Source organism: Monodelphis domestica, chromosome 8, assembly GCF_027887165.1.
Source record: "Monodelphis domestica isolate mMonDom1 chromosome 8, mMonDom1.pri, whole genome shotgun sequence".
In the NCBI taxonomy this organism is placed as follows: domain Eukaryota; kingdom Metazoa; phylum Chordata; class Mammalia; order Didelphimorphia; family Didelphidae; genus Monodelphis; species Monodelphis domestica.
The window spans coordinates 199,235,246-199,307,334 of NC_077234.1; the positions used below are offsets into that span (position 1 = coordinate 199,235,246).

The following is a 72,089-nucleotide window of genomic DNA, read 5'->3' on the forward strand; positions in this document are numbered from 1 at the left end:
AGGTCTAATTACTCAAATTTATAAAGTGTTAAACCAGTTGTACAAAAAATCAAGCCATTCTCCAATTGATAAATGGACAAGGGACATGAACAGGCAGTTCTCAGCCAAAGAAATAAAAACTATTAATAAGCACATGAAAAAGTTCTCTAAATATCTTATAATCAGAGAAATGCAAATCAAAACAACTCTGAGGTATCACCTCACACCTAGCAGATTGGCCAACATGACAGCAAAGGAAATTAATGAATGCTGGAGGGGATGTGGCAAAGTGGGGACACTAATTCATTGCTGGTGGAGTTGTGAATTGATCCAACCATTCTGGAGGGCAATTTGGAACTATGCCCAAAGGGTGATAAAAGACTGTCTGCCCTTTGATCCAGCCATAGCACTGCTGGGTTTGTACCCCAAAGAGATAATAAGGAAAAAGACTTGTACAAGAATATTCATAGCTGCCTTTTTTGTGGTGGCAAAAAATTGGAAAATGAGGGGATGCCCATCAATTGGGGAATGGCTGAACAAATTATGGTATCTATTGGTGATGGAATACTATTGTACTAAAAGGAATAATAAAGTGGAGGAATTCCATGGAGACTGGAACAACCTCCAGGAAGTGATACAAAGCGAAAGGAGCAGAACCATGAAAACATTGTAGTCAGAGACTGAGACACTGTGGTACAATAGAACGTAATGTACTTCTCCATTAGTGTCAATGCAGTGTCCCTGAATAATCTGCAGGAATCTATGAGAAAAAAACACTATCCTCAAGCAGAGGAAAGGCAACTGCTTGGCTACAGGGGTGGAGGGGATATGATTGAGGAGCAACTCCAAATGAACACCCTAATGCAAATACCAACAACAAGGAAATGAGTTTGGAGGAAGGACAGATGTGATACCCAGTGAAATCGCGCATCAGCTATGGGAGGGGTAAAGGGGGAGGGGAGGAGGGAGGAAAAGAAAATGATCTCTGTTTCCAATGAATAATGTATGAAAATGACCAAATAAAATAATGTTTAAAAACTAAAAAAAAAAAAGATATTTATTCTCTATTCTAGCTAAACCTTTCTGAATGAATTTATCATGTGATGGCTAGATATAGCAGACAAAGTTCTTGTTCTCTAATCAAGAAGAATTGAAATCAGATTTGATCTCAAGACACTTAATCTCTATTTGCCTCAGTTTTCCCATCCATTAAATAAGGAAAATAATAACACCTGCCTCATAGTGTCATCCAATGAGATAATAATTATTAAGTGCTTAGTATATAAGTGGTATTTGAGTGTTGTTGTTATTGTTGCTACTACTCCTATTAATATGACTGCTTTTACTACTACTACCACCACTACCACTCTACTGCCACTACTACTACTACTACTACTACTACTACTACTACTACTACTACTACTACTACTACTACTACTACTACTACTACTACCACTACTCCTCCCACTCTTACTCCTACTACTATATCTCTTTCCCTCTGAAGTAGACATATGGCCCTGAGAAAATGGTCTCTGGTTTTTGTTTCAATTTCTCTGTATTTGGTTGGGTTTTTTTTCTCATTTTAGGTAGGAAGATTAGAGACTTTCTGATCTGTGAGTTTTAAAACATCAAAGTTTGAGTTCTGAGTACCCTACTATCTGGGTTACTCTTCCTCCTCCTCCTTCACTGGGTACTCTACTGAGTTTCTCTTCCTCCTCCTCTTCTGGGTAACTTACTATCTGGGTTTCTCCTCCTCCCTACTCCTTTTCCCCTTCCTCCACCTTCTCCTCCTCCTCCTTTTCCTCCTCCTCCCTCTCCTCCCTTTTCTCTGGGAATCCTACTATCTGGGCTTCTCTTCCTCCTCCTCCTTCACTGGGTACTCTACTATCTGGGTCTCTCTTCCTCCTCCTCTTCTGGGTAATCTACTATCTGGGTTTCTCATCATCCTCTTCCTCTTCTTTTGGACACCCTACTATCTAGGTTTCTCCTCCTTCTCCCCTTTTTTCTTTCCATCCTTCTCATGTAATCTCTATTTGTCTGAGATTCTTCATATATAAGAAGGGGATAATAATAATAATATCCATCTCCCAGGGTTAGTATGAGGATTGAATGAGATAACCATTGTAAAGTGTACCTGGCTCATTATAATCTCCATCTAAAGGAGATTGCCATCTAATTTTTATTATTCAGTCAAAGAGGGTAGATGAAGGAGAAGCTTGGTAAGAGCAGTGTGTATGGGGGGGGGGAGGGAATGGGTGGTAAAGAGTAGCTAAGTAAAATAGTGGACTGGGAATCTAGAATACCTGACTTCAAATCCTGCCTCAACTACTTGGTACTTTGGGATTTTAGGCAACTCAGTTAACCTTTCTGAAACTTTGTTTTTAATCAATAAAATGGTAATGAAAATAGAAAAAAAAGAAATCTAGATATCATTCTGGTGGAAGTAAAGTAGTGAGCTGAAGAGTTATGAATGAGAGATGCTCCTTTTTTGGAGGATTTTTAGGGGTACAAATGCCCTGAGATTAACTGCCCAACTTCCATTCACATGTTTAGAAATTCGGGAATGTTCGGGGATATAATTGTATTTCACTTCAGCTACTAGAATGGGCCTTACCTCGTGGTAGGGGCAGGCAAAAAATGACCAGAGATTGTTAAAAATTTTCTAAAAATCATGTCTAAAAAACCCTTAAAATCAATTGAGATATTTAGCACACTAAATTTTCCAGAGGTTGTTATAGCAATTTTTCTGATGGAGTCCATCTATCCTCTATGTGACAATTTACAAAGTCAAAATAGAAAAGCTTTTTTTTTTTTTTTAATATGGGCTTATTCAATAATATTTGTTCAATATGGTTATAGGGGGAAAGCAAAGGAATATAACAGTAGTTAAAACTAAGTGCATTAAAATGATTCAGTGTAACAGAATAGCATTGAATGCAATAATATATGAACTTAAAATCACAAAGTTAAGCCATAAACAAAGCAAACAGTAAAATGCAATAGAATACAGAGATTTTCATTGGAGTCTGAAATGCCTTAAAATATAACCTCCAGTCTCTTTAAAGTTCCTTGGGTTTTTATTTTTTATCCATTTAGATGCCTATTGTCAGAAGGCAGATTGGTATGGGCTAGGCAATGGGGTTTAAGTGACCCCCTCAGGGCCATACCACCAGCAAGTGTCTGAGGCCAGATTCCAACCCAGGACCTCCAGTCTCTAGGCCTGGCTCTCAATTCATTGAGCCACTGAGTTTCCTCCCCATAGTAAGAGTGGATTTTAGGAATTTCAAAGTCAGCTAAAGAGTTGCAGAGAGCTGAATTTTGCCCCTGGATCATATGTGAGGTAAATGAAAGAACCAATATAGTTAAAAGATATCCTTTTAAATACCCCATTGCTTGTAAGTTCCTATTTGGAAAATTCTCTTCCTTCTTTCCCTTTCTTTCTCCCCTCCTGTGATCCCCTGCCCCCAGTCCATGTGGAGGCTAATTGTAGCCTAAGGGAAAATTACCTTCCTGTTTTTACCAGCTGGTAGAAATGAGTCCTGGGCCTGGGACAATGAGTGATCTGCTCCGAGGCTAGAGTTTTCAGGGGTTAGGGGGACGGTGGGTCACCAGGTGATCAAGATCTGGGTCAAACAGGGACTAGGTGAGCGAGAGACCAGGAGCGGCAGCTGGAGCAGGAATGATTTGAATCAAATCGGTCCGGATTGCAGGCAGGCAGAAGCAGGCCAGAGCTGATCAAGGTGGTTTTCTAAAAAAGCATCTTGGAGAAATGTGGTTAAAAAACAAACGAGGCACTAGCTATTAAAGGCTGAACTTAAAAGATCAGAAGATTGAGGGTATTTCATTTTCCCGAAGTGGTTACGCCAAACTGTGGCAGTTAAAAATTTAGTTTCTCTCCTAGAAGTATTATATTTTATGAGGTTTATTAAAGATTAAGAATTTAAGAAAATACAAGTAAGAAAGCACGTGCCTAGGAGGGCCAAAAGGCCCATTCATTTTCACTTACATCATGAGAGACGCATCTGCTTGGAAGTGGAAGTAGGAAGAGAAGAGATCAGTAGGCTTTACAGCCAGTTAGAAATTTTGATCTCACCCAGGTGGAAATCTCAGTGAGATTAGAAGGCATTTCGGGAACTAGAGCAAGGACTTCTGGAGGATTGAAGTCCAGGGTTCAAATCTCCATTTTTACACATGGAATTCCTCTAGTTCATTATTCCTTTGAGCACAATAGCTTTCCATCACCAATAGATACCATAATTTGTTCAGCCATTCCCCAATTGAAGGGCATCCCCTCATTTTCTAATTTTTTTTGCTACCACAAAGAAGGCAGCTATGAATATTTTGGTACAAATCTTTTTCCTTATGATCTCTTTAGGGTACAAACCCAGCAGTGCTACGGCTGGATCAAAGGGCAGGCTGTCTTTTAGTGCCCTTTGGGCATAGTTCCAAATTGCCCTCCAGAATGGTTGGATCAATTCACAACTCCAACAGCAATGCATTAATGTCCCAATTTTGCCACATCCCCTCCAACATTTATTACTTTCCTTTGCTGTCATGTTAACCAATCTGCTAGATGTGAGGTTGTACCTCAGACTTGTTTTGATTTGCATTTCTCTGATTATAAAATATTTAGAACACTTTTTCATGTATTTATTGATAGTTTTGATTTCTTTATCTGAAAATTGTCTATTCGTGTCTCTTGCCCATTTATCATCTGGGGAAATAGCTTGATTTTTTGTACAATTGATTTAGCTCTTTATAAATTTGAGTAATTAGATCTTTGTCAGAGTTTTTTGTTATGAAGATTTTTTCCCAATTTGTTTCTTCCCTTCTAGTTTTGGTTGCATTGTTTGTTTGTTTTTTGTTGTTTTTTTGTTTGTTTTTGTCCTGTAAGGGGGGAAAGGGGTTTATTCATAAAAAGGTTGGACTGGATTATTTAAGAATGTGGTTTCCAGGAACTTAATTTATTCCAAAGAGATTTATTTACAAAATATAGAAGAGTGAAGTAAGAAAATAAGAGAGAGGATAGGGTAATATATCTAAGCCTAAGTAAATTACTAAAGTAATTTAGTAATTACTTACTAAAGGCAGGGAGAGTTTAGTCCTTAGAGGCCTGGGCAAAACCAAGGACCTGGGGGAAACTCTCTCAAAAGGATAGGCTAGTTTCCTCAAAAAATATCCAGGAAAGAGTCAGATCTTTTCACTCACCATGTGTCAGTAGAACAGACTCACTGGGAACAGGGTTTGAGGTCCAGTCAGCACATTCTCCACCAGCTTCCACTCCAAGGATTTAAGAACTCCCAGTAGAACTGCTCTCAGGAAGTTGTCGCTCTCTTTTAAAGACACTTTCTCTTGCATCACTTCCTGTGTCTTCCTCCACTTTTTACATGGACAAATCATAGTCTGAAGCCTTCCTTAGGACTGCCCAGAAGGCAGTCAGTCAATTCTGATTCATCACCCACTATTGCATATGTGGGTCACAGACCTCCCATTTAATGATTAAGTGGCATGTTTACATTTTTGGTGATTAGATCTAAAAATAGAGAGATCTTCCTCCTCAACTTTAAAGTAGGGTGTTTATACTTTTGGTGATTAAAATCTAAGAACAGGCAGGGGTTACAATTTAACCTTCACAATCAGGGGAGAGTTAATTAATTTCATTTTCACAGTCAGGGGAAGAATTAAATTTAATCTTCAGAATACAAAACCTTTTTAATTTAATGTAATCAAAATTATTTATTTTGCATTTTGTAATTTTTTCTAACCCTTGCTTGGTCTTAAAATATTTTCTTTCCCAAAGATCTGACAGGCATACTATTCAGCATTCACCTAATTTACTTATAGTTTCATTCTTTATATTCAAGTCATTCATCCATTCTGAGTTTATCTTGCTGTAGGGTGTGAGATGTTGATCTAAACCTAAACTTTCCCATACTGTTTTCCAATTTTACCAGCAGTTTTTGTCAAATGGTGGATTTTGGTCCCAAAAGCTGGAATCTTTGGGTTTATCATAGACTGTCTTGCGGAGGTCACTTACCCCCAAGTCTATTCCACTGATCCTCCCTTCTGTTTCTTAGCCAGTACCATAATGTTTTGATGACCACTGCTTTTTAGTATAGTTTGAGATCTGGTACTGCTATGCTCCCTTCCTTCACATTTTTTTTCCATTATTTCCCTTGATATTCTTGATCTTTTGTTCTTCCAAATGAACTTTGTTATAGTTTTTTTTTTCTAATTCAGTAAATAAGTTTATTGGTAGACCAGTGATTCTCAAGTTGTCTCTTCTCAATCTATTCTCCAAATCGTTTGTTTTCTCAATGAGATATTTCATGTTTCCTTCTATTTTTTCAGGATTACACTGAGAGAAAAAGTAGAAAAAGTATAGGCAGAGGTGGAATAGAGTAAATTCTCTCACTTAAAGAGCTATAAACAACTATTACAGGGGAGGGGAAAATGAGACATACTTCACCAAAAATAGAAAAAAAAATGCTTAGCACAGTGCCTGGCTCATATTTGGACCTATAGAAAAAAATTATTATTATTATTACCCTTGCATCCTCCTTTGCTACACTCATTTTGGGGCATTCCTTTATTGTTTATTTTAGTTTTAAGAATAGAGTTATGAAAGGACATTGAAAACCTGAAGATAGTTAGAAGGAAATGGTAAGTCGACCAGGTTTATGAGAACATAGCAGGGAAGGATAGAATACCTAGAACCAGTACAAACAAACTCTTACCATGACACTGAGGAGTTATGCTTTGGGCACAGAATTTGTTGTATACTATTAAAAAAAAATTTATGCAAGCTGAGGGGTTGACAATTAAAATAATTTTATAGATCAGTTGAATTATATGGTGTATGAGGATACAGATTCTGACTGGGAAGGATAATATCAAGAAACATGTTGAGAAATGGAGGAGGGGACATAGATACACAGTTTTACTTCTATTCTCTAACTTCAAACACATGACAAGTACCATTCAATCTGTAACAGTGAAACCAAGATTAGTTGGAGTTCCATAGGGTAACATTCTACACTAAACCTTATGTGAATGAAGACTAGTCTTGGGGTAGCATGGTAAATAAGTTATTCCAGCAAAAGAAGAACAAGTAATTCAACAAGAACACTCCTAAACTTGTAGCAATATTCCAACTCATAACTAGGAAAGACACAAACATCTAGAGTGCTAGAGAAGCATAGATTCACATTTGTTGAATCAGTAATGACAAGACTGTAACAGCAAGATATAGTTAAGAACTGGAAAAAAAAAAAAGAAAAATTAGCAGCCACAAAAAAAAGCCTCAATATGATATATAAAAATCATCTCTGCCTGACAAAATGACAAAACAGAAAGAAACAAAATACAGAACTAAAGTAATCATAAGATAGATTTTAGTGAAAGGTGAAACAACATGATTTAGCAAACTTAAAAATGCAAATCTTATGCATAATGCTCACATCCATCCATATAAAACACCTGTACACCTTACCTGCAAGGATGAAGAAGCACAAATGCAAAATCTTACCTCCATATATGAAGAAACCACATGTTCAGCATACTTGCATGCATGAATAATTATTGATAATTTCTGACATACGTGCAAGAAGATTTCATCGTACCTCCATGCAAAAGTAATTTTTCACTCTTACACACACATGTTAAAACCTAACTTGCACACATATTTGTGGTTTGTTCATGTTCCAGGTTCCTTATTGTGGCAGTGGATCTTGATTTGAAGAACACAAGTCTACAATCAACTAACAGAAGACTGAAGAGTGATGTGCTGACCAGAAAACAAGGAAGAGGTTCTACAAGCAACATGTATGGACATGGAAGGACTTTTGGAACTTTGAAATCTTGGAACTTTGATCGTGGAGATATGTAAGAATGTGTCGTACATGTGAACATCACATATATTTGCATGCACATCCTACATAGAGTGCATAGGCATAACAAAGAGACACACTGATGAGATTTCTGTGGAAAATTCAAACAGCTAAAGATTTTTCTTTTCTGCTTGAGGTTGCACTCAGTATACAAATTGAAAGAAATATACAAGAATGTAAATATGTAAAATTGTATAAATACTATGTACACATGTAAGTACAAATATCTAATATGCTAACTTTATTAAAGTAAGTCATTAATATTCTAACTACTAACATTAGTGTATTTGTTTAAGGCATAAGAAAGTAGAGACATAGTAGTTCTGAAATATAGAAATTAGATTACATTATGATTGTTGGTTAGCATTTGTTAGTGATAGGAAATTTTCTTAGTGATTATATAGACAGTAGGACATAAGATAATAGCATGTTTTGAATATTATTGAAATTATTGCATTGATTTGACAATTGTTATTTAATTTGTTATGATGTAAAAATTTTTTTTCATGTAAATCCCTCACCTAAACCATTTTCCTATCCCATTCTTAGCTTAGCATTTAGATAGATAGAATAGCTAAGATGAGTTAGGATTATGTTGATTTGGGGAGGGTAAGGGCATATCTTTAATAGAGCAAATTTAAGATAGATGACAGTATTGCTAAGGTAAGCATCATTGAAAAATGCAAGTTGTATTTTTTCCTAATAAAAGGGGGGATTGTGGAAGAGGCATGAAGAGAGAAAGGGTTTGAAGGACAAGACAAGATGCAAGAGACTAAGCTGGGGACATGTTTTGTCAATCAAGACGAAGATTCTAAAACGGAATGTTCCTAGGAGGAGTGGAAGTTGAGCTGACAAGGGGGAGGGGTTGGAAGTGTCACTCTCTCTGGCAGTTGAGGCTGGCCGTTGAGACTGGCTAAAGACCCTGATTGTGCTGGCTTGTTTTGGGGGGCTTTCTGATCAAGGGGAGACCCCTGTGCTCTCTGAGATTTTGACTGACCAAGAGTTGGGGTTTTCTGGCCACAGAGAGAGGAAAAGAAGGAGAAATTTGGCTTTTGAGTTGGTTGTCTCTCTCTGAGAGTTGAAGCTGGCCAGGAGAACCTGAGAGACCTTGACAGTGTTGTAAAAGAAGATCTTAGCTGTTGTCTTCCATTTATCTAACTGTTCCTCTTCTCACTTTTGTTACTGAACTATTTCCATAACCCTCTCAAATTCTCCTTATAGATTAGGGAAACCCTCATCCCACTTTCCTCAGTTTCCCATCCTGTTTTCCCAATAAACCCCTAAAGAAGATCTTTATAGTTCACTTAGCGGGGAGGGAAGAAGCCAAAGGCTTCAAGAAGAATTGGGAGGTGAAGGGGGCAGGGAGCAGAGGGTTAGAAAAGGGAGGGAGTGAGGTAGGAAGGAGGTTAGGAAGTAGATTGATCTATCAGCCATAAGTAGGGATCAATAGGCAAACCCCAGAGTAAACCCCAGAGCAGTCCTCTGTGTAGCAGCATCCCTGTGCGCCAGTATCCCTGTGTGGCAGTATTCTCCTGTACTAGCAGTGTCTCTCATCTATTCCCATTGTAACTAGGAGATCCTTTGTGTGTGTTCCCCTCTAGCTGTTCTCTAGTCTCAGTTTACTTCTATTTCAAGTAGTAATAGTTTCTCTCAGTTTACATATTCTATTTCATTGGGGAATTTGGAATTCCAGAGGTATCCTGCAAATTTGTGCAAGTTACTTATTCCCTACAACATCAAACCCCAAAACTCACCTCCATCTGAATTTGGCCATGGCTGCCTTCCAGGATTTGCAGGAAAGGTCAAATTTTCTCTGGATTGAGAGATGAGGACAAGCTCCCTGATTCTAATAAATATGCCAACCCTAATCCACAGAGCTGGGAAGCTGCTATTCTACAGCTGGGGCTGCTACTATATACATAAAGCTGGCACTCTACAGCAGAGAACTACTCCACATTATCAGATCCTAAAAGACTACTCTACTATCCCCTAGGCTAGTCCTTCAGCACTAAGGCTACCTGATCAGCCCCTAGACTATACCAACAGCTACATACCACCATAAATTACTTCTTTTTTAAATAAAATTATTTTCTTCTTGATTGAACCCGAGTTTTAGTCTCCCATTCTTGAGCTGAGATCCTGCTACAAACTTGGGTGTGTTTCTTCCACAACAACTCCACTCTACTCTGTCTCTGAACCCATGACACTGGACCCCTGGCTGAGTATTGGTTTTGATCCTCCATAATTTAACTCTGCCTTTCCCTTAGTTGTCTCCACTGCTTGGAATATGTTCTCCATGTTCACCTTGACCTTTTGGATTTGATCTTTTCAGGTAACATCTTTTTCTGAGAAGTTTCTCCTGGTCCCTAAAACTCTTAAGAGCATTTCTTTGAGTCCCAGACCTGCTTCTTCCTCAGGCCTCAAAATTCTTCCCCAGGGCTTGAATTCTCCCTGGGTCACTATCCACCAACATGGTCCTCTATGGGACTGCACTTTCCCCATCTCTTCAACACCTGCCTCTTTCCCCACTTCATCCTCAGGATTCAGACCCTCCATCAGAGCAGGAAGACTGCCATAAAACCTGGGCAGCCAGACTAATTAAAAGTAGAGTTCCCTGTCATTTGAGGAGGTGGCAGCAAATGTTTCTTAAAAAAAGATTCTTTAGGGTACCATTTATAACTGAATCTAGATTGGATGGACTGTCTTAATAGTGTAATGTATTATCACTTAAATTCATATGTGTTTTCCTATTAAGATAATTATATTTGACCTTGTATGTGTAGCACAGACCTTAATGCAAAATGTTTAAAATTTGATATGTCAGTGATTAAGTTACACTGTCTCTTGAGTGTAATCAGTCCAGAGTGTAAAGCAGATAAATGCACAATTTTTTATGTAAGATAATTGAAGTCATTTGACTGTCAAGCATTTTATTTTATATTTTAAATACATCATATCATTTGGTATCTTTTAATTTTTCCCTTATGGGGATTTGGGGGGAAACACTGTATATGAAGTGATGCTAAATAAAAATGATTTCTATACCACAACTTCTTTACTAAATTAACTCTTTAGATTTAGATGCCATGAAATGATGAATTAAAGTATTTTGCAGTGTGGTTAGAATGTTTAAAAACTGAAGTATTTAATTGGACATATTTTTAAAACAAATTATAACTTGTTACTCTTTTTAATCTTGTTTGCATTGATTTTATTTATGAGCTTTGAATTTAATACAATAAAAACAATCTGCTATAATGCATGTTTTCTATTTATTTGCTCATAAATTCTTCACTTATCAATATATTAATCTGAAAAGTAAAACTATTCTATGCTCCCACTTTAATTTGATTATGGCATCACACTTTAGGTCCAAGTCATTAGACCTAATTTAGACCTAATCTTAGTATGGCTTATGGTATACTAGAGTGAATTGTCTGATTTTGAGGAAGGTGACAGCTCTATGTGAAAGCCTATGGTTTCTCTGATGGAGAGGAAGACTGGAGCTCCATGCAAATGCCTTTCCACATCACTTACATTCATAAGGATTTTCCCCAGTGTTGATTCTCCGATGTATAAGACTGGAGCACACTATGAATGTCTTTTAACATTGATTATATTCATAAAGTTCCTCACCAGCATAGATTCTCTGATGCAAAGCACGATAGGAGCTCTGTCTGAATGTTTTTTGATGTTGCTTGCATTCATAAGGTTTCTCATTCATGTGGATTCTCTGATGCATAGTGTTAGATTTAAATTAATAGTCAATAACTCCAAGTATTATATTTTATAAAGTTTATTAATAATCACTTAAAGTAAAAGCCTGAGTAAAAGCCACGTGAATGAAATTCTCCTTCCTAGCACTCGCCCCACCTCCATAAATCTCATTCCTGGGAAGAGCAAGAGGGTATAGCTACACAAAAATATATTTCGCTCCCTTAGAACATGAAATGAGAAGGAATATGGGAAACTGGGAGAGTTTGGAGCAGCAAAATTCTAATTATACAATAGCAAGACAAGAGCTCCAACTGAATATCTCTCCACATTGCCTGTTTCTTACCAGAAAGTTTCTTACCAGTGTGTGTGTGAAATCCCCCAACTGCCTTTTATGATTACAATAGTATTAGCTTTTATGATTATAACACAGATAATATAGTTTGTTTCAAAGTAATTATAAACATTAGCTAAAATACAATTTAAGGATGGTATCAAATATTTCTGACAAGCTTTTTGACCTTAAGCCTGAAAACCAAAAGTTCCAAACAAGCCCACCAAACCCTGTTGTAAGATCATAAGACAGGAGGTAGAGGACTGCCCTTGGGTCCAAACTTATCTCTGGTGCAAATGTCAGTCACACATTCATCCATCTAAATGCTGACTCCTAGTTGTCAGTGGAAACAACATTAAATCTTAACCCTTTACTGAAAAGGTCAGTAATAATAATAGATATACATTTGCCACCCATAATATTTTTTTAATACTTTCTGGCTTATTCAGATCTGATGTGATCTGTCCATATGAAAATTCTGTATTCAGTCTGTCTTTTGAGAGAGGATGTCATCAGACTTCTATAAAAAAGGCTATCTCCTAAGGCTTGTGGTCTCTGGTCCTGATCTGAACAAGGGTTCAGCTTTAATGGGAGGTTGGCCTGCTCTCAATAAACATAATTAACTTGGAGTTTTTGCATTGGTGTGATAAATTTTGGCCACACCAGTGTGGATTCTCTGATGATGAGAAAGACTGGAACTCATTGTGACTGTTTTTCCACATTGACTTAAGTTTTCTTCATATCATGGATTCTTTGATGTACAGCAAGATTGGACCTCTGACTGAATGTCTTTCCACACTGGTTGCATTCATAAGGTTTCTCTCCAGTGTGGATTCTCTGATGTACAGCAAGACTGGACTTCTGATTGAATGTCTTTCCACACTCATTGCATTCATAAGGTTTCTCTCCAGTGTGAATTCTCTGATGTACAGCAAGACTGGACTTCTGATTGAATGTCTTTCCACACTGATTGCATTCATAATGTTTCTCCCCACTATGGATTCTCTGATGTACATTAAAATTAGAACTACAACTGAATGTCTTTCCACACAGATTGCATTCATAAGGTTTCTCCCCAGTATGGATTCTCTGATGTACAGCAAGACTAGAGCTCTCCCTGAATGTCTTTCCACACAGATTACATTCATAAGGTTTCTCCCCAGTGTGAATTCTCTGATGTACAGCAAGACTGGAACTACAACTGAATGTCTTTCCACATTGTTTGCATTCATAAGGTTTCTCCCCAGTATGGATTCTCTGATGTTCAGCAAGACTGGAGCTACAATTGAATGTCTTTCCACACTGATTGCATTCATAAGGTTTCTCCCCAGTGTGGTTTCTCTGATGTACAGCAAGACTGGACCTCTGATTGAATGTCTTTCCACACTGATTGCATTGATAATGTTTCTCCCCAGTGTGGATTCTCTGATGTTCAGCAAGACTGGAGCTACAACTGAATGTCTTTCCACATTGTTTGCATTTATAAGGTTTCTCCCCAGTGTGGATTCTCTGATGTACAGCAAGACTGGACCTCTGATTGAATGTCTTTCCACACTCACTGCATTCATAAGGTCTCTCCCCGGTGTGGATTCTCTGATGTACAGCAAGACTGGACCTCTGATTGAATGTCTTTCCACACTCATTGCATTCATAAGGTTTCTCTCCAGTGTGGATTCTCTGATGTACAGCAAGACTGGACCTCTGATTGAATGTCTTTTCACACTGATTGCATTCATAAGGTTTCTCCCCAGTGTGGATTCTCTGATGTACAGCAAGACTGGAGCTCTCCCTGAATGTCTTTCCACAATGATTGCATTCATAAGGTTTCTCCCCAGTGTGGATTCTCTGATGTTTAGCAAGATTGAATCTGAGTCTGAATGTCTTTCCACATTGTTTGCATTCATAAGGTTTCTCTCCAGTGTGGATTCTCTGATGTACAGCAAGACTGGATCTCTGACTGAATGTCTTTCCACATTGCTTGCATTCATAATGTTTCTCCCTATTGTGGATTTTCTGATGTACAGCAAGATTGGCCCCATACATAAAAGTCTTTCTGCACTGATTACATTCACTAGATTTTTCCTCAGGGTGCATTCTTTGATGTTTAATAAGGGATGAATTTTGAGATTCAACACCAAATTCTCTCCAAGCTAGGTTATCGGGACCATCACTCATGAATCTTTGTTGGCCCGTTTCTTCCACAGAGAGGCTCACTTCTGTTGGAGTACCCTTCATTTTAGGTCTCATCTCTCTTTCTAAAAGAAACAAACAGTAAAACATATGTATGTAGACAAACACACACACATGCACACATACACACACACTCCACATCTTTTATTCCACTGTCAGAACATAAACTGCTTTATATCCTATTTCCTCAAGTAAGAAGAAAAGTTTTCAACTTAAATGGATACAATCTATCATTTGAACATGCCATTACCTCAAATTTAAAGAACAAGTTAATTAACAAAGAACCTCACATAGTATCACATTGGCTCTTTGTGATTTTGGCAAGGCTGGCATGATTACATTCCTATCTCAGACCATGACCTCAGAATGGCTGGCTGAGTGACTTGATCCAAATCCTAGTAGCTCAGATCAAAACTTGTGATTGGGCATGGTCTATCCATAGTACTAGACAATTCACTTTCAATTTTTCTTTTTTTGCTTCTGTTTTTATTGCTTATACATTCAATCCTATCCTCATAGGTATGATACCACAGTGTACATATATACTAAATATTCATATTATTTCATGATCTCGTTTATCCTTAAGCATTATATAATTTCCTTCATGATTGCTTTTAAACTTATTTTTTGTTGTTGCAGGATCTGAGATCAAATGAAGAAAATCAATACTGTTTTTTGTATTCACCCAAGACATGAAAGATTTTGTTCTGTTCCCTACTTCTTGAGCCTTTGCTTTTCTTTGAATGCCTCTTTTCCCTACAATAAAATCCTTCTCTTGAATACAATTTAAATAAAGACATGGCCCTTTTCATGTTTAAAAATATATCTCATATAGTAACTTGAGTCCATCATCCTTTTGTAAGGAAATGGGCTGCATGTTTCATCATTAGTCCTTTTGTGTCATTCCCATTTAGTGGTTCATAAGCCCTTTGGAGATTTGAGATAATGCTACAAGGACTTGGGCTAAAAATTAGTTACTGGCACTTTAAGAATCAATGGCCCAACTTTGTTATAACAATATTTTCCCTTTTGGGTAATGTTATACACATTACACATTATAGTTTGGCTGAGCCAGAAAGGTTTTGGGGTAAGGCCTGAAGGAATCTTTGAAGCGTGGTTGTCAGTATTTTTCTCACAGACAGTTGAGAGCGAACTGACAGGTTATAGAATTTCCTGCTGCACCTGTCACTCAAGTAAGCAGGCAGTGAAATTCTTTGAGGAGCTGTCTAGCACTCAAGCCAAATAAGATCTTGAGTACTGGAGGCTTGTCAATCAAACTTAGCACTTGAGAGGAGCTGTTCCTTCAGCACCTCAGCTCTGCAGCAGAGGTTTTTCAAAGTGGCTGGAAATTACACAGATTTTTGTTCCCTGATTATTCCTGTTTAACAGTTGTAAATGACAATGTGGATAATGGAAGTGCTATATGTTTATTTGATGTTAATACCACTTTTTTTTTACTGTTCTTCCTGAATGCTGTTATCTGATTTGGGGTTTGGATATGTTTAAGCCAGTAATGAAGTTAACAATGCAGAGTGTGTTCCTATATACCAGTGGCTCTGTTACTGTTTGCTTGTGTTGTGGCAATTAAAAGAGTGGGAGACATAAACTGTGAGAGTTAAAATAGTTGAGGTTCTTAAACTGTAATGATTAAAATAGTGGAAGATATAAATTGTGATAGATATAAGAGTGGGTGAGTAAATTGTGACCGCAGAAAATATGTTTTCACTACAGTGTCTTGTTTTAAATCAAAATATAAGGTGGTCACCAGGGAATTATTCCCAATTATGAATATACCCAAGGCAACTGGATTTTATAGAGATTTTAATTAATAATACAATGAGGAATTAAAGAAAGAGAGAAAGATTAAGAAAGGAATAAGTATGAGGGGCCTTAAGCCAACATGGCCTAGACCTGAGTCTTAAGAGAGAGAGATCAGTCAGTCTTTTATCACTCACCACAAGATCTGTTCAAGCGAGGATTCAGGGAGACAGCATCTCCCTAGAGGGAGATCCAGCCAGAGTCAGCCTCCTTTGGGAGACCTCCTTAGAGATTGTCCTTCTCTCAACAACCTCCTTAGAGCCTGTCTCTCAAGAGACTCCTTCTCAAGAGATCTCCTCAACAGTCTGTCCTTTTTCTTATATAGGGGGTTTTCTCCTATGTCACCTCCCCTAAGTTCTTCCATCTACCAATCACAGTAGACGTTTTCCAAAGGACAGCCCATCCTGAATTCACAGCTGAGTAGACTAATCCTTTTAGTAATCCACACCTGAGTAGGTTAGAATCTCTGAGTAAGTTTTCACTTTTTTGTCCTGCAAGTTTACAAGTTGCCTGACCTTTAATAGGTACTTAGCACCCCCTTTGTATTACTTCTAAAAATAGGCATGGCTTAAGTATGGGTGTAAATATTTTTCATTGTTCAGCAAGGAGTTTTCTCCCCTAAAGCAGTCTTAAGTATGGGTGGAGTAGAGGTCTTCCCATTTTTGATCTAAGTAGAGTTCTCACATTTTAGATCTAAGTAGCTTCACTGTTTAAAATGGGGAATGGTCTTAACAAAATGTTCTAAGGTAGAGTCTGAGAATCTTTTAATATTCACAAGTCTGAGAAATTTCAAGATTCACAGTGTGTAGAAATTTAAATGGATTTTTCATTTTTACTGTATATAAAATCAAGGGTGTTTTTACTATGGTATTTAGGGATTCTGACATGAAGCAGATGATATTAATACAAGCAAAGATTGATAGGATGGAAAAATATTATTATGCAACTATTCTTAATACCACTGTAAATGGGAAAAGAACTGGTTCTGAATTTAATTATGCTGATATGAATGGTATTGGGCAATTAGCAGAGGGAAGTTATACAACACCAAAGACTCCCAGTTGGCTAGAAAGGGAAACAGAGGTACTAGATGCAAAATCTGCTTCCATGTTTCCTTTAAGAGACCTGCCTCTTGTTTCACCAGATAATGAAAGTATTCATTTAAAATCACACAAGCAATGCTCAGGTACAGAATTAGATGCAATCAAAAGGAGAACCTCCAGATTTTTTGATGATCCAAACAAAGTAATCCAAGAATTTAAGAGGGCAATAAAAAACTATGACCTGGATTTTGTGGATTTCTCTCTTCTGATGTTACTAACTAGAAGTTATTAACTAGAAGAGAGAGGGAACAGTTTATTGTAGAAACCTATAATACTCCTGCTCTAACACTATGTATGGCTGGTTGATTTTGAAGAACTTGATTTGAATTCAGTTCACATTTATAGAACTTTAAAATAAGAGAGTCTATTATAGAAGTAATGAAAAAATGCAACAAGACCTGATTCCTGGTCGAAATTTGAGCATATTAAGCAGTAAATTGGGGAGTCACCTGCAGCATTCCTTGATAAATTGATGGAAACTGCTGAACAGCAATTGGGATTAGATGTATTAGCTGAGGAGACAATTGCACACATAAAAGGATTATTGCAAAGAATGCATGTACTGAGTAAGAAATTTTTTTAGAAACAACTGTGCTGATTAAGAGACAATGAGTCTAGAAGAGTTAAAGAGAAAAGCATGTTATGTGTTTTCAGCTGATAAAGATAAGTGTACAGATGATAAAGATTCTATTATTGAAGATTTGAAAAGGCAACTACAAGATGCAAATAAAAAAGCAAAGGATAGTGAAATCATGGAAATTAAAGCAGTAGTAGCATTGAGATAGTACAGCCTAGAGATTAAAATGTTCCTAGGGAAAGAAGATCTGGACTGCGAGGTGCTATTTGTGCAATCATTTGGGTCATTTTGTAAAGGACAATGACTATAGAGGACAATTCTCTAGACAATTAGATAGAGGAAATGGCTTTAATAATGGATATTATAATGGATGGAGACAGAATTTTAATGGGTGGAATATGAATAATTTTAATAATGGGAATAAATATCAAGGACAGGTTAATGCTAATGGGTATCCCAATGCAGGAAATGTAAGCACTTGATCTGAATACTATGCATGATTGGAAGTTTGGAGCTAGACCAAAGTATAGCCAGGTGGTTCAGAAGGGGGATCAAAACAAAGATGCATGTTCATGATGAAGGGGTACCCAGAGTTCTTAAGTGTTGGGTGAATCAGTGCAAAATGAATTTGAGGTTGATGGTATTGGTTGTAATGAGGATAATATTAATGAATCTGTAAATAATGTAATTAAAACAAATGAAATGTAATTAAAGTTAATGAATGTGGGGAAAAAGAAAATTTTGGTGTAATAGCTGAAAATTCTAATGATTGTGTAATAATGGAAAATAATGGAGAATGTAAAATGGATAAAGAAAATATGATCTTAATGTAAACAATGGAACTAATATAGAAGTTAAGGGGATCAATGAGAGTAGTGTTAAATCTGAAGAATGTGATAAAGATGTAAAATCCTGGCAAAGTCATGCAATTCAAGCAGATGTGTGTTTGGATGGACAGGAGACGAATGAGTTGGTATTGATGTTACTGTGTTAGCTCTGGTGTTGGAAACATTCCAACCACCAAATTACACAGAACCACATGTGTCTGTGACTATTGGAGACCATATCTATGATCTTCTGGTTGATACAGGGTTGTTATGAAACCCTCATTGACCATAAGCTTTTTTATGAAAAAAAAAAAAAGCCCTTCACTGGCCACTCACTGCAATGCTATACTTGTTTTCTGAGTTGAACTTATACTCCACTTAAGTTCTTGTTCTTCTGGTTGGAAGCTCCTTAAAGGCCCTGGTCTACAATACAGGTTAGTCATTCAGTACTTTCAGTGAGAGTGTAGCCAATTTGCTAGTGGGAGAAAAAATGAAATTATATTCTTATAAAAGTGATTTTGTAGAGAAACTTTGCTTAAAAAAAAAAAAGCAATTTACGCCACTGATCTTCAAGCACATTTATCATTTAATACAATGTTTGTCATGAGTCAATGGAAAAATAAATCTTTCCCATGGTAGGTAGTAAGTCATATTGTTGACTGGTTATAAAGCTAAAACCAAAAAACAAATTTTCATCCCTCAGCAAGAGAGCTCGAATAATTCTCTACCTAATTCTTACCTTACATAGATACTGGCATTTTCATGATATTCTTTTTAAAAATCTCAATACAGGTAGTGATGCATTCTAATTCTACCTCAGACATTTGCTAGGACTTTTAGCCCTGGGCAATTCACAGGAGCTCTGTTTGTCTCAGTCTCCTCAACTATAACATTGACATAATAATATGAAGTAACTCCTAGAGTTCCTGAGGATCAAATGAGATATTTAGAAGGTGTGTGACACATAGTAGATGACCTATTCTAACTTTGGGTTTTATTTTATCATTTTAATTTTCATATTTCCTCCTTTTGATTGCATTTCTTTCAAAATGTCTTCATTCCTTTATTTTCTTATTTCCCTGTTGAATTAAATGCATTTCCATTCCTCAACACTCTTTTCGCCCTAGATCATCAGAGTGAGATTCGAGATCTGTTGCTTCTTTTTAAACCACCTCCATGATTGATCCTAGATTGTGAGCTGGTTTTGTCTTTCCTTTGTGTTCTCAGGGGTTTTTCCTAGGATATATTTTATATTTAATCCATGTTTACTGACTAGACCAGGGCTTATGAGAGGTCCAAGCTCTATCAGCATCCTTGCATTCTGGTCTCTCTCCTGTGTGAATTTTAAAAGTCTCCATCTTGGTCTAGCACCCAAAAATTGTGCACACCCACACTACACGGGCATGTGCTAGTCAATGACAAATCAGAAATAACTAACTGCCCACCTGGGCTGTCCTAAGCCAAGCTAGAGCCACCATTGGCACTTGTGAGGCACAGGAAGTGAGGTAGGGAACAGCGTCTGGAATTCGCTCACTTCCTGTGGAGAGAGCGAGATGCCAGTTCGTGTGAGAAGCTTGGACAGGGAGGATGCCTGCAGACAGTTTCCATTCAGATCAGTCAATGTGAGTCAAGGACTGATTCCTTCTACCTTGGCCCTTTGGGCCTAAACTCCCTCTGCCTTGGTCAGAGGTTGAGTAGCCCTTTTCCCTTTTCTCCTCTCTCCTTCTCTCCCTCTCCTTTTCCCTACTCCCATTGTGATTAAACCTCCATAAACTCCATTCTGACTTGAGTGTTTCATTTTAGGAATTTCATAAGTAAATTCCTTGGCGGCCATTGTTCAATATTATAACAATCTTAAAAGGTGAAATTTCCACCACAACACCTGGAATGCATGTTCTGGTCTCAGCCATGTTTCTTTCTCTTTCTTGACCTTATTTTCAGTAGTCAGCAGTAACTGGAACTAAAGCAGAGCCAGTCCTGAAGATGATAGAGATTTCTTTCTAGGCTGCCATCTCTCTAAATTGAGGTGATGTGGTCACCTGATTCTCCCAGAACAGGACAAAGATTGAGCCCCAGAGATCAGTTAAATATTGAAGCTAATATCTGATCTTCCTCCAAACACACATCTCCTACTTCTCTCAACCTGAAGGACATCTCAGACCCTTGAGGGGCAGGCTGAGGACCTGCAAAGGAGGGCATAGGTTCCTTGCCCTTCCCTGCCTTCCTGAACTTATTCCTTCATAATTCTCTTAGGTTAAAGAGATAAATAAGTTAATAGAAGGGATTATTTTAGCTGGGAAGGGATAGAGAAATCTGTTAGGGAATATCTATTGTCCTTTCAGACCACAGACCATGTAGCATTGTAACAGGGCCACCTATTTCCTCTATCCTTATCCAGTTTACCCGAAACCCAATAATAAACCCTTTGAAGCAGTCAGATATTTGTTCAAGCCTCTAAACACAACTTCAAAGGATTGCTTCAAGAAACTAGGGACAGATCTCACAAAGAATACCTGAGGTCATTCCCTCAGAGGCAGACCTCTGGCAGGGGCCTGCTTCCAGATCCCCTCTGAAGGAGAGGCACTGAAGTCATCCATAAGTGTAGCTGACTGGGGAACTAAACATCAAATCCCCTTCAGCCACTTCTGGAGAAACAGTGTGGTAACTGACAACCTGTTATCATAGGGGAAAAAGAGATAGCTGCTGCTCCACTCTAGCTTAGTCTCTTTCCCTCCCACACTGATCCTGTTCCTATAATACTTTTCAATACTTTACTGATATACCACCATCATCAGTGAAGTGAACCCTTTATTATAACTTCAAGGAATATCCATTTTTACACTTCCTGTCCCTTCCCCACTTTACAGGAACAAATCACAGTCTTTCAATTTGCCTAGTACTGCCCAGGGATGGGGCAGTGGCCTCTTGAGTTGTCACCCACTCTAGCAAGTCACTCTGAACTCTCATACTTAGAGACTGGTAAGGTACTAAGTAGGGGTTCTTAAGTTTTTGATTAACTTAAAAGTTGCTGATGATAGACAAAGAGAGTTTGATTCACTCTTCACATTGCCTTACTCACCTGGAGAGCAGTTTCTCAGGTCTTCTTGCTCTAGCATCCATGGTGCTTCCCTTTGCTCAAAATAAGAGATCACATCTTCTCTGGAAACTGCAAGCCCTGGTCATGGGGAGTCAATTAGGGAGGAAGATGGAGAGAAATTTATCTTTAGGGAAAGGCACATGAATCCAGTTACTCCATGTAGAGAATCTCTCCCTGGGATTAGCACATGAGTCTGCCCTCATGCCATACTATTTGTAATGCAAGAAATCCAGGATAGGATGTGCCATGTTTTCCTGCTGTGGGTCCTGTAATGAGCAACAGCCAAATCCTCTGTCCCACTCCTCCCTCCCCACCCTGCTGGGTTCCATTCTGGCAGAAACTTTTAAGCACAAGCTGGGTAAAAGGGTCATTTTCTGGATCAATCTGAAGCCTCAGACAAAGAGACCTTGATGGATCAGTTCTTGTCCGATCACCCAACTGCTCCTCACTCCCTGAAACTTAGATAAACCCTGTGTATAGGGAGTTTCTGCCTCTTCTACTAGGTGACTCAACAAATCCTCATTGGTCCCCATTCTGTTTCTAAGCTAGTTCATTATTCCTGACAATGACAGAGGAAGGTAAGCAGGATGCTTACAAGGACTCCTGAACAACAGTTTCCACAGCATTTATTTTTAGGGACAGAAAGGGGGAGAAGATCATGAAACCAATTTGGAATTAGAAAATTTGGTTCTGGTGCATTTCCTTTATAGAAGGATGTACTCATTCCATAGTTTTCCATTATTATAAAATATCTCATGCAGTTAGAACTGCAGTGGTTACAGTCAAGAAGGTGTCAGTTTAAATCTGGCCACAAACAATGATGTGTATGCCTCAGAACAAGCTTCTTAATCTAATCTCTATTTCCCCAACTGTGAAATGGGGATAATTGTGTGGGAAGAAGTGACATAATATAAAGAAAACTCCTGGCAGAGCACCTGGCCAAGACTAGGTGGGATAATAAATGCTTATTTCCTTCCTTCTATTTCTCATCAGTTGGGCTGGAAGTTTAGGGCAATAGGAAGGAAGATTAAGGACAAATCTGCTCTACTAGGGACACCTAAGACCTATAAGCTAAAAGTTTATGCTTATCAAAGAGAAAAATATTCCAAGTACTAGATCCATCCTAAAGATGAAGAAGTTCTAAGAAAAACCTGCCTGAACAGTTTGCAGAGACTTGGTTGGGAGGCAAAATTCAGGTCCAGGTAAAGGTGAGATCAAAGAATATTTGAGATTAGTTCCATGTCTGAGATTCTTGAACATGGATTTAATTTTTGATTGAAGCTCCCTAGACTTGATAAGAAACAGTTTCAAGAGCACCAAAGGAAACTTCCAAGTTCATATTATACAATGCAAGTTATTTTATTGGAAAACTAGGCAGCAAGAAGTCCTTGTTTCTTGGGACTCAGGAAACCAGCATTTTTCCCTTTCTCATAACTGATTAATTCTCCAAATGTTGTCTACTACTAATGAAGATATTTGATTAGATTGCAGACTCATTTACCAGGGGAAATTGTCCTTACCCACAGAGAGCAGGTTCCATGCATTCTCCAGCATCACCTCCTTGTACAGTTCCTTCTGGGGAGGGGCCAAGAAGCACCACTCCTCCTGAGTGAAGTCCACAGCCACATCCTTGAATGTCACCATCTCCTAAATCATCAAAAGTCATAGCACATAGGCCTGAAATACATGCCAGGATAATCTGACTCATCAAATTCAGGAGGAAACCAAAGCACAGACGTCTGGCCCCTAACCCTTTATGAGTGTCAGAATATATGTGTGTGTGTGTGTGTGTGTGTGTGTGTGTGTGTGTGTGTGTGTGTGTGTGTGTGTGTGTGTATATATATATATATATATCAAGCAAGGTCTATATAGGAGGAACAGTGAATATTGAAAAGAATGAAGTCACTCTAATTCACTGGGGTTACAGTTAGGGTTCTTGTGGAAGGTTTTCAGTTAGGACTTAAGGAAAGTGGGGTTAGTGTTCTGAACTGGGAAGGAAGAAATATTCTAGGCATGAGGTACAACCATTAAAAATGCTTGGAGCCAGAGGCAGCTAGGCCACACAGTGGACAGATAGCCTGATCTGGAGTCAGGAGGACCCAGGTTGAAATCTGGCTGCAGACACTTCCTAGCTGTGTGACCCTGGGCAAGTCACAACCCCCATTGCTTAGTCCTTCTTGTTCTATATAAGAATTGATACCAAAATGGAAAGTAAAGGTTCAAAAACACTTCCATTTGGGGGCAGTTTGACTGTTCAATGGATAGAGAAATAGGTCTAGAGATAAGATGTTCTGGTTTCAAATGTGGCCTCAGACACTTCCTCACTGTGTGAACCTGGGCAAATCACTTAATCCCCACATTGCCTAGTCCTTCCTGTTCTTCTGCCTTTGAACTGACACTTAGTATCAATTCAAAGAAAGGAGGGAAGGGTTTTTTTAAAAAAACCAACAAACCTGTAGCTTGTGGAAAGAAAACTAGAACAAGTTCTGGACTGTCTGCCACTGTGTTGGATCAGGCAACAATGGGAATATTAGAGAGAAGAAATTGTCAAGACTGACAGTTGGTGAGGGGAGGGGCAACTGGGAGTGGCAGTGGGTCTTGTGATGAGCACTTCCTTCCTGGTGTAGGTAGTGGGAGGAGCTTGGGCTTCCAAGTCTGGATAGTAGTGCCTCTATTTCTTCAACCTGAAAAGCCAGGCCCAACCTGCTCTTAAGGTCAGAACTTTCTTGTTGCTTGCTGTCTACTGCTAAGATTTTGAAATTAAGAAAACTAGCACAGATAAAGCATAGGCAGGAATAAGTGAAACCCTCCACCAGACTGTGAGGCCTGGCCTCAGCTTAAAAGCTGAAAAAGACTCCAACATTATTTAGGGACATCCTCTTTCCTTTTCCCTTATACCTCACCAATCCGAACTGGTTAAAATTTATCTTTTTTGAATATCGCAGTCAGATAAGTGGACTATCTTTTCTGGGGCATAGAGGGAGCTGAACCTCAATTCAGTCATCCAACTACAAACAGTCCTTATCGGACCCCTGCTGGGCAACCAAATTCTGGGGAAAGGCTTGTCCCTCAGAAGGGTCTGTGTTTACTTGCTGAGGCAACTTTGGCAGCAATTCAGCAAGAAGACATCCCCGCGGGCTATCATAAGTGGCTCATTTCTTAGACACCCCATTTGGTTCAAAAATAGTCTCTCAGCAGGGGGCATCTCTCTCCTTTTCCTAACCAGAAGCCATATTCCCTCTCTCCAACTCCTCCGTACCCCTGCTACAAACCTTCCATATCCCCTGTTTTTTCAATTCCCCATCTTTCCCTATAAATACTACAAGCTGAAAGAATCCATGAGGCCAGTGCCACTGGATTAAAGAATACATATTGGGGCATAAGGTATAAGAAGATAGGCTAGCCAAACATGATGTATTTGATCCCTGAGTCAATAGGGAGCCACTGGAGCCTATGGTGTAGGGGAATGACACAACCAGAACTGCATTGTAGGAAAATTACTCCAGTGGCAGAATATAGAATGATCTGGAGTGGAGACTCTTGGGAAGAGCAGACCCACCACCCATTGTCTTATGATGTGGGCCCCCACCTGGATGATGGCAGTGACATAGAACAGAAGGGGGCATATTGGAGAGATGTTGCAAAGGTGAAACTGGCAGATCTGGGCACCATATTGGTTATGTGGGATAAGAGACAGTGAGGAGTCAGATGACTCCTATGGTTTTGATTCTGAGGGATGAGGAGGATACAGTAGAGGTGGGGGTTCTGATAGAGAGAGAACAGTTTCTGTTTTGGACACACTGAGTTTCAGATGTTCACAGGTCATGCACTTTGAAATATCAGTATAGAAATTTGACATGCAAGCCTGGAGGTCAGCAAATACATTAGGGCAGACAATGTCAAGCTGAGACTTGTCAGCAGGGATGCTGATTACATCCCTGATAGGTGATGAGATCACCAATGAAAGAAATCTAGAGGCAGAGCAGAAGAGGACTAAAATTAGGACCCTGAAGGACACACTCATCCTAACCTTACTGTTACAAGGTGTGATCTGGAGGAAGATCCAGCAAAGACAGAAAAGCAGAGATCAGAGAGGAAGGAAGTAAACCAGGAGAGACTGGTATCCTAGCAACCTAAAGAGAAGAGAGTATCAAGGAAGAGAAATTAGTCGAAAGCATGAAAGGCTACAGAGAGTATTGAGAGAACAAGGACTGTAAACTACAAACCAATATCACTGGTAAACATTGTCTCAGAAATTTCAAATAAAATCCTGTCAAAAAAATCACAGAAAACTGCCCAAGAAATCATTGTGATCAAATGGGATTTATACCAGGAATAAAAAGTATGGTCAAAAATAGGAAAAGTATACAATAATCAAAATAAAACTCAAAATATCTCAAACCACAGGGTCACCTCAAGAAATGCAGAAAAAGCTTTGTATAAAATACAAAGTACTTTTATATTAAAAATACAATAGGAAGTATTGGCACAGTGGGACCTTTTTCTTTCTATTTATTTTATTTGAAAGTTTTTATTTAATTAAATAATTTAGAATATTTTTTCATGGTTACATGATTCATGTTCTTTCCCTCCTTTCCTCCCATCCCACTCCCATAGCCAATGAGCAATTCCACTGGGTTTTACATGTGTCATTGATCAAGACTTATTTCCATATTATTACTATTTGCACTAGGGTGATCGCTTAGAGTCTACATAACCAATCATATCCCCGCCGACCCATTTGATCGAGCAGTTGTTTTTCTTGTGTTTCTACTCCCACAGTTCTTTGTCTGGATGTGGATAACGTTCTTTTTCTCATAAATCCCTCAGAATTGTCCTGGATCATTGCATTGATGCTAGCAGAGAAGTCCATTACATTCCATTGTGCAACAATGTATCAGTCTCTGTGTATAATGGTTCTGGTTCTGCTCCTTTCACTCTGCATCAATTCCTGGAAGATGTTCTAGTTCCCATGGAATTCCTCCAGTTCATTATTCCTTTTAGCACAATAGTATTCCATTAGCAACAGATACCACACTTTGTTCAGCCATTCCACAATCCAAGGATATCCCCTCATTTTCTAATTTTTTGCCACCACAAAGAGCACAGTTTTAAAAGTGGGACCTTTTTCAGGATCCATTTCAAACCAAAAACAAATATCACATGAAATGATGATACATTTGAACCATTTCCAATTAATGCAGGTTTGAAGGAAGGATGCCTACTTTCTCCACTCTTCTGGAAATGCTAGAAATAATAATATAAGAAAAAGGAATGAAAGGAATCAAGGTAAGTAAAGAAGAGCTCAAACTATCAGTGTTTGTTGATGGTATGGTGGTTGACTTGGAAAATCCCAGGGAATCAGCAAAGATATCAGATGAGACAGCAAAGAGATTAAGCACACTTAAATGTTATAAAATGATTCCTCGAAAATAAGTCTCATTTCTAGATACAAGAAGGAATAAGATGTGTTGGAAAATAAGGACGCCAATACACATGATGGAACTATGAACTCACCCAACCATTATGAAGAGCAATTTGGAATCATGTCTAGAGAATGATAAAATTGTGCATATCCTTAGACCCAGTCATACCACTGTTGGGCATTTTTCCTAAGATCATGGCAAAAAGGAAAAGAACCTATATGTTCCAATATGTTTATAGTAGTTCTCTTTGTGTTGTCAAAGAAATGGAAATCAAGGGGATATTCATCAACTGGGGAATGAATATGGTATATTTTTGTGATGGAATACTACCACACCATAAGAAATGATAAGCACTTAAAAATAAAACAAAATTTGAAAAGATTTCCATAAAATACTGAAGAGTAACATGAGTAGTTCCTAGAGAACATTATATATATATCTACAGGATTAATAACTGAAGAGCTTGTAACTGTCACTTCTAGAGAAAGAACTAATAGATGTATGAAGATGGGATTAACTCTCCCCTGCATATTGTTTAGATTTAATCACCAAGTATATACACCCCACTTATTCTTAAGTATGGGGAGGTCTGGTGTGCTCTAGTGGGTAATGAATCAAAATCAACTGACTGCCCCCTGCAGGGCTAAGCAAAGCTATAGCTGCAATTGGTCCAGGTAAAGTGGAAGGAAGACACAGGAAGTGATGAAAGGAAGGGTCTTTAAAAGTAGCAAGAACTTCCTTTGACCAGCTCTTTGCCCTTCAAACTTGACCTTGAAGGAGTTCCAGCTTGGGACCTCAGACTGCTCTTCAATCTTCCTTTAGGACTACCATGTGGGTGAGTGTAAAGGCTGACTCATTTTCCTGGCTTTCTGGAGGGAATAGTCTCCAGAGAGGCCCCTATCTTGGAACTTTGTCACTGGAGCCCTTGTTTAATTTACCCCTAGGCCCTCCAGGCTGGAGCTTCTGGAGCCCTGCCTGAGTAAAGCCAGGGCGAGGAGCTAAATACTTAGGTTGTGAGGTTAGATACCTCTTTCATGTTTCCCTTACCTTCTCTCTCTCCTTTTGAAAATAAAGTCTCATGAAGCTATTCTGACTTGAGTAATAATTTTGGCAACCAGATTTTTATAAATTTAATTCAATCTTTAACATTTTTAAGCCTTACAGATGGAGGCAAAAAACATGTTTATATATAATATATATACACATATGTATATATATTGCTGTTGTTGTTAGGAGATGCCTTATATGGTTTGAGGAAGTAACAGAAGAAGTGCATAATAAAAACTGACCAAAGGGGGAAAAAAGGAATAATAGAGAGGGAAATCCTATTTCAAATAACTAAAATATTAATATACTGTCTGAGGATCAATCTCCCAAAGCTCAAAAAACTTGCATAAATTCAATTCCAAAGCAATCCTTTAAAAAATGTAGCACCATGTAGTAGCTGGGAGAATATTCAGTGCTTATAGCTGTGAATAGAAAGTCCCATTCCCCTTATGATGGTGATATTCAATAATTCTCTATTACTCTAGAGCTATTTGGTACAGATATTTCCCCGCCCCCTCACACTAGCTGATCGATCTGCACAGCCTTCTCCTCTGCTCTGGGGGACACTGGGCCAAAGACTTGGGCTTCACCCACAGGTTAGTGTAGCCTCCTAACTGTTCAGAAGAGCCTATTTGTATGCTGACTGCGGCTGACTCCTCAAGGCATGCAGTACCTTTGGGCTAAGGTGGAGGTGACATCAATGGCATGACTAGCCATTGAAGGGACCAAGATCCAGGGACTAAGATCCAGGACCCAGACACGCTGGGCAATGTCCTTGGGTTGGACACCTGCTTTTACTGACATCACCTCTGTATAGCAGCACTATATGAGGGGGCCATTCACAAGGCTGTCTTTGGTTGCTAACCAGATTCTGGCTTTATTGTGAGACCAGTCCTCTCAATAACCTTTTTTTTTTTTTTTTTTGCTCAGAGACTGTTTTAGTTTAAGAAGGGGTCAAATGGCCCTGCCTCTGGCTTAATGGCCTCCAATTGGGGATATGATACATTTTTATAAATATGGAACCAAGAACAGGGCAGAAATCTAATTGGCCATCATCACAGAAATGAAAGAGCATTATTTTATTATCTCTTATGAATACTTTTGTACATTTCTGAGTCCAAGCTATTCACTGAGGTCTCTGATAAGGGCACATATCAGTTCTGAAAAGGTCACATTAATTGTTAAAGCTGGGTCAAGGTCAGGTTGTCCTAGCTTCTTCTAAAATTTTACAGGAAATGCTGAGATAATATTTTATGAGAGTTTTTCTTTTAGTAGCCATTTTAGCCTTGGAAGCTTTCATCAGAGGGAGAGGAGGTTTAATCTGGAGTCCACATAAACTTCTTCATTGGACAAGAAGCTTCAGATTGAACAGAATTATGAGAGAATAAAATTTAAAAAAATACAGGAGAAAAAAATCTTTCCATTGAGCATGAAAAGGATATTTTATGGTGATGAATAAAGTAATAAAAAAATCACATGGAAAAACAAAAGTTAAACTATCTCAACCAAAATAATGAAAAGATGCTAGGATATAGTGGGAACAGTACTACAGCATTATAAATCAGCAGTCACCCAAACCACTGGGTATTGGGAAGACGATAAAGAATGTATCTTGCTCCTGGGTCAAGTACAAATAGCTTTGCTAAAGGTCTTTGAATACTTGAAGCTACTCTAAAAAAAAAAAAGGCCCTATTTCTGAAAGTCTTTAGGTCATTCTTGGTCTTCCCTAAAACCCCTTTGATTCTATGTGGGCCAGTAGGATAGAGGCAGCTGTGTGGGCCACACTCCAGACTGGATTTGAAATCAATACTGTCCCTATCTGGGTGTCTTATTCAGGCTATGACTACTGATGACTCACAATTTTTGTGACAGGATCTAATGGCACATGTTAGGTTCATAGAAGAAACCTCAACCTCCTTTCCTGTCTTCTTACACCTTATTCCTCTCTGACCCCAGGAAACTGGCTTCTCGGCTGATCTTTGAATTCTGATTCAGTGCCTTTCCGTTGGCTGTCTCCTATGATTAGAATGTTCTCCATCCTCATTGTGGCCTCTGAGCATTCTTCAATTGCCAGCTAAATTTTCACCTTCTGGACAAATGATTCTTGGTCAGAGCCTTCCCTCTCAGAATACCTCCCATAAACCTCTCATGGAGTCTGTTTGCACACACACAGCTGCAGGTGAAATGTAAGAAAGAGAGATCTAGGGGGTTGTAATGAGAAGCCAGGTTGAAGGAGAGATCAGCTGAAAAGCAGTGGAGGCGGGGCAGAGGTCAAAGCCTGAGATTTCTAAAGTGATTAGAACTCTCAAGCTAACTGCCAACGGTCTTCTTCCAGCCTGGGAAGTGGAAAAGGAAGGTGATTTTCCTGGAAGTTGAGAAAAAGCCCATCTATTTGGGACCTGTTATTCCTTCTGGGACCCAAAAATACCTCCACTAAGACTCTTCAAGAACAACTACCTGAATTCTCAAAGGGGTTTTGGATTTGGCCTCACGCTGGCCAGAGCCATTCAGATCTTTCCTTAAGAGTTCTCTCTCCCCGACCTGTTCCTGGACTCCTGAATTAAGAGCTAGTTAGCTGAGGGATAGGGATCAACCAGCAGCTAGCCAGAAGAGGGGTCAAGGCACTTAGTCATGAACCCCAAGAACTTGGGGGGGCTGGTCTGCTAGAGGGGATGTGTTAGGGGTTCCTACTCCCCACTTTCCTTGCCCAACACCCTTACCTCTCTTTCCCTGCGTGACCCTAGGAAAGGGGGAAGACGATTTGGGGAAAATCACATCTCTCCCCAAAAAGGGAAGGTTAGCTCAGGATCCCAGTGATCCAAACTGCCTAACCCAAGGAACAACATCTCTCCTTGATAGTGGGGTGACCCCAGGTTTCTGAAGGGAAGTGACAGTGGATGTCCCTAAGGAGGCCAGACAGAAGAATCCATCCTGCCTCTCAACAACAGCTGGGAACAAAGGAGAGGCAGTGGATCATCTTACCAAAGCTAATCTCTCCAGTTCTTGTCCTCCATCTCCCAGAACTATTCTCTGATAAGACATATTCCCTCTCTCAGGGGGAGAAGACTTAGCTTCCTCTCTCCCAGAAAAAAGAGGGGAAGAAGAATCTCTTTGCCCTCTCTCCCCATTTCCCTCTCTCAAACCTTCTATTACACAGGTCTTGCTCCTCCATCAGACTGGGAGGGACCTGGAGGGCATGCCATGTTTTCAATAGTGCCTGGTACAGAGAAGGGCTTTTCTACCCACTCATTGCTTAGACCAAGGAAATGTTAAAGAGGGAGGAGCCTTTTTGACTTTGGAAGATTTGTATGACTTGAGGTAGAAGGAAATGAGTAGAACCATTTCTTCTCTGATTAAAGCACAGTCCTGGGGAAACCTTCAGGTCTAGGCTTCAGGCCTGTCCAGGCACTTAAGAGAGCAAAGGCATGATCCCTAGGCAATGAAGACTGAGTGAAATGGTTGTCCTTGTCAGTAATTTCAAAGAAGGAGAAATCAAACATGGCAGGTCAGTAATTCTGGGGGAAGCATTAGTGTCTGAGATACCAAAATGCCAGTGAAATCATTTGAAAATACAGTAGGAGAGCAGGAAAGTGTTGTTCCTCCTGCTTATGTAAGAAATGATCTCTAAGTAAGCTATTGCCATCTTCATAATAAATTCTTTATAATGAATGAAATTCACCTCATTGGCTGATGTTGGTCAAATCTGTGCCTGAAATACACCCACCTGGGCTGTAAGTCTGTCACTCTCAGAGGCCATTCTCCCTGACTCCAGGACCCCTGTAGAGCTATGTGAATCTTGAAATTTCTCAGAGTTGTGAATGTTAAAAGATTCTCAGACTCTACCTTAGAACATTTTGTTAAGACCATTCCCCATTTTAAACAGTGAAGCTACTTAGATCTAAAATGTGAGAACTCTACTTAGATCAAAAATGGGAAGACCTCTACTCCACCCGTACTTAAGACTGCTTTAGGGGAGAAAACTCCTTGCTGAACAATGAAAAATACTTACACCCATACTTAAGCCATGCCTATTTTTAGAATTAATACAAAGGGGTGCTAAGTACCTATTAAAGGTCAGGCAACTTGTAAACTTGCCAGGACAAGAAGGTGAGAAACTTACTCAGAGATTCTAACCTACTCAGGTGTGGATTACTAAAAGGATTAGTCTACTCAGCTGTGAATTCAGGATGGGCTGTCCTTTGGAAAACATCTACTGTGATTGGTAGATGGAAGAATTTAGGGGAGGTGACAAAGGAAAAATTTCCCTTTATAAGGAAAGGAAAAGCTGAAAAACAGAATCTCTTGAGGAAGAATCTCTTGAAAAAGAATCTCTTGAAGGATGATCTCTTGAGAAGGAGTCTCTTGAGAGACAGGCTCCAAGGAGGTTGTTGAGAGAAGGACAATCTCTAAGGAAGTCTCTCAAGGGAGGCTGACTCTGGCTGGATCTCCCTCTGGGGAGACTCTGTCCCCCTAAATCCTCTCTTGAACAGATCTTATGGTGAGTGATAACTGACTGACTGATCTTTTCTTTTAGGACTTAGGCCTGGGTTGGCCAGGGCTGCCTGGGCCGGCCTATTCTTTTCTCATTTATTTCCTTTTTCCCTCTCTCTCTCTTTCTTTAATTCCTCATTGTATTATTAATTAAATTCTCTATAAAACCCAGTTGACTTGGGTATATTCATAATTGGGAATATTTCCCTGGTGACCACCTTAAATATTTGATTTAAAACAAGACACTGTGGTGAAAAATATATTTTCTGCGGTCACAATTTACTCACCCACTCTTACAACTACTATAATTTATATCTTCCACTATTTTACTCATTACAGTTTACAACCTTCAACCATTTTAATTACTACAGTTTATGGCATCCACTCTTTTAAATGCCGCAGGTAGCAAAGTAGCCCAAGTAACTCCATTTTATAAAGTTCCTATCTTTCCCACTATGCCACCTAGATGACCAAAGTAAACCATTAGCTAGATAATAGATTGATTCATTGATCTAGGGAAGGGGGGGAGGGGAGGTTGCTTTGGAAGGGAACCTCCAGGAAATGAGGAGTGGAAATGTGTGGGCAAAAAAACAGACTTCAGACCCCTGGCAGGGAAGGGGGCTGGATGGCTTTGACAAAAGTGGAGCAGGAAATCAGTAAGTATGAATAAGGGGAGCACAGGAAGGGACTGGGAAGATGATTTTCACATGAGTCATGGCCAGAAAGTCAGAGACGTTTCAGTGGTAGTGTTCCAGCTGGACAGCTGAGGCTGGAAAAACAAGGTAAGTAGATCCTGAAGTCTAAGGAGGAGCTGGGGAGGACTCCAGAGACTCTGTGGTAGAGCTCAGGCATCCTTGAAGGGAAACTGGGACAGGGAGCCCAATGCTTGGGGTCTGCTAGAGAATCCGCTCCAAAGCAAGGGCGATGGATGGGATGTGAAGGGTTAAAATGTTGGTAGGAGTTTGAACAACAGTCAGGAGAGCAGTTCAGTAAAACATAAAACACTTAGTTTATTTTGAGGAAACTTTGGAAAGGAAAGAGCAAGGAGGAAAGTAAGACAACTCTTATGCCTATACCTAAGGTCCCACTCCTCACTAAACATTTCAAAAAGCCCCTAAATCTATCTGTCTTCCAGGACAGTGTCTTCTGTCAGGCCAGGCCTGGCCTATCTCTGCCTTTCTAATGATATACCCACAACCTAACCACCCATCTGAGTGAATCAATCAGCATCAATCACCTTCCACCTCCTTAAATTCATTGCTCTTCACACACTGTCAGTTATTTTTCCAACTGCCAGTTGGCCTCAGAGACACAGACAGACAGCTCTGCTCTCTGGGGAACCCAGAGACAAAAGCATCTTTTCAGCTGTCTGTAAGTCACCTACCAACTGCCAGCCACACCCTTCTAAGGGTCATCCACTGGCACTGTCCAGCAGCGGGGCTCATACAAACCTTTTTGCTCCTTTGCCTCTTAAAGAGAAAAAGGGAAGAATTAAGAAAACTCTTAACAAGGGGAAGGTCAGGGGGGAAAGGAAAGAATCTGCACTCTTGCATGTAAGATTTAAAAATTGGTTTTAATTAAATGGGTTTGACAAATAGAAGCGTTAAGCATTATGAAAGTAAGATTGTTGTTGCCAATTATAAAATATTAGCCCTTAAGTCAAAATGACTGTTAGTAGCTTTTATTTACAACGAGGTAGAGGAATTGAAGGGGGAAATGTAGGAAGAAGGCAGAGACAGAGGTCTAGTCTACCTCTCTAAGTGCTGCTCTGGTGAAGTCCAGCTCAGCCCCCAGCAATGGCTCCCTCAAGTTCCGGGTCTCCACATGGAAGTCCAGGTGGAGTCTTCAGCCAGAAATCCACCAATGCAAGCCTCCTCCTTCAGCTCTGGTAACTCACCCAGCAAGCCAATCCAGTGCAGAAAGCTCCAGTCAAGGACAAGTCCAAGAAAAAGTGACTGCCTCCAAGTCTCCCTTCAGCCAGGCTCACCATCCCAGAATGAGTAAAGTCCTAGAAGCCATCCCTCAGCATGAGCCACCAAAGCAAAATGGTTGAAAATTCTTCCCAGTCTCATCTTTTAAAGTCCTTTTTCCTGTCACTTCCTGTCTCTCCCCCTTCACAGAAACCAATCAGCTCCCAATTTGTCTGGCACTGCACAGACTGTGTCTGTGGGGTCTTTTGGTGACTTGTGAACTCTTCCACTTAAGAGTCTTACTAAGGGTTAAGAAGGGCTACTTTAAGTTCTTGATTGATTAACTCAAAATAGACAGGAAGAAAGAACTCATGGATGTTTACAGGGGGCTGGGTATGAAGATAGGACAATGAAATCCCTAATCAGAAGTTATGCCAGGGAGATAGGACACCTGGGTCCTGAAGGGAAGGCTGAAAGACAGGCCTCAGCATCCTTTGGTGTGAAGATGGATTAATTCTCCCCTGCCTACTTTTAGATTTAGTCAACAGAGTTTATATACCCCCACTTTATGCTTAAGAGGGGGGACATCCACAACCCAAGTGCTAAATTGGATGACAACTCAGAAACAACTGACTGATCAACTGGGCAGTCCTCAGAAAATTCTAAAATGACAATTGGTCCCAGTGAAGTAGGGGGAAGGCACAGGGAATGACGAAGATAAGGGTCTTTAAAAGTAGTTGCAACTTCATGTGAGGGAGTTGTTGAAGCTCTTTAGAGGTTGTGAAGGCTGATGGAAGGTCATTTGGTGAGACTGCACTTTACTTTGAATTGGTGAGTGGAAAAAGCTGACCTTCCTTTCCTGACTTCCAGAGGGATTAACACCAGATAGGCCTCCCTCTGGGGTGTTACCTCTGGGCCCTCCTGCTGGGCTTTGGGAGCCCTGCCAGAGCAAAGCCAGGCACCTGGGCAGATGTCTAACTGGTTAAGCTACATTTCTTATACTACCCTCTTTCTTATTTCTCTACTTTCACTCTTTCCCTCTATTTTAGAAATAAACTACTATAAAAGTCATCTTGACTTAAGATATATTAATTTGTACCACACTCATATGTTTAGTCCAACCTTAATTTTTAACCCTTACATTGAGCAAAGTCTGTAGGTCTGAAATGTGTGACCTAATGGTAAATCTGTGGAGGGGGACTGCAGACATGACAAAAATGAAAGAGGAAAAGAGATGAAGGTAGGTTAAAGAGAAGGAGACCTGATGGTAAGGAGAGCCAACAGAAGTCAGTAGGTGGAGGTTGGTAGGAGGACAGCTGGGATCAGACCTACCTGTGACCTCCAGAAGGCAGTGAGATTGCAGCTCCAAGGGAAGGCAGAGTAAGGAAGCTGCAAGGAAAATGAGAGATTTCCCATCCAGCAAAAGAAAAGCAAAGGAATCTGAGGACCAAGACTTCCTGCTTGATTCTGGGCAGCTCATTCTGGGAGGGTCTTCCTAGTCTCCCTTTATTCCTGCTCTCATTTCAGCCCCTGAGGTGACTTTGCTCAGGCTCAGGGCCTCTCATTAGCCCCAGTGCTTAGTAAAATTTCTTCCATGATCAAGGCCTCAATGTTCTCTGGCATCCAAAGCCCTTTAGGACCCATCCCCCTCCTACCCTGCCAGGCTACTTCCACCTTCCTCCCTGAAACATATTCTGGAACCTGGACAGATTAGCCTCCTGGTAGTTCCATAACAGGAACCCACCCCACCCCCACTCTCAGGTCACAGGCATTTTCTCTGGCTGTCCCCCATGGGCAGGCAGAATGCTCTCTCTTCCCCAGCTCAGACCAATGACCTCCCCGGCTTACCTAAAGTCCAAACTAGAATCTCACCTCCTGCAAGAAGCCTTCCTCAACTCTTTCCAGTTCTAGTGCCCTCTCTTTGGTCAGTATTTCCTATGTAGCCTGAACAGAGCCTGCTTGGGGTAACCTGAAACAGAGGACAGCCCAAGTGGCAACAAGGGGATTTCATTCGGGTGGAGGGATTGCAGTGAGGGAGTCACCAACTAAGGTAGAAGTAAAGCAGGGTCCCTGCCCTCCCTCCCCCCCCAGACAGAAGGGGATGTGTTTAAATATACGTCAACAGGAAAGTAATTTGGAGTTAGAGGAGTGCCTAACCTCTGATCAGATCAAAGGCCCTAAGTTTCAGGAGGTGGCACAAGTCTTCTCCAACATGGAGAGGGGTCTGAGGCTGCCAGGGATGAGCAAGGGAAGCCTGAGGCTTGGAGCCTGGATCGTGCTTGGGATTCTGCTGCCTTTCATGGGGCTGGACGATTTGAAAGAAGGGGGTGGGGGTCTGGGTCCTAGGAGGAGGGAGGCAGGACTCCTGGGTCCTTCCAGGTTGTGTGAAAATTTTATCTTGTTCTGTCCCCAGTCAGGACGTTTTAGCAGGAAACAAGATCCCAAAGGGGAAGATGGCAGCCACAGCCAAACCCTCCGGGGTCTGCTCCTGCCCTACCCAGGTACTTTCCGGTACCTGCCTAACTCCAGAGCCGGAAGGGGCTCCGGACTTTGGGGTGATCTGTGTGTGGCCATGAATGAACCTCAAGCCGGCACCCGCGGGAGCTGGTCTTTCGCCCAAAAAAAACCTCACATGGAGAAGACTTCAATCCTATTCTCCCCCACCACCACCCTACACACAACCCACGGGATCCACGCTGCCTGGGGCTGCCAGCTCTAACCCGTGGGGAAGGGAGTAATGCCCTCTACAATTCCCATCCCGTCTTCCCGCCGTGAGCTATGCCCTCTACCTCTGGATTCTCCCCACTTTGGGCCTCTTCTCCCCCTGTGATCGTCGCTCCTTTCCCCGCGGTCCCAGTTCCACGATATCATAAACTAATTAGCCGTTCATTCAGTTGGGGGAGCAGGATGTTCTTAGCCGCACGAATCTTTAGAAGGAGGTATGGGCAGAGCGCGCTCCTAACTTCCTACTTCCCAGAGTCCTCGGCGCTGCCGCTGGTTCAAGGGCTGAACTGCTCCGCCCTTTCCTTGGGGGCTGAACCTGCCCCGCCTTCTCACTTCCCTCTGGACTCCGCCTCCCGCCCCACCCCCTCATCCTTTCCACACTCACTCCGGGCCTGCCAGCCTCCTCTGTGAAAGCCAGGTAGGAAATGTTTGTCTCAGTGCTGCTCCTGCCTGTGCTCGCCTAGTTTAGGACACTGTCTCCTGACTTTCGAGATGAAAGAAAAGGATCCCGGGGGCCTCAGGGGTCCCGAGTTACAAGCTCCTTTTGGCTATAAAACAGTTTGGGAGACGCGAAATTATTCTCCTCTCATCTCCCTCTACTCTTGCAGGAAAGGAGGTGAAAAGACATAACGTGGGCGTGTCCAGGCTCCCGAGGGTCTCCGGAGCCAGGCTCGGGAGTGGGACCCTACCAGGGGAGGGGTGTGGGGTCTGCAGGGGGATGGGAGGAAAGGGCCACAGACAGAAGAATGGAGAAAGCCCTGCCCCTCTTGGTCCGCTGTGTCTAGCCACACTTGCAGAGAAGCAGGAACAGGGGCTTGGGGGATGGGAGCAGCAGATGGCTCCCCCTAGCAAGGCAAAGCTCCCCACTGCTGCTCATTCCTGGTCCTCTAAATAACCTTTTGCAGAAGGCTGAACCCCAGGGAACACGCTGAGATTGGAACCAGGCTACAGGGGCTTTGAAGGATTCTTTGTTCAGTTCCCTGATGTGGGTGTGTTTGCTAACATCTGCCCCCTCCCATTGCAGGGCCCTGTCTACACTTGCCCTCCCCTAGAAGCCTGGGCTGTAAGTAAACTGACCACTTTCCCCGCTGACCATGATCTGGGGGGATTTGCCATTTAGTAAACATTTCCTACCTGGCTTTCACAAAGGAGGAGGCTGGCAGGAGAGGGAGAGTTGCTAAGTGTGTGGCAAGACTTTCCAAGACATTGAATGGATTCAGCTGTGTGAGATCCTCCTGTCCAAATGGTAGGACCAGCTCCTGAGCCAGGAAGGGCTCCCCACAGGAGGGATCCTACTTGTCTTTTCAAGCCCTTGAAATAAATAAAAACAAAAAACTCTTTTATCTGATTAACTTTAATAAAATAAGAAAAACCAGTTTCCCCCCAGCTGAAATGAACTCCACTAAATTTTGAATCTAGATTCAGTCACCTCCTAGGCCTGGAATTGGTCCTTATATAGACCAATCCGGGGCCTGGAAGTAGGGGGCGTGGTTGCTCCCTAGCACTGGATTGGTTCATTCAGGACCAATCCCACACCAGGAAGTAGGGGGAGGAACCCTGGGCCATGCTGGGGGATGCAGTTCCCCCAACCATATTTTAAAACCCTGCACAGGATCACAGGCACCAAGATACAAGGAGGGAAGGCCAGAACACCCCCCACTATCGATGTGGAATCTAGAAACCCCAAACCTGTAGCCTAGTAAGATCTGATGAACCCCAAGTTTAGTCACCTTGAAAGATGGAGACCCCAAAGCTTGTCCTTGTTCCCTTGAAAATCCTCTTTGAAGGGAGTCTCAAACTAGCATGTTCAGACTAAACAATAGACCTTGAGTTAGTTCATGGACTGAGCTAGGTGTGGTTAAGACATTTTAATCGAATGCTAAACTATCCTTCATTGCAGGAGCTTCTCCCATTGTATCAGAGAGCCTTTCCCAAGCAAATTCACAGCCATACCTGGGAAGGGGCCACCCCTTGTAGTGTCCATTGTAGGCAGGCCATTCCCCTCACCCTCAGGCCTCTGCTCTGCTTCCTGTCCCAAACCTGTCAGCTGTTTTGACAGTTATTAAGGGTAAAATTTAGGTTTGTTGACTGAATATATTATATTTAGTGGTTGCCAGGGATTAAAATTCAATCCCAATAAAATACTCAAGTCAGTTTGGGATTTTATGTTGGTTTAATTACAACACAAGGAAGAAATTAAGAATGAGAGAGAGAGGGAAAAGGAATTAAAACTGCTCCAGCCCAGGCTGAGCCAGGCAGGAGTTCAGAGGCCTCGGCCAAGGGGCCTCTCCAGAAAGCCAAGGGAAAGGGGAGTCAGTCTTATCATTCACCACATGACTATTTAAAAGGAAGCAGTCTGAGGAGCTCCTCCAGGCTCAAGTTTCAGCATCAATTCTGCCAAAGCTCCCAACACCAGTGAGAGACGGAACACAGGAAGTGACATGAAATATACAGACAGTTCTTTACATCACTTCCTGTGTCTCACCTGTACCAATGGTGGCTTAAGCTTGGCTTAGGACAGCCGAGAGGGTCAGTCAGTTGTTTCTGATTTGTCACTTGCTAGCAGATGTTGGTCATAGGCCATCCTCCCCTACAGTTAATCCTTAAGTAGGGGTGTATGCATTCCTTGGTTGCTAAAATTCTAAAGACTAAGCAGGGTGAAGTAAACCTAAAATTCAAAGAGTCCCAGTTTCTGTGTAGCCATGGGGATGCCAATCAATCATATTTCCTGTCCCTTAGTTCCCCAGAATGTGTATAAGTTCCCCAAATTCGTTTGTCCTTCAGAGTCATCATCTATATGGTGTCACTCCCAGGTAATGTCCCAGAGTCCCAGGGTGTAGACCCTGTGAAAGTGTGGCACCAGGCTCTGAGTAAAGGGCTGTGTTAGGAGAAGGTGTGACAGTGTGGGTTTTTCTTATGAAGTTATTTACTGCCCTAAGATCCATCACAAATCTCCAAGCTGGTTTTCCATTTTCATTAAGTTTGTTCTTTTTAATAGCCAGAATTGAACTATTAAATTCAGACACTGTAGGTCTTAAAATGCCTTGTTCCAACAAGCTCTTTATGATTGGTGTTATGCCTTCTTTTGCTTCTTTGCTTAATTTGTACTGAGGTATCTTAGGAGAAATTCCTTCCCTGACTTCAATTCTGACTGATGTCACTGATTTTATCCTACTCACATCATTCTGATATTTGGCAAACAGCCCTTGTGGAATATCTTTAGGTATTTCATACATAGATGTTAAAATTTGGATTTTCTCAGGTTCTTCTTCTAATTGTTCCAGATATAATAATGAGTAGTATATTAGTGAATGTTTGAACAAATGTAGATATATTTTCCCAGATCTTTCACATTGCAATGTTGTTCCAATCTTACACAAAAGTATCTTGTCCTAAAAAGTTATCTGGACATGAAGGAATCAATAGGAATGTATGATCAATGGTGAGAGGACACAATTTGACCATTGTGAATTTGAGCTCAGGGACCTGTTGTATTTGTCCCATAGCTTCAGCTACAGAAACTATATCCCCTATGTTGGTATCCCCTGGACATATCTTTAGGACTGATTTTGAAGCACCAGTATCCATGAGAGCTCTGTATTTTTTCTTTCCCCTTTAATCCATACATATGGTTCTGGCTTTTGTGTAGATATGGAATTTATTGTTAGTGACTCATCATGCACTGCTCTATTATCTCCTGCCATTTATATGGTTGAACTAGTTAAATCTTCTTGGCTTAAATCATTTCCTATGTGATCTTCATCTAAGTTTGATTGTATTATGTCTTCTACTTCATTGGAAAATGAATTTAAACCATAGCTATGTTTAATCTGATATATTCCTTCTTAGTCAGACCTCCCTGAACCATTTAGAATGTTGGCTTCATGACTGTCCTTTAAATCCTTGGCTGTCCTAACAGTAGCTAAGTTTTGCATTCTTTTCATATTTTCATATTTAACTGTTATTTTACTTCCATTACCTTGAATATGATTATTATTTTCAAATGTAATTTCATTTTCATTTTAATTTGTAATTTCTAAATTATTCACTGTAGGATGAATATTTTCAGCTTCTGGGTTCAAACTAGATGTTTTTTTCTAAGGAAGTCTGTACCATATAGCTATTTGAAGTGTTAACTGGTTCATGTGGGGTTTTCTGTTTATCTGTGAGTTTTTGTGAATCTTCTGCAGCTCCATTAACATTATTTGCAACAGTAACCTTTTTTTCTTTGACCTTCCAACAGTCATTGTGTTGCAGGGAACTGAAATTTTGTTTCACTGTGTCTTTCTCCAGATCCTATTTAGATTTAGTTTTTATAACTTTTGTTTGTACAAAATTCAATCCCTGTGCCCAATCTGCACTGAAAAAAGTTTTCTAAGTATGTTTTTATTTGTGTTCTGCTTTTTTCATAAGTGGTTACTATGCTCTTTCTGAGTCTTTTATTTTAGTTTGTATATGCACAATGACATTTTTAATTTCTTCATCTAGTTCCTTCACATGTCTCTGCCTTTCATTTGATATTTTGCTTGGTTTGCTTTCATCATTCCTCACAGATTTAATATATTTGGTTTCTGCATCACCTTTGCATTGTCTCTTTTCTGCACTTTCTCTTGCCTTATACTAGCATGTCTCTCACTTTTTACACCTTATTCACTATTCTCTTTCTACCGCCATGCACCAAATTAAATACATTATGCTTTTGGCTTCATGAATCCCTTCTTACAACATCTGAATATTTGGATTTACTCCCTGCATTAATAGCTGCATGCATTTCTTCAAGACTTGATGCTTCCTGATTTGATTTCAAACTACAGTGTTTGCAGCAACTATTTCTCTGCTGTTTGTATTGTTTTCCCTGTATGTTCTTATTATTTACTTCATATTTCTTTTTGAGAAAGCAATCTTTTATGAGGTGTCCAGTTTTATGACAAAAGAAGCATTGTCTGGTTTCCCTTTGTACTTTCCTTTGTTGGTAAGAAGTTTTTGTATATGTTTTGACTGTATGTAGATTTTTAATTTCTTGGATTTGTTTTTGCTTCAAATTCTCTTCTGTATCATGTAATTTTTGTTTTAAGTCTGACACCTTTGTTCTGTATGACTGTTGTAAAGATATGATGCAGAGATTCAAAGTTCAGATAGAGTCACCATGTTATATTTAGGTAAATGGTTCTTGGAAAAATTTCTTAGGTATGATGTGCAACCCCTAAGAAATTGCCTTCTGACATGTTATGCTGATTCCTCTGAGTTCTTTTCTATCCCCATAATAGACTCTGCAGTTTCAGACAGGTGGTTTATGAATGTGGCAGAGTGTTCCATTTTCTCTTGGACCAATTTATCAAATTTATTCCAACCATTTGACTTGGAGCAAAATATTTTGATTGCCTGGAGCAAATCCTCCCTGCATTTCCTGAGGTATGTCATGCACACTGGGTTAGAGAAGTCAAAATCTTCTCTTTGCTCCTCTGTTGGCCAGCTAGTCAGAGTGCTGTCAGATCTCATTTTTTCAATGAACTGACGGTGTTCATGGGGGCTAAACAACTCTGACAGAAGGAACTCTGTATCATCAAAACTGGACTCAAAGATCTGAAACACCCTTTTTAGTTCCTTATGCAATCTATAGGGTTCTGAGATAAATTTTGTGAATCTTTTCCAAATAGAATCTAATTCCTGTGTAGGGAATTGTTTGTGGACTTTGGAGTATAACACTCCCGTGCTGTGTCTGAGATCTTTGTGAAGTCCTTCAAAGGAAAAATTTTCTCAGCATCCTTGTTTGTACTAGTGTCTTTAGTCTTGTCATTGCCCTGTGCACCCGACTTATTCTTCTTGGCTTTCATTTCCTTATCTTTAGTTATATTATCTGCCTGTCCATTTCCCACTTTGACCTGATCTAAACCCTTTTTCTTTAAAAATTCTTCACACATATTCTTTACAAGATCTTTGAAGTTAGTGTCCACTACCATAAGTTGTGCAACTGTCCTTGGTACCATAAACTTATAGATATTCTTCATGTAAGTAAATGTCTGTATGGCAGCCATGGTAAAGATGTAAGCCTGAGTAATCACTTGCCATAAGATGGTATTGTTTTGAAATGGTATGTTCATCAGGAATGTAGTGGTGTTTGATATGAACTCCATTGTCTCCAGTACTATATTGGTCATAGTGCTGTATAAGATATTATATACCCAATAACTGGCTATTATGGCTAGCACCATCATACCACACACTAATTGCATGAACGTTTTCTCTTTTCTCTTGGCTTCCTCACTATAGGATAGGGTACAGTCTTTTCAGGGTGCCAAATTGTATTAGAGAATTGCTTTGAGGGTTATTATGATCAAAAGATCCAATCAGCCAACCTCCTCCCTCTCCTTCCCCCTCCTTCCCTTCTTTCCTCCCTCCTCCCACCCCTTAGAGCCAGCACTCAACTCCACTACAGCCCCTCCAGCTGCCTGCCCTAATGGTTCTTCAATTGGTGACACTGAGTGAGTATCTTGATATATCAGACAGATAACTCTCTCTTTGATTTAGTTTAAGGGGTTTATTTGGGAGAAAGGGAAAGGTAGGAAAATTGATGGGAGAGAGGGTTTCCCTAATCCTAAAATACTCCTAAGTTGAAAGATAGTGGAATAGTCTTGAATTGGGAAGATGACTGACAGGTTTGAGAATTTTAGTCACTTGAGTCTTGTAAGGAGAAATCAGTGAGAGCAGGATATTTTCAGTTCTTACTCCTTGTCTCAAGAGCAAGAGACTCCATCTCTCAGTTTTGCCGTTCCTTTCTTCAACTGTCTTTCTCGGTCACCATTCCATTACAGAATGCTTTCCTTGATTGACAGCTCTGCAGATCTTGTTCCTTTGGCTCTGCTGCAGGCTTTTTCCAATTTTCTCATCCACAAGGCCAAATGTGGACTCCTCCCTTTTCTGAGTAAATACTTGGTTTTTCTGACTACTTAAGTAGGTCTGTGTTATTTCCAAGATAATACACTATGCAACCCTCTCATGTGAAAAAGAAAACTGAGGCCCAGAGAGAGAAATGACTTGCCTAAAGCTCCAGGATTAGTAAGTGGCTGGTCTTGTTCCAAGCCTGACCCCAAAGCTACTGCTCAGGTCAGTCTGTTGTAACATAGAGAGAAAAGTGAGATGGAAACAAAAAATTACATTGCTCCATCTACTGACCAAGCACTACACCAAGAGCTTTAAAAACAGGATCTCATTTAATCCTCACATAAATGCTGTGAAGTATTACCTTTTACTGTGTGCTTTGGACTATTAAAGAAGCTGAGGTAAAAAGTTAAAACATTTTCAGTTTCCATATTGTACCCTTTAGAAAGTTATTTTCTTCATTGCTTTTGTATATCTTTTTCCATATGACTGAAATGGGGCACTTCATAAAGTGAGTCCGGACACCCCGAAGTACAACTAATGGAACCAATATCATTTATTAGTAATACATACCTAACTGGCCAGGGCAACCTTCCTAGTGAAAGCTGCACCGGACTGAAATGACAATGTAGTTTTTATAGGGTGCAAGATACAAAGCAAACAATGTTCATTAGGAGGCATAACCTTGATGGAGCGGGCAGCCTTATCTTTAGAAGCTAAATTGGTCAGTGGTGTGGAGTACAAGGCATTCCCTGTATCTTATCCCAGCTGTCAGCACTAAGGGAGTTGTTTTCTCGTGGATTCTAACTATTCTGAGCTGACTGACCTTCACAGGAAAGCTCATTTCTGAATTCTACTTTCCCAGAGAAAAACAGGTTTTTCTGGTCAATGGCCAAGTTTACCTCACTTCAATCCCTCCTTTTCTTTTGTGGGTGTGAGTTAAACCCTTGCCTCACCTTCGGTGGGCACGGGAGGGTGGTGAGACCTCAAGGCCAAAGTTTGACTGCCTCTAGGTGCCAATGGACATAGGACATAAGGCAATTCATGAAGTGGGGGCCAACGCCAGGCCTCTGGTGGATCAGTGGGAGAACATGGGCACAGGGTAAGGGGGAGCAGCTCAGAGCAGTAGCTGCACTGACAATGCAGCCCTTTTTGAGGCCGAGCAGGTTTGTCCTGTAAAACAAGCTTTATCAGGGTGCCATGGTTTCCTGTCTATTATTCCCCAGACCTCATGAGCCACTGAGAGGTCTATGAGGGAAGCCCACTTTTATATAGCAGTGATAACCACCCGAGTAACAAGATTTCAAAGATGTATTTCTTTACCCTAGATCCTGAAGGAAATCCAAAAAGCTCTGGGTTATTTCTTTTCTAAGCACAAAATCCAAACTTTAATGGTGGTAAATCAAGGCTACACATACAAGCCATTTATTAATAACTCTACCTAGTTCTCAAAGTACGTTCCCTAACAATTTGATAATTTCAATTATTAAACTAATAGTTAGTTTGGGGAAATGGAAACTTTCATTTCTACAATTTGCATTATGTGCTGATTATGGGAACTTGTCACTAAAGAGAAGGCAGACAGGGAAAACATTTCATCACGTCCCAAGGGACACATAGTGAGGGGCTTCAGGTACAGGCCAAAGCTGTCACTGGCTCATGCCATCATTGTGTCGCTGAAGGATTAACAGCCTAGATAGTTAGAAAAGGTCCAGTCCAAAGTGAGCCTTAAATTGCCTCCATAACCATCCCAGGACGTTCTCTGTCCTTTGTGTACTTTGTCACCATTAGATCCCAGAAGCTTTCTTTTTCCTTAAAAAACAAGTCTTACCCATTACAGCTCAGAAAACCTGCTTATCAGCAGTCCAGAAACAAATTTACATACCTCAAACAAAGGCTGATCACTCAGTTATTCTTACATATTTGAGCAATAAGGAACAAGAGTGCTGAATTGAGTAGCAGTATATAGATAAATATAAATAGTAAATATAAATCAGGGCTGGATCATCTCCTGGACCTAGACCATCTCTTTATACTAAGACAAGACCATTCAGGAATCTCTTTAGGGTAAGTTTCTAGAGAAATTTCAGAATCATTTGTGATTTGCCAACACCACAGACAGTAATTTTAGAAATTATCCCTAGGTCACAGATCCAATTATAAGAGTAGAACATCTATCTGTTTGTTTTTATGCTTTCACCTGCCCCTCTCTCTTTTCTATTCCCTCTCTCTTTACAAATCTGCATTTTCAAGCTTAATGGACTCCAGAGCAAAGCCCCTCTTTTCTCCATATTCAACATACCTCTGTACCTTCTCTGAGTTATTTTTTTACCATCATAAAAATGACATTCCATTTGGTATCACTGCAAGTGCTAATCAAAAACTCTAGTATATGTGCTGCCAAAGCAAGCACTAATCAAAAACCCTAAAGAATCCTTATATGAAGGATTATATTATTGAAACACTATATCTTTAGCATAGTGCTCATCAGTTGCAAATTTTAGGTCATATTAGCATCAATTCACAGCACAGTCATAAAATTGTGAGCAAGCACATATACCATTTTCAAAATCCTGCCTGTCCCTTACCTACTGTATAGCTCAATAATTAATCAAAACATCAACTAACATCTGGGGGGTGTCTCAAGTTATATTACCAAAATTCATGTGAGGTTACTCATCAATTACATATTACTTACCTGGAATGCTTGCATTAAGATTCTATAGCTTCAAGCAAGCCATTTTGTAGGACATGCTGGCAACTTTTAGTCTTTTGAGCATCTCCTTAAAACTTCTGAAGTATGTAATTAAAATATAATCATCTTTAAATTCTATCACACAGTAGTTGTCAGCTCGTTTAGGTCATGCACATTTATTGTTTTGCTATTTTAGTCCCTGAGTATCAATTTGAAACAATTATAAGTATTTATTTCACCCTCCTATGTTTGAGGAAGGGGTTAATAGCTTGTAAGCAATTCATCCTAAGACTGCTTGGCTTGATTTAGGTTTTTATTACTTAACAACCTTGTCACTTATCCCTCATTAACAAGTGGGCTTACCACAATTTAAAATTTACTCTCAGTAGAGTGTAGTTTGAACTCCATACTTCCAAATAACTTTAAGTCTTTTAGCAATCTTTCATTATTTAAACAAACTGAAGTCCAAAGTATTTACCCTCAACTCCTTTCAACCCTCTGTTTAAAGCAGAATAAAATCTCCAGTTCAGTTTCCTTTTACCTCAAAACATTGCTACATACCTAATTGAATTCCATCAACATTATTCCGATTTATAATTTGTGATGTCTAAATCATACTATAATTCACCCTTAGTATTTGTTTATTTTATTTTTAATTACTCTTATTTCTTCGGCCTTCTCCTCTTTACCATTATTGCAGGCAAAGGAAAGGTACCATACTTAAAAAAAACAACAAAAAAACCTTCCTGATTTCAGGGCTGGTCAATTTTTTTTTTTTGTTAAGGGCATACAGTTTGCATATCATATATTCTATTCAGGTAGAAAACTTAATTCCTTTATAGTACAAATGCCTACATATTTTATTATTCCCTCATCATTACTTTCTGGCAACTTGTGTCTGAATACATGTCTATTATGAATACATGAATACATGGGGTGCTCAGAGAGTATAGTGTAGTATACAGTGTAGTATCTCTGGTATGGAGGGCTTGTCGTGCCCTTCTAGGGCAGCTCTCCAGCCTCTGATCCTCACCTGACACCCAGCTCTCACTTGTGGCTCCTAGTAGCTGCTAGCATGTGGCAGCAGCCACACCCCGGGCAACGGCTTCGACAGGCCGGCTAAACCTTGTGAGGGTAGCCATTGGGTCATCGACCCCTGGTGAACCAGGGCTTTGCTCACCCAGCATGTGAAGACTGCTTCTGCGGAACAGATGGAAGAAACCAACAAGAAGGTTCAACGGCTGAGAGGGCAATGCCTAGGGCGTGTTAGAGCACAAAAGACAACACGGCCATCCAATGCAGCTGAGGAAATCTCCAGATGTAACGACTTTTCGTGCCACTGGACCCAGGCTTCCAACGCCAAGAGAGTGGGACTGTCTCTGTGCAACGACTTTTCCACTTAAATCTCCTTCACGCACAAGTGTCTTTGTGCACACTCATCTATCCTCCATAGATGAAAACGCATCTATGCGTAAAGACAATCTTCATCCTCGGTTACCGAGAGACTACCACTACATGTCTATCTCTAGGCCATGAATTCCTTCAGATATTCTTAGTCAAATACAAGTGTTTTTTTTTTTTTTAAATCCCTTCTTTTGCAATATACCAACTTCTTAGTTCCTGTATAAAATTCCATGCACTTTAAAAACTTCTTGTGTGTCATATGATCACTTGGTACTGGTTCTGACAGTACATACATTAACATCTCATTTGAAAAATCCCAAGTTTAATTCTAGAGTAAGTTCTTTTCAACAATATTACAACTTTTTCTGAATGACTTTTACATCTACAAGGTAGCTAATACAATCCCTCTCTATATCAGGCTGACTATTAATCACATTTAGACAACTCTGAAATTCACTGAAACCATTATGCGTTGCAAGGTTTAACAAAACAAACCTCCAACCATGAGTTTTTGTGCTCAATAAAATCTGGCTTACATTTCACATTTATCTGACAAACAGTTTCCACAATAAATTAAATTACAATGTACCATATCAAAATCATTAGTGAGTTGCATACATCAACCTTTAATTAAAAAAAACAAACAAACAAATTTTTAAGTGAAAAATTACCTCAAATTGTGGAGTAAAATCTCCCTTTTCTGCTCTGAATTTTTTTTTATCTTTTTCACTCCCTTGGGGGTCCATCCAAGGAAGAAAGAGGAAAAAATCATCGAACAGGTATTTGCTTGGAAGCTTGCTGGTGCAGCAGGCACAGCTTCTCCCGTATAACCTGCCATGCTTGAGTTTGGAAGGTTTGGAATGTAAGTGGAGGGAGTGGGGAATAGTCACTATGAAAGGAATTCCCCTTTGTGAAACTGCATCTTAAATTCTTTTTGCCCCTTCCTTTTAATCTTACAGCTAGCCACACAAAAACAACAAGGGATTCTGATATTTCCAATTATAAAGGTCAGTGGAAGAAAAAGGGGCATAGACCAAAACTGGCTATAAATCCTCACCCATCCAGGTCCTGCCTGACATAAGGGCAGTTGGGAGGTCATGGCTGTTTTTCCTTCAGTCTGACTTATATCCTGAGTATAATGATAAGGGGTGCCCTGCCAGGTATGAGATGGTTTAGTTGTGAGAGGGGCCCCTATTGGGAGAGGGGGGTACAGATGGTTTGATGGGAATGCTGATGGTGAAGACAGGGGGTCTGGAGAAGGGGATGAGGAGGGTGAGAAGTGTTCAGGGAAAGGTGAAGAGGGTGAGGGGGTATGGGTTTCCTATTGACATATGGTGGCTCCTCAGAGTCTTCTTGTGTGAACTTTAGATTACTCCACCCTACTTAGTCTAACAAAATCAGGAATGTCTACACCCATACTTAAGGATTAAGTATTTAGGAGGATGGCCTATAACAGACATGTGCTAGCAAATGACAAATCAGAAACAATTGACAGACCCTTGGGCTGTACTAAGTCAAGCCTAAGATATCATTGGTACATGTGAGACATAGGAAAGTGATATAAAACTGTCTATATATTTTGCATCACTTTCTCTCTCCAGCCTCTTTGACAGTGGAGAGGTGGCTGGCAGCAGCTTGCTGAGCGTGTCAGCATCTTGGTGTGGTGGCTGCTATTGTCCGGGTTTAGCAGTGAGTTTTCCTTGATATTGGAGGAAGCCTAGTAACCTAGTTCAGTGAGGCTCTTCTCTGAGATCTCTTGGAGTTTAGGATGAATTTTCTCTCCTTTACCTTCCAAACACTATCCTCTTAGAGAAAGCCTCTAATCTTCAAGGACCTCATAGCCCACCTGGCACAGGCCGGGCAGAAGAAATCCTATACCTTTTCCCTCTCTCTTCTCCTTGATTTCTTCCCTATATATTGATTAAACCACCATATATTTCCAAACTGACTTGGGTACTTTATTTGGGATAACCAAAAATCAAATTTAGATTAGGTCACAACCCTAAATTATCCTTATACTTGGAACACAGGAGGAAGAGGCTTGCTCTTTTCTCTTCAGGGAGGCCTGCTCTTATCTCCTCAGGAGAGGTTTGCTCTTTTCTCCTTGGAGAGTGAGGTGGCTAGCAGAGCAGCCTCTGTTTTTACAGAGTAATTTGGCCCCAAAAGGCAGCTTTTCAATTTCTTTGGGGTGTCAGTAAGCAAATCAAGCAAAATATCTATGTAGGAGATCTGATCGAGGTGGCCTGATGTTATCTACCACCTTTCTCTGGACCACATAGGTCACAGAGAGATTTGTAGTCCTCTCTGGAGGCCATTTAACCCCAAATGTGGGCCACTGCAACTCACACAAGGTGTGGAGTGTACCAGGGGAAACTCAAAAGAATGCATGTTAGTGGGGGTTGGGGGTGATGGGGATCGGTGAGATGGGACTGCTGGTGAAAGCCGGTGATGTGACAGCACCCCCCGTGGTAGGCCCGACTTGGCGTGACCTGGGCAGCAGACTCTGCAACGCAAAGAGATGAGGGGGTCAAAGTCATCAAGCAGCACCATGCAGGTGAGCTTTGTTTGCCAGCTCTGCAGTCAGCCCCTGAAACTGGACACATCCTTCAAGATCCTAGACCAGGTCACCATCCAGGAGCTCACAGCTCCACTACCCACCACAGCTCAGACAAAGCCTAGAGAAACCCAGGAGGAAGAAACTAACTCAGAAAAGGAGCTATTTGCTGAAACTTGGCAGGATGGTGTCTCCCGCAGATACATCCCCCCAGCCAGGTGCCTATTATGCCTCAGCTCCTGTTCCGTACTAGAGGTCACTGGAGATCTTTTTGATATCATGTCAGGTCAGACAGATGTGGCTCACCCTTTGTGTGAGGAATGTACAGATACTTTGTTGGATCAACTGGACACCCAGCTCAACATCACAGAAAATGAATGTCAGAACTACAAATGCTGTTTGGAGATCTTGGAGCAAATGAATGAAGATGAGGAGGAGAAGTTGAAGATGGAATTAAAGGAGCTGGCACTTGAGGAAGAAAGGCTGATCCAGGAACTGGAAGGTATAGAAAAGAACCACAAAATTGTGGCAGAAGATCTTGAGAAAGTCCAGGCAGAGACTGAGCAGCTAGATCAGGAGGAAGCTCAATACCAGAGGGAATATAGTGAGTTTAAACAAGAGTTGGAGCTAGATGATGAGCTAAAGAGTATGGACAACCAGACGTGTTATGCCCAGATCCAACTAGACAAGCTGAAGAAAACAAATGTTTTTAATGCAACATTCCACATCTGGCATAGGGGACAGTGTGGTACAATTAATAACTTTAGGCTGGGGCAGCTTCCTAGTGTCCCTGTGGAATGGAATGAGATCAACGCTGCGTGGGGGCAGACAGTATTGCTGCTCCATGCCCTGGCCAATAAAATGGGCCTGAAATTTCAGAGGTATAGCCTTGTTCCTTATGGAAATCATTCCTATTTGGTGTCTCTCACAGACAAATCCAAGGAGCTGCCATTATACTGTTCTGGGGGCTTGCAGTTTTTCTGGGACAACAAGTTTGACCATGCAATGGTGACTGGATTGTGTGCAGCAGTTCAAAGAAGAAGTGGAGAAGGGAGAGACGTTTCTGTCTTCCTTACAGGATGGATGTGGAGAAAGGTCAGATTGAAGACACAGGAGGCAGTGGTGGCTCCTATTCCATCAAAACCCAGTTCAACTCCGAGGAGCAGTGGACAAAGGCACTCAAGTTTATGCTGACAAATCTGAAGTGGGGACTTGCTTGGGTGTCCTCACAATTTTATAACAAATGACATTTCTTTTTTTTCTCCATGAGGGTGAGGGAATCTTTTGCCTTAATGGCTTTAGAACATATTTTGTTCGCAGAAATGTTATAAATTAAGTTCATTTAATATTAAACAGTACATGTTTACAGTACCAAAAAAGAAAATCCACAAAGCCACTTTATTTTAAAAGAATAACATTCTATTGGAAGTAGTGTTCAGAGCAGTAACATAACATATATAACTCTCCCAGCCCGTTTGACAACTTTATACTCTTCTTTAAAACAGAAAATAAGGTTGCCTTTTTAAAAAGTGAGTTTTGTGTGGGTTTCTCTCCTAACTTTATGCATATTCAATATAGTTTTTTTTTTTAAATATAAACACTTCATCTCCAGGGTGAAATGGGTAAAATATCAGGTAAAGATAACATGGGAAAATGTCACATAAGCTTTGCCTGAAGGCCATGTAACACTTTCTTTCTCAAGTCTAGTGCTTTTTGCCTATCTGCTCTGTGCCAGCAGACGAATGGCAGAAATAAGAGATATGAAACAGACGTTGCTACTGTTTGGAACATTATGAAGATATATAATTATTTGCAATAAATATTTGCTGCAGTCTATTACTATACAGAAGTGTGCTGGTTGTAAAACAAAAAACCCTTCTATAATAAAGTACTTTGTATTCTGAAAAAAAAAAGAATGCATGTTAATGGAGTCCGAGAGTCTGATGGTGAGGACTGACCCATTATAACAAACAACACAAAGACAAAGACCCAACAGAAATGTCCAGGACACACAATCAGTCACACATTCACATGCCTGTGAATCTAAGAGGGTTCCCTGTGATTCCAAGAGACGTCTCTTCTTGGAACCGGGGCTCTGGATTTAGTGCCGCCCACTAGCCTTGACTGGATCCAGATTTTCAGAACAGAACAGACCACTGGAGCAAAAACAGATCTCTTGGGGCACTACCAGCACTCCTGGGTACAAGACCTTCAGAGTTCTGAGAGCAGAACCAGAACCAGAACCAGAGCTCCCAGGCACCAAAACCTGGGGATCAAAAACAGCACTCTCAGATACCTTGGAGCAATACAATATCAGCACTCCAGATTAACCTTAAGGCAAACCAGACCATAGCTCCAGAACATCACAAATTACCAGAACAGATGGTTCCAATACTTATCAAAACTTGTCTGGGATCTCAAATACCAGAACTAGGGGCGCCCCCTGGAGAAGGCACCATTCACTTCCTTGGATTTCTGATCCAGTCCCTCCTGGGAGGTGGAAAATGCATACTCTCCAAGTCCACACTCAGAAACACCCCCAAAGGGTGTTTGATTAGGGTTTGAGACTCCTTCACAGGCTCTGTATGATTTGGGTTACATTCCCAGTCCTTTAGCTATGTCTCAAGCCTAGAGATCTGGGCCTCAAGATCTCACTGGGGGTCTCCATCTGAAGTGGGGCACTTCATAAAGTGAGTTCAGACACCCCGAAGTTCAATTAATGGAACCAATATAATTTATTAGTAATATATACCTAACTGGCCAGGGCAACCTTCCTAGTGAAAGTTGCTCTGGACTGAAATTGCAATGTAGTTTTTATAGGGTGCAAGATACAAAGCAAACAATGTTCATTAGGAGATATAACCTTGATGGAGCAGGCAGCCTTATCATCTAGAAGCTAAATTGGTCAGTGGTGTGGAGTACAAGGCATTCCCTGTATCTTATCCCAGCTGTCAGCACTAAGGGAGTTGTTTTCTCCTGGATTCTAACTCTTCTGAGCTGACTGACCTTCACGGGAAAGCTCATTTCTGAATTCTACTTTCCCAAGGAAAAACAGATTTTTCTGGTCAATAATTTAATTTACCCCACTTCATGACCAATTTTGCTTTTTAAGTAATTTTGTCTCCATTCGATTTTTGTGCCTCTTTTGCCAATTGTCTTATTCTGTTTTCCAAGGTATTAATTTCTTCAGTATTTTTTCTACCTCCTAGAATTGCTGACTTTTTTTCACAGTTTCCTGGTATCATTATTCCTCCCCCCTTTTTTCTTCTACTTCTCTCATTTTGAAAATCCCTATTGAACTCATCCATTAATGCTTTTTTGGACTTGAGAGCAATTCCTATTTTTCTTGGAGGATTTGGATGCAGCAGTATTGACTTTTCTGCTGAGTTTGTATTTTGATCTTCCCTGTTGCCATAATAACTTTCTAGCTTGAGTTTCTTTTGCTGTTTGCTCATTTTCCAGCCTTTGACTCTTAATTTAAAAATTAATGTTAATATTGGGCTCTATCCTTTGTGGTGAAGGGAACACTGTTCCCAGCTTCATTTTTTTTTTGTGCAATTGCCTTCAGAGCTAGCTCTGGGGATCTACAGATTTTCAGTTCTTGTAAGGTGGTATGATCTAAAGGGAGATATGTTTAATACCCTCTTAGCCTGTTCTCTGCCATATAAATAAACACAACCACTCTTTTGTGCCTTGGAACTCTAAACATGGAATCTAGAAACCCCAAACTTGTAGCCTAGAAAGATTTAATGATTCCCCAGTTTACTTAGCTTAAAGGTGAAAGCCTCAGGTTTGACCTTGTCAAGAGTTCTTCCCTGAGGGAAAGTCCTAATTCACTGTTCTCAGACTAACAATAGACTTTAAGGTAGTTTAGGTGGGAATAACTAATCCCATCAGATGTTAAGTACCTCTTTTGTCTCAATGGTTTCTCCCCTTAGGCCAAAGTCTTTTACCAAGGTGGCCCAGTCTTTGACTGGGTCTTTCCCTTTTGTGTCTGTTGTGAAGCATCACTCCCTCACTGTTATTCCTATCTGGAACTCCTCTTTTCCTTTGTTACCATTGTAACAGCTATCCCTCTCATCCTCAGCCCCCATGATTCCCTAGAAAGGTATTTAAGCTTACCCACTTTAATGGCTCCTTGGAGTCACCATCTAACATGGTGGCACTCCCAGGGATAATATCCCCAGAGCCCAGGGGGTAAACCCTGTAAAAGATGTGGCACCAGACTCTGAGAAAAGGAACAAATATTGGAGTTATCCCTTTCCTAATTAAAGACTTGGATTTTCTGACTATGTTGGTAGTTCTGTGTTATTTCCAAGTTAACAGAACTAAGACTGAGATCCCCTGATCCTCTGTGGCTGCAAATGCTGATGTGTACTAGTCCTCCTCCTTGTCCTGAGACTGTGTTCCCAGATTATGATCTGCTTCTTCATTTGGAAAATAAGAGTCTTGAATCCAGAGCCAGAAAAGGGATCTCTGGAATCTACTTCTGAGATATTTAGTCTGACCCACTTTTTATTGGCTGTGGATGAGAGCTCCAGAAGCCCTTGTCATCGTTTTAGCTTGTGATGTTCTGCGTTAGGCTGCTGCTTTGCACTCCACTTCTACCCTAGCTCACTAAATCTTTTGTGAAGGGCTTCTAAATCATTTGGGGCTGAAAAATTATCCTACCCCATATTTTGCTTTGTTATGTTACTTCAGAATTCATCTGGAGGCATTATATAGTTTTTTGGAGGGGAATCTGGTGGAGATTAGGTGGTTCTGTGAAAAAGAAATGTACCTTCAAAAGGAGATATGTGGATTGGGAAGGACCTAGATGGATTGGTGGTGAAAAACCCACTTAGTAACCTTCCCAGGGCCAGTGAAGTCCAAACCCCTTGAGAGTATATGAAAACAATTTTATTTTGCTTATTAAGGTTGGAGAACTGATAATTCAGATCCAAAGGATCCTGTCTCTACAAAGCTCAATCTCCACCCACTTCCTAGGCTCCTCTCTGGAGGAAGCCCTTCTGATCTTAAGCCCTGCTTATCAGCTCCCTGATCTTTCTAAACCCCAAAAAACCCATCTGACTAACTATACTAAGAATAATCAACTAAACTTAATTGTTTCTAAAAGGGCTAGTGAGAATGGACTCAAAAATGGACTGAATCCTTTCCCAAACCTGGGGTTGGCTTCTTAGGTAAAAACCCAAAGTCCCAGATGTTAAACCTTTTGGTTTACCTTAGCCAAATTTTCATAGCCAAAATTGTTCACAGCACTTAAGGGAAACCACCTAAGTATCTTCCAACCCAAACCCTCCAAGTTTCTCCATGAAACTAGAGAGGGTTTAGGAGCTGATGGAGCAGGTGTTATCCCTTCCAGCTCAGGGAAAAGGCAGTTGTGTAATGCCAGTTAATCTCAGTTAACTCCCAAGATCCTCCTCTGCAATGCCTTCTTCTAGAATCTCTTCCCAGGGTTTATGGCTCCCTTTTAGAGACAATTTTGCATTTTCCCCTATCTCTTATCCCTTATCCTTACATCTGTATAACTTTTCTGCCATCTTGGCTCCACCCCCTGAATCTCCCTCAGACCACTTGGAATGGCTATTCAGTTTTTAAAAATAGTAATTTCTCTACTGAGTAAGCACACAAGGATAAGAGAAAGGGAAATACTGTTACTCCTAAATGACCTACACCCAACCCTGGCTAATACCCTTCCTTATTTCTTCCCTTTTATTGTAGGGAAAGATGGCTGCTAGACAAATATGCACAATAAATGTTGGAATATGACCAGCTCCACATGCCTAGCAGGTCCTGACATCTTCTTGTCTGGCTAAGACTGCACAACTGGCAAGAACAAACACTGGGGGAGTAGGCCAGGAGAGAAAGGAGTGTTGGCTCAACCAGAAAACAGGCTTGCTGTGCATCTTTGGAGGAAGGAATCTCCCCTCCTTGAGTGAATCTTGGTGGAGAGAGGGCAATCTCCTCTTGGAAAGAAAATGCCCATTGCAATCAAGAGAATTGAATGGAATTCAGTAGGACTTTATTTATGAAAGCCCATATTTAGATTAAAATTCTCTGGAGACTATATCTTAATTTATAACTATTTATGACTAAATGAATATAATAAATAATGTTAGACAATAAGAAGCATAAAGTCCTTAGAAGAAATGCCATAAACATGTAATGATGGGGAGTAGGAAAAAAAGAACTGTTGTGGGGTGGGGGCGATGGAATGTTGAGAGCTCTGCAGTGCATAAGGCAGGAACGATGGTTGGAAACTGGACAAGGACTTCTGGGAAATTCTTCTGAGACATGTGAATTTTAGATTTACTCTACCCTGATTGGTCTTTAGAATTTTAGCAACCAGGAATATATATACATCCCCACTTAAGGATTAAGTGTGGGGGAGGAAGGTCTATGACCCTCATGTGCTAGCAAGTGGCAAATCAGAAATGACTGACCCCCTGGGCTGTCCAAAGCCAAGTTTAAGCCACCATTGGTACACGTGAGACACAGGAAGTGACGTAAAGAATTGCCTTTATATTTTGCGTCACTTCCTGTGAGAGGGACTTGGGGGTGGAACTTGACTGTGGAGGAGCTCCAGCGTGAGACCTCAGGTTGCTTCCTTTAGACTGTCACATGGTGACTGCAAGGCTTATTTCCTTTTCCTAGGCTTTTCTGGAGGCACAAGCCTCTGGGGAGGCCCATATCTTGGAGGAGGCCTCATGTCTGGAAACCATGCTAGATTTTATCCTCTGGCCTCCCCCCTCCCCGACCCTTGGCTGGGACCTCTGAACTCCTGCCTGGTATCTCTTTCTTTTTTCCTTAATATCTTCCCTCTATTGTAAATAAACCACCATAAAATTCCATTCTGACTTGAATATTTCATTGGGATTTAGAATTTAAATCTCTGGTGACCAACTAAAAATATATTCAGTCCAACCATAAGTTTTACCCCTAACAGGATAGGGTCTTGAGAGCTGAGACACAGAAGGGAGTGGAAGAAGGAGCAACAGCTCCTTCTGGGCCTAACATCGAGGGTCCCTGTTAACACATCGCTGGTTCCTATGAACAAACCTAATTTCTCTGAAGATTTTCATTCCATGAACTATTGAGATATTAGACTCAAATAGGTGAGCAATGCTCTCTTCCTCTTTTCTACCTCTCATCTGCCTACAACAAAATACCTTTTAGTTCAGTAATTAGATTATTTATAAAAAATAGTTTCAGGGTAAATTTGGGAAGGAAAGGTGGACTTTGAGATGTGGCAAATTCTGCTATACAGAGGATGATGGACCTTTGAAAAAGGATTCAGAAATTAGGGTGACCTACAACCCCCCAATCTCTACCCACTTCTTCCTTTACCCCAATCACAATTAAATAAAAATAAGCAGGCAGATAGCGACTTCAATTTGTTTATTTGCATCAAGGGAATAAGCTAACATTGGCAGACTCCATCTTGCTGTTACTTCTCAATAAGACACGAGGGGGAGGCTTGTGAGCAACTCAAAGTAGCTTATAGTCAAATGGGGGTCCCGCATACCTTTTCCTGTGGAGAAGACTTCCCTTCTGCCTTTGAGGGCCGGCATGGTCATCAAGGTGCAATCTTCACTGAGGGAAGATCTCCATTTTATCTCCCTCAAGTAATTGGGGACTCCGGAAGGGGGTAGTAAGGGAAGCCATTCCATCAACACTTTCCTCACTGCCTTCAACCCCTATTTCTCCATCTAAGGAGTGAAAGTCCCTCAAAATTACAGTCATAAATGTGAGTACCCTTATTTTTCTGTGATTTCTCGTTTGAGGACCAAGACACTTGCTTGCCTTCTCTTCTGAGAGCTAGACCTACACACCCCTACAAACTCTGGATTCCCAGGAAAAAGGCTCCCACTTCCATCTTTTACTACAATTTAAGCTCTTCATGACATCCCTTTCCATAGTTCCACATTTAGAGTATTCCCACCTCACTGTTCTCAAGAGATAATGGTTTTCTGGATTCCAGAAAGGAGAAGCAGCTTAGAATGGTTGCATAATAAATATTTGCCCCTTTCTCTACTCTATTCTTTTCTTTACCCCAATCTCTAAATAGGCTTGTTTACAGATAATTTTTTTCAGTCACCGCTTTTATTTATTTTTTAATTCTCTTTAATTAGTCAATTAAGAATATTTTTCCTTGGTTACAAGAATCATGTTCTTTCCCTCTGCTCTCCCCACCCCTTCCTATAGCCCATGCAATTCCACTGGGTTTTACATGTGTCCTTGATCAAAACCTATTTCCATATTGTTGATGTTTGCATTAGGGTGATCATTTAGAGTCTACATTCCCAATCATATCCCCATCGACCCATGTGATCAAGCATTTGTTTTTCTTCTGTGTTTCTACTCCCAGTTTTTCTTCTGAATGTGGATAGTGTTCTTTCTCATAAATCTCTCTGAATTGTTCTGGATCACTGCATTGCCACTAATGGAGAAGTCCATTACATTCAATTAGACCACAGTGTATCAGTCTCTGTGTACAATGTTCTCCTGGTTCTGCTCCTCTCACTCTACATCAATTCCTGGAGGTCGTTCCAGTTCACATGGAATTCCTCCAGTTCATTATTCCTTTGGATTGTTTGCAGATAATTTAAAGGCTTTGTCTCCCTTGTTATTCAACAACATAGTAGGGAGAATACTTTGAAAATTTACTCGGGTTAGAATTTTAGCCTCCTTCTGGACAGAAAGCCACCAGGGAAATGTGAAGTACCTTAAAATTCAATACATTCCTTTCATGCCCTTTTAAGTCAGTTAAGGAAACTAAGGCAAATAATTTAAGTGACTACATCAAGATCAAACATCAAGTATCTGGTTCAAATGAGAGCAAGGCATTTCAAGAGCCCTACCTGTTTGAGAATCATCATTCCTTGGATGCTAAGATAACAGTATCATAAAATCTTAGAATTCAAAGAGACCTCAGTGTCCCTCTAGTCCAGTGATGGTGAACTTTTTAGAGATGGAGTGCCAGGCCCCACCATCTTCCCACTCCCCAGACTGAGTGTTGTGCCAGAGATTATGGGCTGTGCCCCTCCCTTACCCCCCCACAGGGGAGGGAGAAAGTGTTCTCATTGGACTGCTAGGGGGAGGGGTAAGGAATGTCCTCAAGGAGTCCAGAGAGGGGGAAGGGAATGTCCCAAGCACTCTACTCCCCTCAAGCTCTGCTACTTGTGAGCTGCCCATTTTACCCCCTGTGCACTCCCAATGGCTGCTGGGCAGAGGGGTGGGCGATGTGAAAAAGTGTCATCAGGCATGATGGAGAGGGAGAGGGAAACACCTCCACCACGTCCCTCTGCCTTTCTAGTAAGGTTCTCTGGTGGAGGGAGGGTGGCCCCATGCCCACAAATATCCCTTTGCCTGCCATCATTGTCACCATCCTATGGGAATCAAAGGAAGAATTAGTCTGAGATTCAAATCAGAGCAAAAGTTCTCAAGAGCTCCTCCTGGTGGCAGAGAACATTGGTTGTCTAGGATACAAAGATAACAATTATAGGATCTGAGAATTTAAAGGGACCTCCATATTCCTGTAGTATAACCACAACAGAAAAATCAACATTTCCGTAAAGTTAACAAGTGGTTTTCTCACATTGGCTTAAAGTTCTCCAATGAGGGGCAATCAATTACATTCTAAAAACCTCCACCCACTAGAAAAAAAATAATTGCAAAATAACTTTTCTACACTTTGTATCCTTTGACCCTTTGCTGCCTTTCTCTTTCTCTTTCATTGATTCTAGTTCTGTCCACAGTGACCAAAAATAATCTTAAGATATTGTAAGAAAGGTAGGAAACCCTTGGGTTGTTATTATAAATGAATGGTGTTGTTTGGGTGAACTAACCTGCCAGGGAATTTCCCCTTCAGGCATGGAGCAATCTATGGAGCTCTCTATCCCTAGACAGATCAGAATGGTGGGCAAGATGATGCAGTAGTCTGTATCAGAATAGAGAACACTTCAAGGAAGAAGGATAGATGTTTGGCTAGGATATTTTGCTTAACCTAGCTTTCCCTTGGCGAACTCTCATCTGAACAGATATGCTAGAGGGAGAGCAGTATTCCACGGCTCAGGGTTTGACTCAACCTGGGCCTGAGAAAGCTCTCCCTCCAAATAACCCCTCACCCACCAATCTCCCTTTACTCTTTCTTGTGAATTAATCTGACTGTTTTGTTAAAGTCTGATGCTGTTTATTAAAAGAGTATCAAGGGTTGAGGTACAGGAAAGAGAGAAATAGGAGGTCCCTAATTTCAGGTGATGATCAGTAAGCCAGGATGGCTTGAGCCTCTCTGTCTGATGATGAAATTGTTATGGCTAACCCTAGGCTAACTAAGAGGACTATAGTCTCTAGGATTAGCTGGAACAAGACAGATGTTCTTCAGGCTTCCCCCAGTTCCTCTCAGGATGGTCCCTTAGAGATAACTAGCTGTTGATCACGTTTACACAGGTTTCCTCTCAGTTCTGAACAGCAGGATGATTTAGGACTGATGGCTTCTCTGAATGATGGGGAATAGCCCTCTGGGATTTATCCAGTATTCTAGAAGGGTCTCTGAGAGCTCACACTCTCTCAGAGTCCAAGACCAGACTCTCCCCAAAGTCCATTAGGGTTCCCAACAGTCCCTTGCTTCAGGATTCTAAATGACCTTTGGCTTCTTCTCACTGTCCTCCTGCCTTCATGGCTTCCCTGTGTAAAATTCCATTTCTTCACTACTTATATGTGGAAATATTTCAACCACATAATGAGGTCTATCAAAATTTTCCCTCTCTACTCTACTCATACCTCAATATTCCAGGATCATCGATTTATCTTTAAAAATTGTGTCTCATTCATCTGATTAACAATTTGCATTTCCAGGCTATAGGAAATTTTCAGTTTTTCAAGAATGTTTGGGCCTCCCCAAAGAGATAATGGACAAAAAGACTTGTACAAAAATATTCATAGCTGCGCTCTTTGTGGTGGCCAAAAACTGGAAAACGAGGGGATGCCCATCAATTGGGGAATGGCTGAGCAAATTGTGGTATATGTTGGTGATGGAATACTATTTTGCTAAAAGGAATAATAAAGTGGAGGAGTTCCATGGAGTCTGGAACGACCTCCAGGAAGTGATGCAGAGCGAGAGGAGCAGAACCAGGAGAACATTGTACACAGAGACTAATACACTGTGGTATAATCGAACTTAATGGATGTCTCCATTAATGGCGGTGTAATGTCCCTGAACAATTTGCAGGGATCTAGGAGAAAAAAACACTATTCATAAGCAAAGGATAAACTATGGGAGTGGAAATACCCGAGGAAAAGCAACTGCCTGAATACAGCGGTTGAGGGGACATGACAGAGGATAGACTCTAAATGAACACTCTAATGCAAATATTATCAACAAAGTAATGGGTTCAAATCAAGAAAACATCTAATTGTAAACCTCAAAATTTCTTAGACTTATAAATGTTGGAAATTTCACCATTGGGAAATTTCATACTTGAAAAATTTCCTATTGATAGTGGGTCTTGGCTATTGGAATGTGAACCCCATTGGCATGGGAGGATCCTCCTCTTCCCTTCTTAAGATTACTTTAGGACAGAAACCTTTTGCTAAACAATGGAAAGGACTTTGACCTATGCTTAAGCATAGAACAGGAATTTCTTTGAGTCATGATTGATTTTAGAATTGATACAATGGAGATACTTGGAATCAATCTCCACCCTATTCAGTCCTAACAGGATTGAGTAAGGGCTGCAGCCTAGATCAAAATTTAATTATTCCAATCTCTACCCTACTCAGGTTAACAGGATTTAGAAAGGGCTGTAGCAAAGGATCAAAGATTTAATTATTTGAAAATATGACCTTCAACAGACATGTGCAAAGCCAGAGACCTCTGGGCGGTCCTGGGTTAAGCTAGAGCCTCCATTGGCCCAGGGAAATTGATGAACAGTGATTGGTAGATGTGAGGACTGAGGGGAGGGAACTTGGATGGTTTCCTGAAGGATAGGGGGGCTGAAGACTGGAGGGGGTTTTGGAGAAATTGGTCGGTGTGGTTGGTGTGTGCTCTGAGAAGCTTGCTCTGAAGGAAGCTGAAGGTGGGGGCCTCTGAGACTGTTTCTCCATTTTGGTCACGTGAGTAATAGGTACTGGTCTCTTTTCTTTGCCCCAGCTATCTAAGGGCTTGGGCCTTTTGGCCCAGCCTAAACAGAAGGGGTATTTAAGCCCTATTCCCTTCTCTCCCTTTTCTCTCTCTCTATCTCTAATTACTTCCTCCTATTGTAATTAAACTCCATAAAAGATTGACTGCTGACTTGAGTTTTCATTTAGGAATTACATAGCTGAATTCCTTGGCGACCTTAAATTAATATATATCAGTCTTTTAAAGTGATTTCCTTGTCACATAATGCCCAGTGGATTTACGCGTCGGCTATGGGGGGTGGGGGGGAGGAAAAGAAAATGATCTATGTCTTTAACGAATAATGCTTGGAAATGATCAAATAAAATATATTAAAATAAAAAAAAAAGAATGTTTGGGCCTGTTTATTTCAAAACCTCAACTCAACAATGTAATAATGGTCTCAGGGTAAAAGAGGATGAAGGGAGAAAGATTTCTATTAAGTCCTGTTATGTGCCAGGAACTGTACTAAGGGCTTTAACAAATATTTTAAGTGATTTTAACAAAAAATTTTGAAGTTGGTGTTTTTACCATGCCCTTTTTACACCTAAGAAAACCTAGAAAAAGAGTTGAAGTGGCTACCTCAGGGTTAAATGACAAATATGCATCAAGTTGAAATCAGAGCAAAGAATTTCAAGGGTCCCTCTTATTTGAGAACCTTACTTACCTAGGATATCAACATAACAGAATCTTTGAATCTTCAAATTACCTCAGAGCTCCTCTAACTCAACCCACAAGAATAATCAACCCAAAAGAGCAAACAAGTGATTATTTCATCCTAGCTTAAAATTATCCTTTGAGGCTTTATTAGGTATATGCGGGGGTATTCCATATCCATTTTGGACAGGAATAAAAGCATTTTTCCTGATTTCCTGATTTCCTCTCAATTTCATTGGCAATTTATAGGTTTCCTTGAAAATTAAAGCTCTATCCATCCCACCACCATGATCTGTTCCTGAATATCACAAACTGTTGACTCAGGGAAATCATGCACTTCCTCCAGGCCATTAATAAGATTAATTTGATGGAATGACTAGTTTTGTTTTTTGTTTTTATTTTTTGGCTAACACTAAGTTTATAACCCTCCAAATCTTATATATCTTCATCAGGATGACTGCTATCCTTCTTCATATACAGATTCTTCACAAAGAATAGTCCTGAAAAGCAGAGCTTCTTAGGTTTCATTCCTTACTCAGATCTCTGCTTTTCTTATAGATTGATTGGGTCTCTTTCTATTTCTATCAAAAATAATTACCAAAGCTTGATCAATAACACATGTAAAACCCAGTGGAATTTTGCATCAGCTATGGGACGGGAGAAGGTGGAGGGGAGGGAATGAATATGAATCTTGTAACCATGGGAAACTATTATAAATTAACTAATTAAATTAAATTAAAAAAATAAAAATAAAAGCCATATACATGGGGGGAAAAGTTACCAAAGAAATAAAAGATTTTGGATACAGGGACTCTTCCAACTTTCCCATAAAACACTTTAGGCACTCATCTTTCATCCTCTTCTGAGTTACCACCTCAATAGTGGTGATCCACAATATCTGATTTGTGGGCACTATGGACTAGTGAATAAGAACAGTTCAACCTTCATCATTCAATGTATTCTGGAAGGAAAAAGACCAAGTTGAAGGAATTGAGTGAAAAAAGACTCAATGATCCAGGGCTATGATGACATATTTTACATCATTCAAACAGGTGAATAAGTCTCAGGTTCAAATGAGAGCAGAAGTCTTCCAGAACTCCTCCTATTTCAGGGAAGATTGGTTACTTAGCATATCAAGATCACAGAATCATAGAATCTCATGATTCACAGCATCTTTAGTGACCAACCTATATCAGAAAAATCAATACTGCAATGCAATGAACAAGTAGTTATCTCACATGGGTTTAAAATTCTCCATGAAGAGGTAATCAGCTCTATCCTGAAGCAGCACATCTACCTATTGGAATGGAATGAAGGATTTTTGCAAGATTTCATAACCATTAACAATTTATAGTTTTCCTGAAAACAAAATGCTCTATCCACCCTTCCACCATTTGCCCCTGAGTTTCAGCATCCATTTACTTGGGGGAATTATTCTCCTCTTCCAGCCCATTAATAAGATTAACTTGAGGAACTGATGTATTTTATTTGCTAACACTAAGCTTTTACTCTCCCAGGCCATGCAGATCTTCACAAGGATGATTGCCACTCCTCTACATGGGTAGGCCCTTCACAAGGACCAGCCCTAAAAATCAGACCTTCTTAATTTTCTTCCCTCACTCAGACCTCTATTCTTTCTCTAGCTTTGGTCTCTTTCTTCTTTTACCTAAAAGAGGTACTAAATAAGGGTAGGCTCTTGGACTAAGAGGCCTCTTCCTTCTTTCTCTTAAAACACACACATCATGGCTCAGTGCATTCATCTTCCTGGCTCATGACAGTTGTCATCTCAATAGAGGTTGAATGAGATAGAACTAAGTGTATTATTCTCAGAAGGACATTTGACTTGTAAACCTGTATTCTTGGAGCAGAGGCACCCAACTGGCACTCCAGTTGAGAGAAGGATGTGGAGGGGTAGTTTGTTAGCTTTTCTTGATCGTTTATCTGGAAGATCCTGGGACAATCCTGAGAAAGTACAGGTTTCTGATTCAAGGGCAATTGGCAATTCAATTACTTTTTTAAGATCCTGAGAGTGTTGGAAGATGTAACTCTCCTTTTGTATATTGTGGTATTTCACTTTACTGTGCTTTGAACCTAGATGATTGGTATATAAGTCTTGGCCCCCCAGACAAGGGGGCTAGAGAGAGAGGGAGGGGGAATCTTGCTTTAGAATTCTATAAAAGTTCTCTTCTTGCCCCCAGGCATTTGCATTTGCCATTAGGGCATCTTTCTTCTTTCATGAAAGGAATAAAAACCGATGCCTTCCTTCACTCTTGCTTTCTTATTCCAGTTTATTTTCATAAGTGGAGAATTTGGGGGCCATGTATTTTATCCCATTAATTATGTCCTTCTCACACTTAAGTTCACTAAGGAAAGCAGAGTTATATTCATGTCACATCAGGTCATTCATGTTACATCAAATAAATATCTGTCTCAAAAGAATATAAAGCCCCTATGGAAGCCTTTCCTGTTATTTGAGAACCTTGGTTGTCTAGGATGCCTAACTGCCAGAGCCCTAGAATTTCACAATTTCCAGAATCTTCCTCATTGCCCCTTTAGTCCAACTGATAAGAGAAAAATCAGTCCTCCTTTGAAACATTTAACAAGTGCTTATATTTCCTTGGCTAAAAGACATCCCATCCAGTGAGGGACAATCAACTATATTCTAAGGCAATCCATTCCATTTTGGAGAAGACAACCAATATTGAGTTTTTCTTGACTTTATGTCCCTTGACTCTTTCCAGTCTGTTGTTCTCATTCCTATTTATGGCCACTGGAGACCAAGAAGAGTTGTACTCACTTGGATATCCTTAACTTTCAACCATATAAAGATCTCTATCACATTTTCTCCTATCTTCTACTGTCCAACCTCAATATCTCAGGATCTTTTAAGTGACCCTAAAGTACTAGATCCTCAAGTGCCTGGTTGGCTCTCTTCATTCTCCAACCAATCTACAGTTTGTCCATATTGTATGGTATGAAATGGTGCATTATTCCCCAGCATACATTAATTAGTACTAGTAATCATAGAGCGGCAACTTCCTATAGAAAATTGGTGAAAGTTAGGTACCCTTCTTAAAGCCTCCCGCCAGCGAGAAGCTTTATGGTAGGAAAATAGAAATAGGATAGAAGTTTTTGATCCTGTGAAGGAGCTAAGCTTCTGAGATGTAAATAATGAGTCAGTAGTCAATTATTATTAATATTTGGGAGCCACAGGCATGCTCCGATCAATGGACGTCACTGGAAGGCTATATTCCGCCCAGAGATCCCATTTAACACTAGGATGATAGAGAAAAGAAAGTGCCTGGCCGAAGGCCAGGTCCCAGGTGAGAGAGATAGAGAAGGATTAAAGATGGAGCCTGGCCAGAGGCCAGGCTCCAGCAAGGACAAGCATCAGTGTGAGCTGGAAGAGAGGAAGAGCAGAAGAGAGAGAGGCGGAGCTGGCTGGGCTGTATTTAATAGTACATAGGGATGATTATCATTGGTCAATGACAAGGTATAGGTGTGGTTTCTCTTAGCCAGGTGATCACAAAGAAACCAGTTTTCCCACCTAACCTGGGGGAAGCTGGGGTGGAGGGTCAGAGGCTTTCCCAGCCACATGCAAGACTGAGCATGCTCAAGACTGAGCATGCTCTCTTCTAAGACAATCTGTACATACAAACTATTTCCCTTGCCCCTAGACAGGTGTGGACTGCTATACTTCTGAAGGGAGATATCAATCTCTCCTTATGAAGAGTAGAGAAATCCCCATCCCCAAGTGGATATTTATATATGTATTATATATATGCATATATAATACACACACATATATGTGTATATATACACAGACACACTTAAATTCACTATTTTCTAATGTGGCCACCCCTACCCCACCCCCACCTTTTTTTTCTTCCCATGGGAACAGGTTCACATTTCCCAAGGAAAAAGGTCTTAAAATTTACAATTTTAATCTTAACTCCCTAGCCTAAATATTTCAACTTGAAAGGCCTTGGACATGTCTAAATTCTGAATCAACCTTGAAATTACAATCTTAAGGAATGCTCCCATGTACCTGAGAGCTCTGGGAAACTAAAGGAGGGTAGGATAATGTAAATAAAATATAACATACACAGACATTGTGTTACACTTAAGTGGTGGGCAACAAAGAAGAGAAATATTGTGTTAAATTCCTATAAATTCTGAATTCATGTTGTGTGAGATGAGATTTGGTGTGTATTTGGCTTATTGTAACCCCAATTTTCAAGACCCCTTAGTATTACTATTCCTTAGGCTAAAACTACCCCCCACCCCTAGCCCCATGAAACTTAGTTTTCCTGACCTATTTTCAAAAATCTTGAAAAGACTTTATCTATAACCTGGGAAACTGGCCAGTTCTAGAAAGAGGGACAAGATAGGAATGAACAGGCAGTTTCAAAAGTTTCTTTTCTGTCCTAAGCTGAGAATCCCATGATAGTTATGGGTTTTTTATCATGAAGGTCTTTAGGGGTATGTAATGTTGAAAATCACATGCTCAAGACTTGAAACATCATGGCCCTACTTGTACAAGACTAGACATAGGGGAGGAGAAGAATCTTTCATCAGGATTATTATAAAAGTTTGTGATTGTAGCTAGAAGAGGGGAAGACATTTTTGCCTTGAGCAAGCTGCTTATGTGGGCAGAATCCCTTTTCCTTCTCTTTCCCTCCCTGCTGTCCTCTGTTTTCTCCAAACAAAGCAGCTTGACTCTGCCAGCATCTTACCAACTCTCCTGAGTGTTCATTAGAGTCATTTTTTGGGGGACAAACCACCCCAAAATTCCACTCCACACAATGTGAACCTCTTTGGACACTTTCTTTGCAAAGACCACACAGAGCAGTGTCCTCATTTCTAATAAAGGCTGAATTTTCTCTGCAAGCATCTATCTAAGCCTCCTGTCTGCTCATCCTGTCTGGCCATCCCTGGTCTAAGATAACAAAATATTAGAATCCTCAATTCTTAGAATTCAGAGATTTATCAATGTAACTAAAGTCCCACCAATAAGTGAGAAATCAGTCCTTCTTCAAAATACTCAACAAGTGCAGATTTCATATTGGCTAAAAGATATCCAGTGAGTGGGGATCAATTACATCATAGCACAGCCCATCCACTGTTATTTTGGGGTATTTACCCTTATTAATTATTTGTATCGATGTTACTAATAGTTGTCACTGAAATGGACAGGCTCTTCAGTTTGACTGTTGAGAAAATGGCTTCTCGTAGTTGAAAATTCTGGCTCAGGTCAGTTATATAAAATCCTATTTATTATAACTTTTTAAAATTGGTATAAAAGAGAATGCAAAAGGGAGGTTAATATTCCCTATACTAATATTTTCTAAATAAATCTTGAACCCAAACTTTCCCATGAGGGAATACTTCATTATCACCAATGGTGATCCTATCTTAGTCTACATTATCTAACTAAATCCCCAAATAACTATATTTCTATCTCAAAACTAAAAATATAAATTCTTAAACAGAGATTAATAAGTCGGATTTCTCTCCTGCTGCTCAGATGAAAAAGCAGCTTGTGTGGAGGTGGAGTCAAGATGGTGGTGAAGAGGGAAGCGAAAGTTCAGACCTCTGAAAACCCTTCCTCACCAATTAAAAATCAAATGCTCCTAGGGGACTGAAAAACAAATCTAACAACAGGACAGAGCTAAGGAACCCTCCTGCTAGATTCAATTTAAAAGGAACACCCCCAAAAAGCCTGAATTCAAGAACATTCAAAATAAGAGGAAGGAAGAAGGAAGGTCCTAGGACCCCTCCCCCACCCACAGTACTGAGTCTCCAGCAGTGGCTAGAATCTCTGGGCAGCCAAGGACTAGTCTGGAGGGAGTACCTTGCAGGAAAAGTTGTGCCAGGCTCAGGGCTCTGAATACGGGCAGCAGGGAAGCAGCTTGAGGAGAAGCACAGCAGTGGAGACACTCCATATTGCCGCCCTCCTCTCCTCCACCCACGCTGCAGGCAACTACAGGGGGGAAAGAAGGGGCAAATATGAGCAAACAACAGAAAAAGAAAAAGAAGAAATTACAATTGACAGCTTCTATCCAGGAAAAGAACAAAGAGCAAATGTAACAGAGGAAGATCAAGGAACACCAAGCAAAAACACAGAAAATCCATCAAATTGGAAACAGGCTTTGGAAGAACTCAAAATACAATTCAAAACACAATTAAGAGAGACTGAAGACAACTGGGAAAAGAACTTAAAAAGCAAAATAAGTCATCTGGAAACAGAAGTACTTGAACTAAAATGAGAAAATAGAGTCTTGAAAACCAAAATTAATCAGCTTGAAAATGAGGCAAAGGAGATGAAAGATCAGGAGAAGGATGACCAAAAAGCCAGGGATGAAAATAAGTCTTTAAAAACCAGAACACAAGACGGAGTCAAGATGGCGGCCTAGAAGGAGCAGAAATTCAGACCTCTGAATACCCTTCCTTACCGATCACAAACTGAATGCTTCTAGGGGACTGAACATCAAACCTAACAACAAGACAGAGCCAAGGAACCCTCCTGCTGGACTCAATTCAAAAGGTATGCCCCTCCCAAAAGCCAGAATCCAAGAACACTCAGGTTTAAGAGCAAGGCAGAAGGAAGGTCCCAGGACCCCTCCATCCCACCCACCTAGAGCTCTGAGACTCTAGTAGCAGTGGGAATTTCTGGGCAGGCAAAGGTGATGATCTGGAAGGTGAACCTTGTGGTCAGAGCTGTACCAAGCTCAGAGCATCGAACACAGATGGCAGGGAAGGAGCTAGAGAGGGAACAGAGTGCTGGCAGCCTGGCCAGAGTTGTGGAGATCATCCATATTTGCTCCAGCCTTACAGGAGGTGTTGGCCTCAAAGCACACCCAGCCCAACCAAACTGAACTTAATCCCATCAAAAGTCTTCAGAACTCAGGGAAGTCCAAGCTCTAACACCCCTCCCTTGACTGCTGAACTTTAATACAATCAGAAGCCTCCAGAGGACAGAGAAGCTCAAACCCCCAACAACCCTCCCCCAGAGATGGCACCAAGAGATATTCTGTCAAAGCTCCAAGAGGGGAGACTGACAGAAACCCCCAAAATAAAAAAAAATGAGAGGAGCAAGAGCATAGACAAATACAGGGAGCAAAGAAGGGGTGGATATGAGCAAACAACAGAAAAAGAAGAAAAATTACAATAGATAGCTTCTATACAGTGAACAGAACAGAAAAGGAGGGATCAGCAAATGATAAATCAGAAATCCCAGTGAACTGGTTACAGGCCTTGGAAGAACTCAAAATGCAATTAAAAAAACAGAATACACAATTAGAAGCAAGCAACCTCACAAGGCAGCAGGAAACTATAAAACAAAACCAAAAGAATGAAAAAATTGAGGAAAATATGAAACATCTCATTCACAAAACAGAAGATCTAGAAAATTGTTCCAGGAGAGACTACGTAAGAATCATTGGTCTAGCAGAAGACTATGACAAAAAAAAAAAAAGCCTGGATATCATCCTACTGGAAATTATCCAAGAAAACTGCTCGACATTCTAGAACAAGAGGGAAAAGTTTGCAGGGTCCAAAAAATTACCCCAAAAATGAAGACACGGAGACAATGCAAGTAAGCAAAGGATCACCGTTTATTTCTAGCACGCACTAGGGCTGCCCCAAAGAAGGGGGGAGTGGCTAGGGGAACACCTTTATATAGGGGAACACCTTTTATAGTATAGGGGGCTAGCATGAAATGTTGAACAATAGGATGCCATGATTTGGCAGTTGCAGCTAGCTGAGGGGTTCACAATACAGGGAGGGAGTATCTGCTTAGCTTCTGGGATAGTTATGCTGACTTGGGCAAGAGTTTACTTCTGGCCCCCAGAGGGAGGTTGTTCTGACCTCCTTCAAGTGGAGATTGAAAGAAATCACAGATTACCTCCTGTACTCAATCTCCAACTGAAAACACCCAGGAATGTAATAGTCAAATTCAAGAACTACCAGACCAAGGAAAAAATATTACAACCTGCTAAGAAGAAGTCATTCAGATGCCAAGGAACTACAGTGAGGATAACACAGGATCTCGCTGCATCTACATTGAAGGACCAAAAGGCATGGAATGTGATATTCTGGAAAGCAAGGGAACTAGGTTTACAACCAATAATCAACTACCCAGAAAAACTAACTATATTCTTACAGGGAAAAGTATGATCATTTAATAAAATAGAAGAATTCCAAGCATTTGTAAAGAAAAGACCAGACCTGAACAGAAAATTTGATGCCCAAATACAAAACTAAAGAGAATCATCAAAAGGTAATTAAGAAAGAGGAAAAAAAAACAAAACAAAACAACAAACAAACAAACTTTTCTTAAGGGACACAAGAAGTTAAAATGATCCCTAAAAGGAAGGAGGATATTGATAACTCTTAAAAATTGGTATTATCACCTGGGTAGCTAGAAGAATTATACTTAGAGGGAACAGTGACAAACTGTATAGGATGAAATGCCAAGACATATGTATGCATATATGTATGCATAAATACATAAGTATGCATATATGTGTATATATATATGTATACACAAAACTAGAGCTAAAAAAGAGGTTAATACTAAAGAAATGGGAAAAGAAACAAAAGGGGTAAATTTATA

At 40.5% G+C, this 72,089-nt stretch overlaps 2 protein-coding genes across 2 annotated transcripts; one reads left to right on the forward strand and one right to left on the reverse strand.

Moving 5' to 3' along the window:
* Nucleotides 1-11,648: 11,648 nt before the first annotated feature.
* Nucleotides 11,649-37,440, reverse strand: LOC107649752 (zinc finger protein 883-like). The gene is made up of 4 exons (XM_016424668.2): nt 35,735-37,440; nt 23,049-23,175; nt 21,511-21,606; nt 11,649-14,171 (listed from the first exon to the last, which is right to left on the reverse strand). Exons 1-4 carry the CDS (start codon nt 35,816-35,818, stop codon nt 12,643-12,645), a joined length of 1,836 nt encoding a protein of 611 aa, XP_016280154.2. The 5' UTR covers nt 35,819-37,440; the 3' UTR covers nt 11,649-12,642.
* Nucleotides 37,441-49,398: 11,958 nt separating this feature from the next.
* Nucleotides 49,399-52,242, forward strand: LOC100016041 (beclin-1-like). The gene is given in 3 exon segments (XM_056807919.1): nt 49,399-51,668; nt 51,670-51,723; nt 51,725-52,242. Coding segments are annotated over 3 exon segments (1,281 nt in total). The 5' UTR covers nt 49,399-50,622; the 3' UTR covers nt 51,906-52,242.
* The last annotated feature ends 19,847 nt before the right edge of the window (nt 52,243-72,089 follow it).

What these genes read in the sequence shown, in the direction of transcription:
- LOC107649752 (XM_016424668.2), bottom strand. Translation starts at nt 35,818, where the DNA reads ATGGGAAATCTCTCATTTTCCTTGCAGCTTCCTTACTCTGCCTTCCCT. An exon ending in CTGCCTTCTGGAGGTCACAG is followed by an intron (nt 23,176 to 35,734) that starts GTAGGTCTGATC and finishes TTGATGATTTAG; the next exon opens with GAGATGGTGACATTCAAGGA. An exon ending in ATGGAACCTGCTCTCTGTGG is followed by an intron (nt 21,607 to 23,048) that starts GTAAGGACAATT and finishes CCCCATGACCAG; the next exon opens with GGCTTGCAGTTTCCAGAGAA.